The sequence below is a fragment of the Homo sapiens genome, chromosome 20 (genome assembly GCF_000001405.40).
Source record: "Homo sapiens chromosome 20, GRCh38.p14 Primary Assembly".
In the NCBI taxonomy this organism is placed as follows: Eukaryota; Metazoa; Chordata; class Mammalia; order Primates; family Hominidae; genus Homo; species Homo sapiens.
In genome coordinates, this window is record NC_000020.11 from 23,588,510 (window position 1) to 23,658,303 (window position 69,794).

At 45.6% G+C, this 69,794-nt stretch overlaps 2 protein-coding genes and 1 long non-coding RNA gene across 5 annotated transcripts, besides 7 other annotated features; all 3 read right to left on the bottom strand.

The window, feature by feature from the left end:
- Positions 1,024-1,628: an enhancer, noted in NCBI's record as "NANOG-H3K27ac-H3K4me1 hESC enhancer chr20:23570170-23570774 (GRCh37/hg19 assembly coordinates)". NCBI's record gives its function as "activates a minimal SCP1, AML or CMV promoter by ChIP-STARR-seq in naive and primed H9 embryonic stem cells {active_cell/tissue: H9 hESC(naive and primed)}" and the evidence as "EXISTENCE:reporter gene assay evidence [ECO:0000049][PMID:30033119]".
- Positions 13,857-14,358: an enhancer, noted in NCBI's record as "H3K4me1 hESC enhancer chr20:23583003-23583504 (GRCh37/hg19 assembly coordinates)". NCBI's record gives its function as "activates a minimal SCP1, AML or CMV promoter by ChIP-STARR-seq in naive H9 embryonic stem cells {active_cell/tissue: H9 hESC(naive)}" and the evidence as "EXISTENCE:reporter gene assay evidence [ECO:0000049][PMID:30033119]".
- Positions 13,901-17,408, bottom strand: CST9 (cystatin 9). Its single transcript, NM_001008693.3, has 2 exons — positions 17,101-17,408; positions 13,901-15,225 (listed from the first exon to the last, which is right to left on the bottom strand). The coding sequence occupies exons 1-2, from the start codon at positions 17,353-17,355 to the stop codon at positions 15,001-15,003; spliced, it is 480 nt and encodes a 159-aa protein (NP_001008693.2). The 5' UTR covers positions 17,356-17,408; the 3' UTR covers positions 13,901-15,000.
- Positions 34,292-34,502: a silencer, noted in NCBI's record as "fragment chr20:23603438-23603648 (GRCh37/hg19 assembly coordinates)". NCBI's record gives its function as "represses an EF-1alpha promoter that drives an FKBP-Casp9 reporter gene in an ReSE screen in HepG2 liver carcinoma cells {active_cell/tissue: HepG2}" and the evidence as "EXISTENCE:reporter gene assay evidence [ECO:0000049][PMID:32094911]".
- On the bottom strand, positions 38,197-49,446 carry CST3 (cystatin C). 2 transcript variants are annotated; one of them, NM_001288614.2, is made up of 4 exons: positions 49,111-49,446; positions 46,745-46,858; positions 45,405-45,490; positions 38,197-40,956 (listed from the first exon to the last, which is right to left on the bottom strand). In NM_001288614.2, exons 1-3 carry the CDS (start codon positions 49,351-49,353, stop codon positions 45,407-45,409), a joined length of 441 nt encoding a protein of 146 aa, NP_001275543.1. In that variant the 5' UTR covers positions 49,354-49,446; the 3' UTR covers positions 38,197-40,956; positions 45,405-45,406. The 2 variants fall into 2 exon arrangements, with proteins under 2 accessions (NP_001275543.1, NP_000090.1); NM_000099.4 differs by lacking the exon at positions 38,197-40,956 and having other exon boundaries at positions 45,148-45,490.
- Positions 48,981-49,230: a silencer, noted in NCBI's record as "silent region_12733". NCBI's record gives its function as "represses an Ori minimal core promoter by ATAC-STARR-seq in GM12878 lymphoblastoid cells {active_cell/tissue: GM12878}" and the evidence as "EXISTENCE:reporter gene assay evidence [ECO:0000049][PMID:35858748]".
- Positions 49,261-49,600: a silencer, noted in NCBI's record as "silent region_12734". NCBI's record gives its function as "represses an Ori minimal core promoter by ATAC-STARR-seq in GM12878 lymphoblastoid cells {active_cell/tissue: GM12878}" and the evidence as "EXISTENCE:reporter gene assay evidence [ECO:0000049][PMID:35858748]".
- Positions 57,350-57,409: an enhancer, noted in NCBI's record as "active region_17643". NCBI's record gives its function as "activates an Ori minimal core promoter by ATAC-STARR-seq in GM12878 lymphoblastoid cells {active_cell/tissue: GM12878}" and the evidence as "EXISTENCE:reporter gene assay evidence [ECO:0000049][PMID:35858748]".
- Positions 66,717-68,035, bottom strand: LOC124904965 (uncharacterized). Of its 2 annotated transcripts, none has more exons than XR_007067748.1 (2): positions 67,816-68,035; positions 66,717-67,085 (listed from the first exon to the last, which is right to left on the bottom strand). It is a non-coding gene; the product is annotated as an uncharacterized LOC124904965 (long non-coding RNA). The 2 variants fall into 2 exon arrangements; XR_007067749.1 differs by lacking the exon at positions 67,816-68,035 and adding an exon at positions 67,573-67,737.
- Positions 68,923-69,422: an enhancer, noted in NCBI's record as "H3K4me1 hESC enhancer chr20:23638069-23638568 (GRCh37/hg19 assembly coordinates)". NCBI's record gives its function as "activates a minimal SCP1, AML or CMV promoter by ChIP-STARR-seq in primed H9 embryonic stem cells {active_cell/tissue: H9 hESC(primed)}" and the evidence as "EXISTENCE:reporter gene assay evidence [ECO:0000049][PMID:30033119]".

Sequence of the window (69,794 nt, forward strand, 5' to 3'; positions counted from 1 at the left end):
TCACACTTACCATCAATTCCTACTCCTGAAGTTGGCCTCCTGGTCACTTCTCTTTCTGGAATTTTTATAGTGAAGAATCAGGGAATCGCAGCCATGAATGCTGTGTATGGTCACAAGGTGGGTCTGCAAGTAAATCCTGTGCCAGAGGCCAAGCCAGGGACATGCTGGGAACACCTAGTCAGTAGCATCCCTGGGCCTCAGCCCCAGGAAGGAAAAGGAGCATAGATTGTAGTGTAGTGTCACAAGTTTCCTCCTTCTCTGGAAATGTGAGTTCTCATCCAGGTCTGCATCCTCCATCTCCTAGTCCCTCATCCTCTGTCTCTGCCTCATTTACATGGAGATGACAATTTTTGCTTGGCTGCCTTCAAATGGCTACAGCTGAAATCAAATGAAATAGTAGAAGAGAATACTAAATATAAATCTGTTCAAAAATGTGTTAGATATGCACTTCCTTATTCTGTACTGCAACCACTTCCTTGTCTGCTAGGGAGACATCTGGACATATTCCTCACCTTTCCCAGTGTGTCAGGGATGAAACATAGCCCTGGGGACATTATAGGACTGAACACAAAGTAACAACAATGTGGAAAACTTGGGTAGGGACTTCCACACTTCCTGTGCCTCTCTTCTCGAGACAGAGCAAAGGCAGATGAGGTGGATCCTGAGGAGGAGAAGTGGCTGTCAGTATATATTCACAGGGACCACATCCCAGCTGTCGGTGGTTCTAGCTCTGTGTCTTGTGTCTGGGTGACTTCCACCAATTCCCAGAAGAGACTAAGAATCTCTGGATAGGACTCTCGAGCCAAGATGGCCGAATAGGAACAGCTCCGGTCTACAGCTCCCAGCGTGAGCGATGCAGAAGACGGGTGATTTCTGCATTTCCATCTGAGGTACCGGGTTCATCTCACTAGGGAGTGCCAGACAGTGGGCGCAGGCCAGTGGGTGCGCGCACCGTGCGCGAGCCGAAGCAGGGCGAGGCATCGCCTCACCTGGGAAGCGCAAGGGGTCAGGGAGTTCCCTTTCCGAGTCAAAGAAAGGGGTGACGGACGCACCTGGAAAATCGGGTCACTCCCACCCGAATATTGCGCTTTTCAGACCGGCTTAAAAAACGGCACACCACGAGACTATATCCCACACCTGGCTCGGAGGGTCCTACGCCCACGGAATCTCGCTGATTGCTAGCACAGCAGTCTGAGATCAAACTGCAAGGCGGCAGCGAGGCTGGGGGAGGGGCGCCCGCCATTGCCCAGGCTTGATTAGGTAAACAAAGCACCAGGAAGCTCGAACTGGGTGGAGCCCACCACAGCTCAAGGAGGCCTGCCTGCCTCTGTAGGCTCCACCTCTGGGGGCAGGGCACAGACAAACAAAAAGACAGCAGTAACCTCTGCAGACTTAAATGTCCCTGTCTGACAGCTTTGAAGAGAGCAGTGGTTCTCCCAGCACGCAGCTGGAGATCTGAGAACGGGCAGACTGCCTCCTCAAGTGGGTCCCTGACCCCTGACCCCCGAGCAGCCTAACTGGGAGGCACCCCCCAGCAGGGGCACACTGACACCTCACACGGCAGGGTATTCCAACAGACCTGCAGCTGAGGGTCCTGTCTGTTAGAAGGGAAACTAACAAACAGAAAGGACATCCACACCGAAAACCCATCTGTACATCACCATCATCAAAGACCAAAAGTAGATAAAACCACAAAGATGGGGAAAAAACAGAACAGAAAAACTCGAAACTCTAAAACGCAGAGCGCCTCTCCTCCTCCAAAGGAATGCAGTTCCTCACCAGCAACGGAACAAAGCTGGATGGAGAATGATTTTGACGAGCTGAGAGAAGGCTTCAGACGATCAAATTACTCTGAGCTACGGGAGGACATTCAAACCAAAGGCAAAGAAGTTGAAAACTTTGAAAAAAATTTATAAGAATGTATAACTAGAATAACCAATACAGAGAAGTGCTTAAAGGAGCTGATGGAGCTGAAAACCAAGGCTCGAGAACTACGTGAAGAATGCAGAAGCCTCAGGAGCCGATGCGATCAACTGGAAGAAAGGGTATCAGCAATGGAAGATGAAATGAATGAAATGAAGCGAGAAGGGAAGTTTAGAGAAAAAAGAATAAAAATAAATGAGCAAAGCCTCCAAGAAATATGGGACTATGTGAAAAGACCAAATCTACGTCTGATTGGTGTACCTGAAAGTGATGCGGAGAATGGAACCAAGTTGGAAAACACTCTGCAGGATATTATCCAGGAGATCTTCCCCAATCTAGCAAGGCAGGCCAACGTTCAGATTCAGGAAATACAGAGAACGCCACAAAGATACTCCTTGAGAAGAGCAACTCCAAGACACATAATTGTCAGATTCACCAAAGTTGAAATGAAGGAAAAAATGTTAAGGGCAACCAGAGAGAAAGGTCGGGTTACCCTCAAAGGGAAGCCCATCAGACTAACAGCGGATCTCTCAGCAGAAACCCTACAAGCCAGAAGAGAGTGGGGGCCAATATTCAACATTCTTAAAGAAAAGAATTTTCAACCCAGAATTTCATATCCAGCCAAACTAAGCTTCATAAGTGAAGGAGAAATAAAATACTTTATAGACAAGCAAATGCTGAGAGATTTTGTCACACCAGGCCTGCCCTAAAAGAGCTCCTGAAGGAAGTGCTAAACATGGAAAGGAACAACCAGTACCAGCCACTGCAAAATCATGCCAAAATGTAAAGACCATCGAGACTAGGAAGAAACTGCATCAACTAACGAGCAAAATCACCAGCTAACATCATAATGACAGGATCAAATTCACACATAACAATATTAACTTTAAATGTAAATGGACTAAATTCTCCAATTAAAAGACACAGACTGGCAAGTTGGATAAAGAGTCAAGACCCATCAGTGTGCTGTATTCAGGAAACCCATCTCACGTGCAGAGACACACATAGGCTCAAAATAAAAGGATGGAGGAAGATCTACCAGGCAAATGGAAAACAAAAAAAGGCAGGGGTTGCAATCCTAGTCTCTGATAAAACAGACTTTAAACCAACAAAGATCAAAAGAGACAAAGAAGGCCATTACATAATGGTAAAGGGATCAATTCAACAAGAGGAGCTAACTATCCTAAATATATATGCACCCAATACAGGAGCACCCAGATACATAAAGCAAGTCCTGAGTGACCTACAAAGAGACTTAGACTCCCACACATTAATAATGGGAGACTTTAACACCCAATGTCAACATTAGACAGATCAATGAGACAGAAAGTCAACAAGGATACCCAGGAATTGAACTCAGCTCTGCACCAAGCAGACCTAATAGACATCTACAGAACTGTCCACCCCAAATCAACAGAATATACATTTTTTTCAGCACCACACCACACCTATTCCAAAATTGACCACATAGTTGGAAGTAAAGCTCTCCTCAGCAAATGTAAAAGAACAGAAATTATAACATACTATCTCTCAGACCACAGTGCAATCAAACTAGAACTCAGGATTAAGAATCTCACTCAAAGCCGCTCAACTACATGGAAACTGAACAACCTGCTCCTGAATGACTACTGGGTACATAACGAAATGAAGGCAGAAATAAAGATGTTCTTTGAAACCAATGAGAACAAAGACACAACATACCAGAATCTCTGGGACACATTCAAAGCAGTGTGTAGAGGGAAATTTATAGCACTAAATGCCCACAAGAGAAAGCAGGAAAGATCCAAAATTGACACCCTAACATCACAATTAAAAGAACTAGAAAAGCAAGAGCAAACACATTCAAAAGCTAGCAGAAGGCAAGAAATAACCAAAATCAGAGCAGAACTGAAGGAAATAGAGACACAAAAAACCCTTCAAAAAATCAATGAATCCAGGAGCTGGTTTTTTGAAAGGATCAACAAAATTGATAGACCGCTAGCAAGACTAATAAAGAAAAAAAGAGAGAAGAATCAAATAGACACAATAAAAAATGATAAAGGGGATATCACCACCGATCCCACAGAAATACAAACTACCATCAGAGAATACTACAAACACCTCTACGCAAATAAACTAGAAAATCTAGAAGAAATGGATACATTCCTCGACACATACACTCTCCCAAGACTAAACCAGGAAGAAGTTGAATCTCTGAATAGACCAATAACAGGATCTGAAATTGTGGCAATAATCAATAGTTTACCAACCAAAAAGAGTCCAGGACCAGATGGATTCACAGCCGAATTCTACCAGAGGTACAAGGAGGAACTGGTACCATTCCTTCTGAAACTATTCCAATCAATAGAAAAAGAGGGAATCCTCCCTAACTCATTTTATGAGGCCAGCATCATTCTGATACCAAAGCCGGGCAGAGACACAACCAAAAGAGAGAATTTTAGACCAATATCCTTGATGAACATTGATGCAAAAATCCTCAATAAAATACTGGCAAACCGAATCCAGCAGCACATCAAAAAGCTTATCCACGGTGATCAAGTGGGCTTCATCCCTGGGATGCAAGGCTGGTTCAATATACGCAAATCAATAAATGTAATCCAGCATATAAACAGAGCCAAAGACAAAAACCACATGATTATCTCAATAGATGCAGAAAAAGCCTTTGACAAAATTCAACAACCCTTCATGCTAAAAACTCTCAATAAATTAGGTATTGATGGGACGTATTTCAAAATAATAAGAGCTATCTATGACAAACCCACAGCCAATATCATACTGAATGGGCAAAAACTGGAAGCATTCCCTTTGAAAACTGGCACAAGACAGGGATGCCCTCTCTCACCACTCCTATTCAACATAGTGTTGGAAGTTCTGGCCAGGGCAATCAGGCAGGAGAAGGAAATAAAGGGTATTCAATTAGGAAAAGAGGAAGTCAAATTGTCCCTGTTTGCAGATGACATGATTGTTTATCTAGAAAACCCCATCGTCTCAGCCCAAAATCTCCTTAAGCTGATAAGCAACTTCAGCAAAGTCTCAGGATACAAAATCAATGTACAAAAATCACAAGCATTCTTATACACCAACAACAGACAAACAGAGAGCCAAATCATGAGTGAACTCCCATTCACAATTGCTTCAAAGAGAATAAAATACCTAGGAATCCAACTTACAAGGGATGTGAAGGACCTCTTCAAGGAGAACTACAAACCACTGCTCAAGGAAATAAAAGAGGATACAAACAAATGGAAGAACATTCCATGCTCATGGGTAGGAAGAATCAATATCGTGAAAATGGCCATACTGCCCAAGGTAATTTACAGATTCAATGCCATCCCCATCAAGCTACCAATGACTTTCTTCACAGAATTGGAAAAAACTACTTTAAAGTTCATATGGAACCAAAAAAGAGCCCGCATCGCCAAGTCAACCCTAAGCCAAAAGAACAAAGCTGGAGGCATCACAATACCTGACTTCAAACTATACTACAAGGCTACAGTAACCAAAACAGCATGGTACTGGTACCAAACAGAGATATAGATCAATGGAACAGAACAGAGCCCTCAGAAATAACGCCGCATACCTACAACTATCTGATCTTTGACAAACCTGAGAAAAACAAGCAATGGGGAAAGGATTCCCTATTTAATAAACGGTGCTGGGAAAACTGGCTAGCCATATGTAGAAAGCTGAAACTGGATCCCTTCCTTACACCTTATACAAAAATCAATTCAAGATGGATTAAAGACTTAAACGTTAGACCTAAAACCATAAAAACCCTAGAAGAAAACCTAGGCATTACCATTCAGGACATAGGCGTGGGCAAGGACTTCATGTCCAAAACACCAAAAGCAATGGCAACAAAAGCCAAAATTGACAAAATGGGATCTAATTAAACTAAAGAGCTTCTGCACAGCAAAAGAAACTACCATCAGAGTGAACAGGCAACCTACAACATGGGAGAAAATTTTCGCAACCTACTCATCTGACAAAGGGCTAATATCCAGAATCTACAATGAACTCAAACAAATTTACAAGAAAAAAACAAACAACCCCATCAAAAAGTGGGCGAAGGACATGAACAGACACTTCTCAAAAGAAGACATTTATGCAGCCAAAAAACACATGAAAAAATGCTCATCATCACTGGCCATCAGAGAAATGCAAATCAAAACCACTATGAGATATCATCTCACACCAGTTAGAATGGCAATCATTAAAAAGTCAGGAAACAACAGGTGCTGGAGAGGATGTGGAGAAATAGGAACACTTTTACACTGTTGGTGGGACTGTAAACTAGTTCAACCATTGTGGAAGTCAGTGTGGCGATTCCTCAGGGATCTAGAACTAGAAATACCATTTGACCCAGCCATCCCATTACTGGGTATATACCCAAAGGACTATAAATCATGCTGCTATAAAGACACATGCACACGTATGTTTATTGTGGCATTATTCACAATAGCAAAGACTTGGAACTAACCCAAATGTCCATCAATGATAGACTGGATTAAGAAAATGTGGCACATATACACCATGGAATACTATGCAGCCATAAAAAATGATGAGTTCATGTCCTTTGTAGGGACATGGATGAAATTGGAAACCATCATTCTCAGTAAACTATCGCAAGAACAAAAAACCAAACACCACATATTCTCACTCATAGGTGGGAATTGAACAATGAGATCACATGGACACAGGAAGGGGAATATCACAGTCGTGGGGGGAGGGGGGAGGGATAGCATTGGGAGATATACCTAATGCTAGATGATGAGTTAGTGGGTGCAGCGCACCAGCATGGCACATGTATACATATGTAAATAACCTGCACAATGTGCATATGTACCCTAAAACTTAAAGTATAATAATAAAAAAAAAAGAATCTCTGGATAATAACATTAGACACATGAATGGGTAGAATCAAATAGAATTGAAGTTTTAGAATAAATAAAGGTTAAGATCAGTTTGAGGGATAACGTAAGAGCAATCTACCTGCAGCAAGAATGGAGAGGGATCCACAGTGGGTAAGCAGGTGTGTGGCAGTGGTGGGAAGGGAGCAAGTGGGCTATGGACTTCTCAGAAAATTACTTACTTCCTTAACTTCTGGGCCAGCCAAGGTGGAGTGAGGTTTATCAAGAACACAGGAATTTGAAAACCCAATGCTCAAAATCAATTGCAAAAGTATTAAAACAAAAACTTTAGACAAAATAAATTTAACAGTTCTTTGCTGTTTAAACTTAACAGCAAAGAACAATTCACAAATTGGGTAGCAATCAAAAGTAAAAAGTGCTTAGACCCCTCTGCTCTAGTAACATTAGCAGCAAACTTTTGTAAGCTGAACATGGGAGCAAAATATAGAAATTAGCTGATTAGCTAGAGCTAGGCATTCGCTTTGCCTGGGCATGGTGTGGTGGGAGGCCCTAGGCGTTTGCCTCATTTGGGAATCATGTACTGGGAGATGTCTAGTTATATAAGCAATTGGCTGGTTTGACTGTTTGTGACTGACTGAGGCTAGGTTTGTTTTTTTAGATGTCAGTTACAAGTAATGCCTCCAAGGTAAGCATCAGTTTGCTTACATAAGAGCTACAGTACAGAGACAACCTCAAGCTAATGGCCTTCTTATTTGCTTTAACAATCATGAGAGGTTGACCAAAACTTTGGGCATTAACTCTGCTCTCTGTCATGATTATAATGGACTTAGTTGGTCTCAGTATGGTATTCATAAGACGCCAGGCTAACTGAATAATTCTTTCTGTTGTTCTTCATGTTTTTGTTACTCTAACTGGGGTGATGTTGTTTGACAAAGAGTAGGTGGCTCCACACAAACATTTAAGTCTCAAGAGGACACAGTGCACCAAGAAGACTAATCTTACCATCAGGAGGGAAATACTGAGGCTAAAGTATGCTCTATAACCAAGGCCACCATGACCCAAATCAATTAAAGTCAAATAAATTAAAGAATGAGCCAAAAGAAAAATGTACTTGTTTTAAACAAGTGCCTTACTAGTTGATTTCTTGCAACTGAGTTTCTCCTATACCAGACGTATTTATTTAAGTGCAGCAGACAGTGACAGCTATCTCACACCCCCCTCCCTGTTCAGCAAAGAGGTATTCCAAAGCAATACTGTGAACTAAAACAACTTTAGCAAGATAATTTGGAGGAGGCTGTGGCATTATAGCCTTTACAGTAGTCAGCTATATGTTTGCAACATATGTCTCATCACCTCATTTATATTTGTGTTAGTACACGAAAGGAGTATTCTACCACAAGATGCCAATTTAGGGGGATATATGCCTGCTGGCAAATTCTTTGTTATTCTACAATGCAAATTAAAGGGTGTTGACCAAGGCTTAGTTTCCAGACAGTTATGGAGTAAGAGTTGTACTGTTGAAATCCTCAATGCACATTTTATTTCTCATTTATCAAAGCCTGGATTTGCTCATTCTTATGGTTGATTATTAAATCTTCTACAGATAAAAATATATCCTGGAGGGGCACAACAGATAGTTCCCTGTGGGGTGCTTTGTGTGTAAGTGGCCACCGGAAGATAAGCATGAGTATTACTCATCCAAGGCTAGTTTATTGTATTACCACATGGCTGAAGGCTACCCACAATTAGGGGATTTGGGTTATGAATGTATCTATAAACTGTTGCATAATCTTTCCCTTTGGTTTTTAAATTCAGTTTCTGGCAAGAGTTCACTGTAAAATCCTCACTAGAGGTTCTGTCTACTGTTAGATTTAAACAAGAAATCTGAACATATGAGTCTTAAAGTATAATCCACATATGCAGTTCCAACAGGCAGTCACACTAGGAATATCAGTAAAATTTGTTACAGGGTGAACTAGAGGATCTCTAAAATCATGTAAGAATTTAAGTTTAGCATGACATCTCCAACATTCAGTTATGATTCTTGCTGAAGCTATTGATTGGGAGATCCTGATCATAGCATTATTCTGCCACTCATACACAAAAAGAATGCACAGGGAAAAGAAAGAAAGGAACAATTATTTTATGATGACATTAAGAGAAGTCTTGATTCATGATCTTGGGAAAGCTGTCTACATCTAGAATGTTATCTGCTTCTGGGGAGAACCACACTGTGCAGTTTCACCTTGGAATCATCAATGGATGCGCAGCTACAAGAGTTTGAAGGGGACCTGTGGACCCAAGTCTCAAGGCCCTTAAGTTTTGCTGAAGTGTGGATACTGAGAAGAACTTGGTATGGTCATTTCCAGTGGGGTTTAGGCACAGTCTTTTTCTGGTGTCATTTTTAAAAGACCCAGTCTCTGGGTTCTAGATTACGAAAGGTCTGGTTGTCATTAGTTGGTAGGTCATGTAAGGCTCCTTTTACTTGATGAAAATATACTTTGAAATCATGCAGTAAAATTTATAACGCTGACTCATGTTGGAATTTATAAAATCAGGAGATACATAAGGCTCTCTTATTAGGTGCATAGGTCTTCTGGTAACAAGTTCATGAAATATTAATTTGTGTTTTCTTGTAGGAGTGGATCTGATTGCCACCAAAACTGATAGTAATACATTTGGCCAAGAAAGTCTTGTTGATTGATTAGCTTTTCCAATTTCAGTCTTAAAATGCTATTTGCCCTTTCTCCCTTTAAAATTAAGTATGGTAGAAATAATGGTAATGCCATTGTTCGTGTAATACCTTATTTAACTGTGTTAGTATTTCTATTGCTGGAGATTTACTCAGGAATTCCTCATAAAGGAAACACATTTTCTAAAAACGTTCTACCTAACTATTATAGTATTAGCCTTCCTGCATGGGAAAGCTTCTATACAACCAGAGAACACATAGATTTTTGTAAGAACATGTTGATATCCCACTGAGAGTGGCAATTGAATGAAGTTCAACTGTAAGTGCTCAAATGGTCCAGCTAGTGGTGGAAATATTCCACCTGAGGTTTTTATTATTTGACAGTACTTCTTACAGAATTTAACATATCAAATAAGCCTATTTCGTTTATCATTATTTGTAAGGAGAGAAAAAAGACTGTTTTGAGATGTGACATGGGTCAGCTGGAAACTCCCAAAGTTAGTTTAAGGTCACAAGACTTAATTTAGAATTTGATTTGGGATATAAATTTTTAAAAAATTTAAAAAAATTAAAAAAAGAAGAAAAAAATAAAAAAAGCAGAAAAACAATTTGATTTGGGGAAGTGGTCAAAAATATTAAGGCTTGAATACTTGATTAAATAGGATATGAAGTCACTGTGACAAAGTGTTGTTACTCAAGATGATGATGAATAGATTTTAAAGGCAAATACAGAAAGTTACATTGTTATAGTGAAAACCTTGCCTCTTTTAATAGAGAGGTTTTGGTTTTCTAAAGTAACTAAAGACTTGACAAAAGACAACATGAAGCATAGTAAATTGTTTTGCTAAGACACAGTCTTTGTTTCCTAGCTAGAATTCTTAAAAGGCTAAAAAACATCTTTCACAATCTCATATTAGGGCAGTCCAATAATTCAAGATATCCTTGTCATTTTAACATAGGAGGCCAAATTCTAGTGTTACATCAGTGTACTTTTGATATGAATAATCAAACAAATTATAAATAATTTCTTTCAAATCTTATCAAACTTTATCACACATGAAATATTTCCCAAGATTTCTTTCCACAAACCTTCTACAACTTCTTTTATATCAATTTGGTTTTGTCCTATTTGCTTTCTCTTTTCCATTGTGGAACAACCAGCCATTCTACTTTAGGTTAAAAAAATTACTTTTTTCTTAAAGAAAAACACATCCTTTATATCTCGTAGCTTCCCCTACCTAAAACTTGTCTTACTATTCTTACATGTGGAGTTGGTTCTCTTATTATTTCTAGCATTAATTACCATATGTTAGTTATAACTCTTAACTACTATTAGCTTGAATTTGTAGTGAAAACTAGGGGGTAAGCAACAGTGAATGGCCTGTTTGTTAGTGATGATGGTGGTATTGTTTTTAGGTATTTTGGATTCTTTTCTATTGCACCTTGCAAATGAACAATGTTGCCAAAATTAAAACTTCCCCATGTGAATGCTGTCATCCTAAATTATTCTTAGCAAGGTTAACTTGTTTGTCCAAAAATATAAAGGTTCGTGGTCCCTAATTATCATACATAAAATTAGCCAGTATCCCAGCAAGTGGAGTCCCAGGCTCCTTTCTTTGGAGAAATCAATTTTCAGAAAGTACCTACCTGAGGGCTCTAACTGGTCTCAGTTCTGCTATTTATTGGATTCAATCTGATTCTGAATGGAGACTGGCTAAGGAAATGTGCAAATAAAGTTGGAGAGGTCAAAATGCAAGTTTCTGGAGCTCCTATTTGAAAGGAAACTCACCCCCACTTTCCAATTGCAGCAAGAGAGCACCGTGGCTCAGTTGGTGCCTTTGCTGGGTAGTAGGTTTTCTTAGATGCAGCTGGAGTTTGCCTTAGGATTCCACATCTGACACTAAATTGTTAAAGAAAAACTTTAAACAAAATGAATTCAATAGAGTTTATTTGGGCAAAGAAGAATTCATGAACTGGGCAACACTCAAAACTGGAAAAGATTGAGAAAGTTTTTCTCTAGTAGCATAAACAGCAAGGTTTCCCAGGCTGAACAAGGGAGCAAAGTCAAGAAGTTACCTGATTGGCTTAGCTAGATGTCTACCTTATTTGGGCATGATGTAATGATAGGTGTAATGATGTCAATATTTATCTGCAGGCACTTGTAAACTTCAGAGAGACCAGAATCCCCTGAACGGATGTTAAAACCCAAGTTTTAGCCACCCCACTTCCCAAGACACTGACCAAGTAGGTGTGAGTGGGGCCAGGAAAATTGCATTTCTAACCAGCACACAGGGAATGGTGATGTTCCTGGTCCTAGGTGTTTGCCTTATTTGGGTATCTTGTGATCAGAGGTCCCTAGTTATATAACTAACTGGCTGCCTGTTTGTGGTTGATTGATGCTAGATTTTAATTTGTAAGTCAGCCATGAGAAATGCCTCCAAGTTAAGTTTTGGTTTGCTTATGAAAGAGCTCCAGGTACAAAAGCAACCTCATGATAATGACCTATTACTTGCTTTAATAGAGGACATTGTAATAATGTTTATTAAAAATTCTTAAGAAATTTTAATGAAAATATTGGGCAATAGTTTAATCTCTGAGCACATTGCCTATAAGAAAGCAATAACCATATATACACAGCGATAAATATAAAAGAAGCATTCATCATACCACTTTTCATAATACAAAAAAGTAGAAAAATTTAAACAATTAATTATGGGAACTGACTAAATATAAGCTCCAGCTCTGAGGAGCTGCAGTGCAGAGGGCCAGGCTGTCAGGGCCAGTGCAGCCTCTCTCTTCTCCAGAGGCACCGTCCTGTTGCCTGGGGTCTAGAAACTCTCCTTTTTCTTTACAATCAGGCATAGTGTTCTGACCCCTTCCCCAATTCAGCGTGCAATGAAGAAGCCATTCTCAGCCTCATCCCAATGCCCTTTGAGGTGAGTTACTTCTCACTTGTGGTTTGGTCTGCATGCACCCCGCAATGATGGCTTCTGAACCTGCACCATTCCAAGTGTGGTCTGGGTACCAGGAGCAGGTCCGTCCCAGGAGAGGTGGTGAGACATGCAAATTCCCTGGCCCTGCCCAGACCTAGTGGTTCAGATTCCTGGGGGATAGGGAGAATAAGAACTTAGGTTTAGGGTATTTAGAACTTGCCTTCAGGGTATTCTAGTCCCTTTGAAGTTCACAAGTAACTACAGATAAATGCTGAAGGCATCTTCATGGAGAAGAAACTTAAGTCTTGTCCAGAAAGAGTACTTTATTTAATTTTTAGCTGGAGGATGTGATGGTTTCTTTCTCGAGGCCAGACTGTGGACCATAGGGGTATATCCTGCTGGGAGGCAAATGCAGAAATTCAACCCTGAATTGGGTGCCCTGAGGCTGGGGAGACTGGGACATATACCTGCTCACTTCCAGTGACAGAATGTGACTCTCAGATGTGACCTTTCCCACACCTGCAGGGTGCACCTGCTCTGCTGATGGAGCTCATTTGCACAGATCAACCCCTGAGTGAAGCTGGGGGAGATACAGGTGCCTGGCGTGGGAGCTGGTAGCATGGTGTGTCTCAGGGGCACCAGGGTCCAGAGGAGCTCTTAGCATCAGAGACTGGTAACTATGGCCTGAGGCCCAAGCAGCTCACTGCCTGTTTGTGTAAATAAACACTTATTGGAACACAACCACTCTTACATGTTTGCACATTGGCTATTGCTCCTTTCAAGATACGACAGCAATTCTGAGTAGCTGAGAGAGACCATCTGCCCACAAAGGCCAGAATAGTTACTCTCTGGCTTCTTCAGAAAATTTTTTTGCCAAACCCTGGTTTAGGTGATTTGGGCAATGTCTTGGTAGCATCTAGTCTGCCCGTGCCTCTCACACTGCATCCCCTGGGGGTGTGCATTCCTGCAAATCCTGCATTTTCAGGGGATTTCTGCATCCCTGGGGATTTGTAAGAGCGCAGATGCATTTTCCAAAGGTCAGAGGCCCTGAAGTTGGACATTTCTAAGATTCTTTCAGAAGATGCTGCTGCTCCAGATGCCAGGACAGCTTTATAAGGGTGAGGCTAGAAGTCCTTCCTCTTCCCACCAACCTTCCACGAACCAGGAAAGGTGTGTGAGCCACCCCTTGAGAACAGAGGCCACATGTGCTGAGTGGGACCCAGAGGCCCTGTCTTGCTCAGTTGTGCACATTGGGTGTCCTGCAAGATCACAGACATTTTACCTCTGGCCACATGGGTCATCATCAGCCACGAGCATGGAGACAGCAGCTCAGACTTATCTTGGTTGTGCCACCTGGAAGCTGGCTTATGAGGTCTTAAGGGAGGGAGGACCCCACTGACACAGATGCAAATAGGCTGCCCTTCTGAGAGGAACTCCATCAACTGCTCAGCCCCCTCCCTCCAGAACATGGCACAGGAAGCTTCTGCAAATGCTGATGTTTAATGACCTATTCTACTTGAGGAACCTGGACAGTGAGGATTTTCTAAAATGCCAAGTCATAAAACCTCAGACACTTGCAAAATAAGAGAACAAATATGCACGGAGCTGCTCAGCCACTGATATGTCAACTCCTGGGAACAGCTGGTGTCCACGGGGGAGGGGGCAGCATGTGGCCAGGCATGTGAGTGGCTTCCACTCAGGAGAGCCCCTCTGAGCAGGTCTTGTTCAGGAGTTCAAAATATGTCTTCCAGGGCATGGTTTCAACAGTGAAGAAGCAGCTGAAGGTCCGAGGGAACAAACAGGAAGAGACAGTAGGGCGGGGTTTGGGGAGGTTCGGGAATCTTGTGGCATCTGCCCTCAACACAGGTTCCATCTCCACCTTGCCCATTCCTGGGGCCAGCAATTGTGCCACGTGGCTCTGGCCTTCAGGTCTAGCCTGAGCCTGAGGCCAATCCTGAACTACAACGTGATTTGAGGCTCCCTCCCTCCTTAGCCAGGGTCACTTGTGCCATGCCTCCTCCTCCAGCCCGTGCCCCTCAGGGGAACCCCAGGCTGTCCTGGTGTGATCCCTGCATCCAAGAGCAGCAGGAGAATGTTTTGTCCCAGTGGAAGCAGTTCCCAGACTTAGGCAATTAGTTACCTATTTGTTAATCTTACAATAAGGGGGTTGACTAAGAATGGGAAGTTTTCCCAGAGCCAGGCTTTGCTTGGAGCTCGTCCCCTAGAGCAGGTGCTGCAGCTCAGCAGGGCCTAGGAGCGAGGGCAGTGGGGCTTCTTCTCAGCCTCCACCACTTTTGGGTCTAGGGCAGGGTAGGGAAACCCTGAGAAAAGTACCCACAGACATTGTCACCATTGTCTCCAGGCTCTTTCTCTAGAAGGCAGGGAAGAAGTGGGGAGGAAGACCAGAGAGAAGGTTCTGAAGGCCATGTGGCCCAGGTGCAGGCAGCTGCAATGGTGTCAGAGGGCAGAATCAGGAAACTCAGATTGGCCAGGGGCCTGAAAGTGAACCCCTGGGCTTAATGCCTCACTGGGCTTCCCACTAAGGCACAAGCAGGGCAGCCTGGTACAGCCTGCTGTGGGCTCACTTCCCTTTGTCCCTCGGAATGGCTTTGTCAGCTGCTCCTGTGCCCACACCACACCCCATGCAGCATCCACAGCTGTGGACCTGAGGAAAGCTGATGCCCTGTCTTACGTTGTTCAGCTCCAGGCTTTCTTGAAAAGGGCAGTTGTCAATGTCATCTTCAAATTTCCTACATACGGTTTGGCGCAGTTGCAGATTCATGGAGAACACCATCTTACCTCGCCACTGTTGGACAAAAGAAGATTAAAGTGGATGCACCGTCTTCCTGCCCCTAAGTAGCTACTAGTGAAGATGCCATTTGAGTAGGAGAGGCCCCAACACTTTACTGCATTTGAGAGCTTGCCCATGGGCCTGGCATCAGCTCACTGGAGGTGAAACCCAGGGGATCTTCTCTAGACTGAGGAGTTAAGAGCAAAAAGCAGGTGGGCATGGTGGGTCTGGGGAGGATGCAGGCTGAGTCAGACCCCACTAACACATTATCCACCTCCACCCACCCCCATTTCCCACGGTGAGACTCCAGCTTCACTCTCAGTAGGCATCTGATCTTGCAGCTGCATTCCCAGAGGACAGAGCCACATGTCCGGGAGGGTGTTGGATCTCCAAGAGTTTTCAGGGTAACTTCAGCCCTGGGACAGAGGGAGCCTCATCTACAGTGTGTTGTCAAACCTTCCAAGTGACCTCCAGCAAGAAGAATGACACACAGCGCTCCCACTACACACAGGCACACACCCTGGGAAAATGGGTTCAAGAAATACCATCTGCCCTATTGCAAAGTGCATGCTGAAGTTCTCCTTGCCCTCCTTCCCACTCCATTCTATTTAATTCCACTCCATAGCCTCCCTCTCACCCATCTATTCTTCCCAGCCCCCAAACTGATGCTGGGATTGCCATATCCAGGAAGCCATGTGGAAAGCTTTTAGGACTTACTGTCATTTAGGACTTATAGACCATAGTAAGGAGCTTAGATTTTATTCTAACGGTATTAAGAATGGAGGCTTACACTGAGGTCTTGGAGAATCAAGCAAAGCACTGGGAAAGCAGAAGCATGAGGCCTGGCCAATCTCAATCTCTGAGACTTCCAAGGTTCCAGCATGAATATTAGCAGCCACCATTACTGGACCAGATGCCCCTCTGAGGGTTGCATCAGGCTTTTAATTCTCCTGAGAGGAGGCAGCAAATGAGCAAGGAGGAAAATTCCTCTGTACCAGCATTGGAATCCTGAGGATGGCAGTGAGGAATCCACCCCAGGAGGCAGAGAACCAGCCAGAGCCTTGCACAGAGTCTTTCCAGAGCTTAAGCTCTGTGCGGTACTAGAGTCCCTCTGCCTTTCTTTCAGGCTCTTGGTGCTGAGAAAGGAAGAGCAATGCTCCTTCTCTCTCTAAACCAGAAGTTCTCCACTAGGAGGGCATTTTAATTGTTCATGCCTGAAGCCCAGATGAACTGTGCATTCCTGACCACATTTAATGATTTCATCAAAAAGGCAAGCATTTTAGGATAAAGGTCCATTGAGGAAGAGTGTAAATTGGCCTTCAGTTCATTAAGTGCAGACAGAGCAAGGAGCCCAGAGAAGGTGGAGATCAGAGAACTAACCTTTCACGGTGGCCTCTCAGGGCTGATGGTGTTCTTTATTGCCCTCGAATTCTCACTGTTCTCTCTCTGTCTGCCTGTCTCTCTCTCTCTCTGTCTCTCTCTCTCTGTCTGTCTGTCTCTCTCTGTCTCTCTCTCTCTCTCCCTCTGTGTGTCCTTGCTTTTCCATTTTCATTTTATGACCTGGAAATGTTTATCAGTCTCTTTGGTTATTTTCTCTTCTTGTCAGCTTCATCTCCTTAGAAGTCCTTATTTTGAAGTCACTCTTCAGTTATACAATGTCTTAAAAATCATGAAGATTGAAAAATATATTTTGCATGTGAATAGACATTTACCTAATTTAAAAAAAATTTTAAGTTCAATGTTTTCCAAAACTAAAACTACCGTAATTGGTTGTGGACTACCTGACTATGGACTGCTGATGGTGAACCAAGTCTCCTAGACTAGACATCTTGGTCCCTCACTTAGGGGCAGATGGAGAAGGACAGGCCAGAAGAGGATGTGGTCACCAACCTTTCTGTCCATGCTATCCTCCCTCCATGAACTCAGGACGCGCAACAGCCTGTAGGCATGCTCCTCCTTGCTCTGCACGTTGAAAGTGTTCAAGGCAAACTCCACTGTGGCGAGGAACATAGGATCCTGGACTATTTTATTATTACCACCCATTTCCTCTTCAGAACACCAGGCATAAGTCACCAGGAGCTGGAAGCCCATGAGAAGCAGTGACAGTGCCCAGGGCATAGCCTTCCTCCTCTGCGGACTCGACATGATGCAGGCTCCAGCAGCCCTTGCCTTTGCCCTTCAGATCCCTGGCGTCCACTGGAGCCTTCCAGGGCTCAGGTCTGGCCTTTAAATTCACCTGCTGGGGCAGAAACTCCTCCCTCCAGGCCTCACCTCTGCAGTTACACCCTGTCTCTCCCACACATGGCCTCCCTTCTTCCAAAGGCGTTTAAATCATCTCCTGTTTAGGGGAGAGGAACAGCACCCAGGCAGGTGGGTTGGAAAAGACTAGCAATGGGAGAGATAGTGCCCTGAACATGAGGCCCAGCCCCAGCTGCCCCAGCACCTCCGCAGGCTAAAGGAGACCTCTACTGGGCGCCCCAGAGTCAGAGCCCGGCACAGGAACACAAGTGTGAGAGGTATGAGTGGAAGGTGAGCCCTGGACTCAGCAGTGGGGGTGGGCTGGGAGGGGGAGGTTAGGTGGAAAGGCAGAGACAAAAGGATGGAAAGGGATGACAGTGGATGCTAGTATCATGGGTGAGCAGGTACAGCGCCCCGAGAAAGCACTGGGCCTCTTGAGAGAGAGGCGGGGAGCCCGGGAGGATTGGCGGGATGTCCTGCAGGTGTCTGCTCCCCCGAGGGTCTCGGGAGGGGGGCACCAGCCTGGGGGTCGTGGGCAGAGGTTGAGGAAATCAAGAGCAGGAGCCCCCAACCCTGTTCTCTGCACCTCCCTAAATGCAGCTTCCCAGCCCAGGGACGCGCTGCCAAGTGCTGGTACTAGGGGCCTGGCTAGTTATGGCTGCCCCTATTCCTCAAAGGTGTTTCCAGGACGGGTGGCCGCTTGCAATTGGAGCAGTGGAGAACCAGAAAGACGAAGATGCCCTCAGGGATGGCTGAAGTGCACCCATTAGGTTGTCACGGGTTCCCTCCTGTGGCCACAGCCGGCACAGCACTCTGCGGCACAGTTTGTGGGTGGAGATTCTGAGTTCTCGACCAAGACCCACATAGCCTCCAACTCCAACCGCAAATGGGGCTCTCAAAAGACTGAATAATGCACTCTTCACAGACCAGACTTAAGCTTTGTCCCTGTGAAATATGCCTTTGATGTTTATCCGTAGCTCCTTGTAAACTTCAGAAGCAACCAGCATCCCCTGATGTCACGTTAAAAAGCAAGTTCCTAGTTTCCCCACCCAAAGATTCTGACCCAGTAGCTGTGAGCAGGGCCAGGGAAACTACATTTCTCACCAGCTTCCAGAGGATGGTTGTGTTCCCGGTCTCAGAACCATACTTTGAGTGGTGCAGGTTCAGAATACTTCCTGGGAAGTGCATACAGACCAAACCACATATGAGAAGTAACTCAGCTTGAGGGGCATGGAGGTCAGGGGATGAGAATGGCTTTTGTGGGGCACACAGGATGGGGGACAGGCTTAGACAGCATGCCTGGTGATAAAGAATAAGAGTTTGTTTCTAGACCCTGTTTGCAAAGAAAAAGCAACTCAATGTGACAATTCCAGGAAAGCAGCCAGATGTGCCAAAAACATCACCCAAGGAGTCTGTATCCTTTCTCTGATGGCGTTGAGTTCACTGGAACTGCAGCTGAAGCGTAACTAATGTGGTTTCTTAGCTGGAGAGTGATGGTGCACGTAGGGGTAGGAAGGGGGTGTCAGTGAGGGCGGAAATGCCTTTGTGGGTTTTGGGATGAGCAGGCCATAAGGTGCTGTGAGAACTAGAATCCTGATGCCTGGAATAGGTTGCGAGTGTCCTGAGAGAGGCCTGCAATGCCCATGGAGGTCACTCTCACCTTGTAAGTTCAGCGGCTGACAAACTTGGGGCATCCTGCCAATTGCCAGTGGCTCCCCCACCATTCTGAGGGCCGATACCCACATGTGCTCCAAGGGAGTGCCCACACTCACTCTTACATGAGCAGTGGTTTAGGGTCCTGGGCACCAGCTCTGTCCTCACTGTGCAGCCAAGGAGGGGACAGGGATCCCCACACCCAGATGTGAGACCACGGGTGTACAGACACCATGGACCCTTACAAGTGTGTCTATTTTCTTGTTGAATCCCCAGTGGCCTGGGATGGCCTCACTTCCCAGGTGGAGAGAGACGGGAATATCAAGACATAGCCAGGTAAAGAGAAATACATGTGGGCTCCAGGCTGAGGAGCCCCGAAGACGTGGGTCAACATGTTGCCGAGGCCAGAGTGAAACCGGACGGCCCGGAGGGGCTGGCTGGCCAGCCCACAGGCACAGCTCACAGCTCTCTGCAGGGCTATCCCCAGGTCTCAGGTCTGGGAGGCTTTCTCTCCTGAGTCCCCTTGCAAGAGTTCTGTCTCACTCAGCTTCTTCCTGGGCACTCGTTGGCCTGTCTGTCTCTGGGGCCACCGGGACTTGTCTGGTGCTCTCTTTGTGTTGCTGGCACTGGCACCGAACACCCATGTGGTCTCATAGGAAGGTCCCAGTAACTCCTCACTGAAATGGACCTGCTTTTCCAGAAACGAGGCCCTGTATTTCTGAACGCATTCCTTTGAATGATTAGAGAATGCTGGCAACGACCAGGACCAAGCCACTGGCCCTTTTCTGTGAAGCTGAACATGAGGCGGTGGACGAGGGGAAGCCCAGTGACTCTTCGGGACACAGGACGCTCTCCCCAGCTCCCGCAGACCCTCCAGCTGAGTGCTCTCCCCGGGGTCGGACTCATGTCCCTCACTGCCCGGCCTACTCAGCCACATGCTCTAAAGGTCCCGTGCGACCTTGCTCACTGCCTGTTTCAAGCTGGGCCAGGCTCAGCGGGGCCTGCCAGTTTCAGGATCGCCTGCTGGGCTTTGGGATCACTTCCTCGGGACCCTCCCCATTCCCCCTGCTTGGCATTTCCCTAGGAGACTCCCCAGACAAGCCAGCATTCCCAGGGGTTTCCGTGTGCTGGAAAACAAGGTGGTGTCCAGGAGATCAAAGGAAGACAGCAGGGGCAGGGAGAAGCCCGGACTCAGAGCAGAGTGAGTGATCCAGTGATTGCTGTCATAGCAATCATCAAAGGGGCAGCTCGGGGCAGGGGGGTGAGCGGGGCTGGGTGGGGGTGCTGCCAGGGAATTCCAGAGCCCCCTCCACTCCTCCCTCCCCTCCTCCAGGTTTTCCACCTGGGGGGTTCTTCTTAGCTCAGTCTTCAGCTGACTTTGAGTTTTTATAATTTAAGGAATTAATCTCATATAGACTTATGGCAAATTTAAACTGAGAAAGAGGAATAATGATTGAATTAAAAAATGACAAAAGGAGAAATAAAAATACAAACATTACCGGTAAATATAGAGGCCTAAATCAGGGGTCATTCGTACCACATGCAAATCGGAAGGCCCATGGGCTGTTTCTTCTCCTTCCTGTGGGTCCAGCAGGTCCCTCACCCTGGCTAAGTCGGGGGTGCTGCCCTGGGCCCAGGAGCTTTGCTCTGAAGAGGAAGTGCTGCCCCAGTCACCCTCAGCAGCCCTCCTGTTTGCTGGCCTTTGCCGAACACACCTGCCTTCGCTCCTCAGTGGGCGTTTCCTCAGCTTCTGCTGTGCTCCCGACGGAAGCCTCTCCCATCCAACGCAGCCCATTGTTTTCTTTCATAAGTACTTTAGTTTTTAAAAAACTGTAAGTTAATTTAAATTTAAAACAGTACAAAAATGTCATAATACCACTTCTTTTTTATTTTTAAAATTTTCTGTAGAGATGGAGTCTCACTATGTTGCCCAAGATGTTCTCGAACTCCTGGCCTCAAGTGATCCTCATGCCTCAGCCTACAATTCCACTTTTACTAAGTGAAATGTAGGTTTCAACATAATAGAAACTCCAAATACCAGTGGCTTAAACAAGCTGGTGTTGCTTTCTCTCTCAGGATGCTGACAATGCTAGAATTCTTTCATAAGCCTCACTCCTGCTGGGCACTGCCTTAGGCGCTCATTGACTCCTTTAAGCCTCACATAGTAACAGTTCAGCCAAAAATGGTATATATCATTACGTTTTACGTTTTTAACATTTTGCATAAATAATGACTGTATGTCTTACCACTTTATGCCTTTACTGAAATCATATTTGTGAGCATCACCTGTGTTGACACTTGTCGCTCTAGCTCCTTCATTACCACTGTTTTGCTTTATTCACTGGGACCTTGACCTGAATGACTGTAGTTAATTAAGTCCTTCCTGATTTAATTGGGAATGGTGAAATAGGGTGGAGCTTATAGGGTCAGGTGCTTGTGATGAAAACTAACAGACAGTGGTTTATTAAAGCATTCTCTACTGACTTGATTTTACACTGGGTTGATTCCACTCATTTCCTCTTAAATTGGGGTTGCAACGGGCACTTTTGTCCTGGTTTTCATGTGCACAAGTATGACAGCTTCTCTAGGGTCAGCACCAGAAAGAAAATTGCAGACATATGAGATCACCTCCTTTCAGTTTTATTAGGGATAGCTGTGCTGATGATTTTCTTTTCTTTATTCTTTTTTGAGACGGAGGTCTCACTATGTTGCTTAGGCTGGTCTTGAACTCCTGGGCTCAAGTGATCCTCTCTCCTTGGCCTCCCAAAGTACGAGGATTACAGGCATGAGCCACCACGTGCAACCTGATTTCTTTCACCATATAGATTTTTCTTAAAAATTGAAGACGGTTTAATGTATCAATGTTTTGTTTAGGGTATGTGCTTTTGTAATTTTCATTTCAACAATCCTTTCCTATGCTCTTCTATGTTCTGTTTCACCATGTTCTTTCTTTTGCTTTTCACATTTATGTGTGCGATCCAACTGGAGGCTAAGTGTGTGTGGTGTGAGGTTGGAATCCCAGGATCGATCGTCTGCCCCACCACCTGCGTGCACAGCTGGCTTTTCCAGCATTGACGATGGAGCAGTTCATTCTCCACCCTCTGATTCCAACAGCATTTCTATCGTAGTCCCCTTTCCCCAAAAGGCTGGTTGCCTTTGAGCCTCTTTTCTATTGTACTGGCTGTATGAAGGAGGCACAGGCCTGAGCTAAGAAGGTCATTGTTTGATCTTGGCCAGGAAAGGAAGAAAAATTCTTGGGCACTTCCCAGACCTAGGCACACTTCCTGGGCCCTACCTGCTAGAATAGATGGGTCTGCTCCCTGGTTCTAGCCCCTGACTCCCTGCCACACCCTCCCATCATCGGGCTGCTGCTTTGCACTAACATCCTCTCTTTGGGGCATATAGTCTGATTTTGGATCCCAGCTTTTCGGAAAAGCTTCATGTATTGGCCATGATTATTGATGCTACTGTTATCGTCACAAGCACCTCACCCTGCAAGCTCACCGTGCCCTTCCTTCATTCTTTGGAAACATGAGATTTGTTCTTGCGGGCAGCTTGTCTTCCTGGGAAGTTGAAATTACCTTTTTGATGCAGACAAGCACTTGTCCTGAAGAGTAACGGGAGGAACCAGGTGTCTATCACTGAGAGGCGGGAGTGCAGAACTGGAGACAGGATAAGTGGGGCAATCTTGACTGATTGCAAGGAAATAGTACTGTTATTGGCTCCATTTGTAGAGGCTGGAGTCTTTAGATGACTTGTATGGTTTATAGACTCCACGGAAGGAGGCAAAGCAGTAGTTGAGGAGGTCTTTGGAGTTGGGCACATGTGAGTTCAGGTCTCATTTGCACCTTTTACTAGTTGCATTTCCTGGGGGCACATTTCTACTTTATGTGAGCTTCTGTTTCCACAACCGTGCAATTGGACTCTTGTGATTTCTCCTTCATGGAGCTGTCATGAAGATGAATGGGGAGATGTATGGAAGGCACTGGCAGGAGGCCCAGCAGGACCAGGCCCTCAGGAGATGGTGTTTGTGCTGCTCATTCTCATCACCAGTTCTGGGGGGAACATCCCTCATGAGCCAGGCTTGTTGATGACAACCTTCTCAGCAGTCAAGTGGCAGAGGAGATGAGGAGGGACCCAAATGTCCAAGCTCCCACCAGGGGTAGGCAGGCAAAAAGGAGGAGCAGAGGATTCTATGGCTTGTCAGCAATTACCAGGTTCTCTGGGACAGTGTAGACAGGGCATGGAAATGGGATTGCATTTTACTGTTTGGCTTTGAGTTTAGACTTTTGGTCCAAGTCAGGTTGGGATCAGAACTCAAGAGAGTATCTTCTGGATAATTAAATATAATGATTATCTCTTCGAAAGGCTCTGACAACCAAACTCACGTTCCCAAGCTTCATTTTAAAGTGTTGAGATGCTTGGGCTCACGTCCTTGTGTTCTGCCTTGTAGCTGGGAAACCTGGTGCACCTCAGTATTCCTAAGCCCCCTTTCCTCACCTATGGTTTTGGATCAAGTTTAGCTGAGAGATCATATACAGTGACACTGTGTGACCCCTTACAGTATGATTTGACCGTTTGCTGTTAGAAGACCCACTATCCCCCATCCTCATTCTGAAGTCAAAACAGCATCCGGGCTCCTCTTCTTCTCTATTGGGAGCAAGTTTTATTTTAAAATAAAATCAGGGATAAGTGCCAAATGTAATCATCAGCTGAGACCCTCAAAACCTTTTGTTCCAACCACTCTAATTTCTGTCACAATGGCCCCTTGTCACTGTGAGCCTTTCTGTAGAGGGTATTTGGGGCTGTCTTGCCTCTGACCACTTCATGCACACTGATCACAGTGTTCTCAATACTTTTCATTTTGACACTTTTGGGCAAAGTTTACCTCTACTTCTTTGAAAACATTCTCTTTAGACTTGGCCAATTTGACAAACGTGTTCTTTCTGCCTTCTTTAGTGGTTGTCCAGGCATGGACAACGGCTGCTTTCTCCTGGAACTGATTCCATTCAGAGTCCTTTTGGCTTTCTTGCAATAGTTTTCCTTTGATTCAGCCAAATTTTCCACTTCTTCAATAAGTGTTATTTAGAGATCAACCTCAAATCTCCAACACTGGCACTTATTTTGAAACCTTAAGCAGTAAATCCATGCCAGAGATAATACTTCCTTTTGGGGGACAAAAACCGATTCAGTCTATTTTCCACCTTCTTTACTTTTCCAGACACATCAGTGATTCTTGACACGTTAATATCTTCCTTAAGCCTCACCACAATCCATGTGATTTTAGGCTAAGGGATTAGATTTGGGATCTATTTCTCCAACATCCATATATAGTGGTTCAAGATAAAAGATAACCTATATCAATATTTAAATCTAAATGCCAAATATTGGAGGTGGGGTTGTACCCGGATAGGTCGATTGCCATCTTTCACATCAGAGGCCAGACACATATTCTTTGAAATAGGCAAATGCAGTTATTGTTGGGTAGGCCTACGGTCTAGAGAAGTTGTGAGGTAAGATGCCAGGAGAACTGGAACATAGCAACCTGCTCTTTAGGACTGAAACAGAAGCTCCGAGCAGACGGACACTTGGATTTTTGTCTTAAGCTCATCTGCAATTTCTATCATGTGCAGACAGTACTTTGATAATAATAAAATAATGTTTTTATTTTTTTTTTAGCTTTTTTTGCATCCTCTTGAATTCAGAGTCTTTCAGGCCCAAAAGGGTGATGTGGGTTGGGGGCCAGGGGTAAGAGGATTGGGTGAGGTGAGAGGACTTGCTCCTTAGGGGGTGCTCCACCATGGACACTCAGATGAGAAGCAGGTGGGAGGAGAGGAAAGCTCCTAGAAAATCCAGTGGGTCATGTGGGAAGTAATTTGTGGCACTTGTTTTTAGGTTTACCGGATTAAATGGTCTAAGATAATCATGGGGGATACTTCATCCACTGCCACACATTTCAAGAGCTTAAGGCTAGAGTCTTTGAAGTCAAATTCTAGGCTGCAGAATGTGCCTGCAGGGCTCCCCAGCCTGTACCCCATCTCTGCGTTCCCCACTCTGTTTCAGGATATTTTTCTACAGGGCTTTCACATTCTCATGAGATTGCAAGATTGCTTCAGAAAAACTGAATTCACAGCAATGCTTACTCACCCTGGTTTGCATACACACACACACATGCACACACACACACACACCCCAAAAAACAAAACATAAACAACAAAGACTCCTTGGAGGAACTTTAGAGCACTAAACTCAGCCCTGGGTCAAGTGGGCTCTGCCCCAGAGCCTTTTGTATTTTACTTTGTCCTTAGAAGGGTATCAGAGTCCTGGAAGTGTGGCTGGCCTCCATGTTGGCTTGGGTCCTGGAAGAGACAGACAAAGGCTATTTGGCAACAGAGAGACCATAGAGCCCTAGAGGATTCAAGCTTAAATCCTCCAACTACAGATTATAAATTATTAATACTTCCAGTGGACTTGTTTGTCTTTCCTTGCCAGAACCAACAATTCTCAAATCTGACTGCCCATCTAAGCCACTTGGGGAGCTTAATCTATAGATGTTTATATGAATTCTGAAGCCTTACCTCATGGACTCAGTGTCTGCAGTGAGGCCTGGGAACCGGATCTTTAACAGCCATGGCACCTTCTGCAGGCTGGCCTTCGGTAACCACTGAGTGGTTGATCCAAAGGTCTTTCTGAGCTCTCCTGGCCCAGGATCCTCTGATTCAGTGAATGCATCCCTAGCAAAGGCAACACAGAGCAGGGCTTCAGTCACTTACTGCATTCACACCTGCCCATCAGCGCATTCTGCCTGCACCTTGCCTCTCCCAAGCTCTGGTTGCTTCTGAGAACTGAAAGCGCTTCTCTCACTGGAAGAGCCCAGCACTGGTCCTGGCTCTCACTGGGACTCCTTTGGATCCTAGATCAGCGGGACCCTGCAGGAAGACAGTGGGGTCTATTGCCTGGGGGGTAAATCTGTGCTGCAAACCCTGATGGTTTCCACTAGAAGGCCCTGCCTGTTCGAATGTTGGTAATGGGTAATGACCTTGCCCTTCAGGAAATTCTTTCTGGCATAAAATGAGACTTCTGTGCCTGTGACTACTGAAAAGGATGTGACAGATGCAAGAAATACTCTGAGGGAAAAAGTAATTTAACCTAATGTAAAGGGTTTTTCGGTGGTAAAATGTACATAATAAAAAACTTACCATTTTAACCATTTTAAAGTTTATACTTCAGTGGCATTAAGTACATTCACATTGTTGAGCCGCCATCACCAGCATCCATCTAGAGCATTTTCATCTTCCCAAACTGAAGCTCTGTCCCATTAAACAATAAGTACCATTATCCTTACCCCCAGCCCCTGTAAACCACGATTCTACTTTTTGTCACTATAAATTTGACTATTCGAGTTACCTCATATGTATGAAATCAGACAGTATTTATTTTTTTGTGACTGGCATATTTCACTTAGCATAATGTCTTCAAGGTCCATTCATGTTGCAGCAAATGTCAGGATTTCCTTCCTTTATAAGGCTAAATAATATTCTGTTGTATGTGTATAGTACATTCTGTAAATCCACTCATCATCCGTCAATAAACGCTTGAGTTGGTTCCACCTTTTGGCTATGGACATGGATGTGCAAATATTATGTTTGAGTCCCTGCTTTCGCTTCTTTTGGGTATATATCCAGAAGTAGAATTTGAATCAAACAGTAATTCTATTTTTATTTTTATTTTTGTTATACTTTAAGTTCTAGGGCATATGTGCACAACGTGCAAGTTTGTTACATAGGTTACATAGGTATACATGTGCCATGTTGGTTTGCTGATGGGTTTTTGGATCCCATCAATTCGACATTTACATTAGGTATTTCTCCTAATGCTATCCCTCCCCCAGTCCCCCACCCCCTGACAGACCCTGGTGTGTAATGTTCCCCACCCTATGTCCATGTGTTCCCATTGTTCAATTCCCACCTATGAGTAAGAACATACGGTGTTTGCTTTTCTGTCTTTGTGATAGTTTGCTGAGAATGATGGTTTCCAGTTTCATCCATGTCCCTACAAAGGACCTGAACTCATCCATTTTTATGGCTGCATAGTATTCCATGGTGTATATGTGACACATTTTTTAAATCAGTCTATCATTGGTGGACCTTTGGGTTGGTTCCAAGTCTTTCTATTGTGAATAGTGCCACAATTAACATACGTGTGCATGTGTCTTTATAAGTAGCATGATTTATAATCCTTTGGGTATATACCCAGTAATGGGATCGCTGGGTCAAATGGTATTTCTAGTTCTAGATCCTTGAAGAATCACCGCACTGTCTTCCACAATTGTTGAACTAATTTACACCCCCACCAACAAAGTAAAAGCGTTCCTATTTCTCCACATCCTCTCCAGCATCTGTTGTTTCCTGACCTTTTCATGATCACCATTCTAACTGGTGTGAGATAGTATCTCATTGTGGTTTTGATTTGCAATTCTCTGATGACCAGTGATGATGAGCATTTTTCCATGTGTCTGTTGGATGCATAAATGTCTTCTTTTGAGAAGTGTCTGTTCATATCCTTTGCCCACTTGTTGATGGGGTTCTTTGTTTTTTTGCTTGTAAATTTGTTTAAGTTCTTTGCAGATTCTGGACTTTAGCCATTTGTCAGATGGGTAGATTGCAAAAATTTTCTCCCATTCTGTAGGTTGCCTGTTCACTCTGATGATAGTTTCTTTTGCTGTGCAGAAGCTCTTTAGTTTAATTAGATCCCATTTGTCTATTTTGGCTTTTGTTGCCATTGCTTTTGGTGTTTTAGTCATGAAGTCTTTTCCCATGCCTAAGTCCTGAATGGTATTGCCTAGGTTTTCTTCTAGGGCTTTTATGGTTTTAGGTCTAACATTTAAGTCTTTAATCCATCTTGAGTTAATTTTTGTATAAGGTATAAGGAAGGGATCCAGTTTCAGCTTTCTATATATGGCTAGCCAGTTTTCCCAGCACCATTTATTAAATAGGGAATCCTTTCCCCATTGCTTGTTTTTGTCAGGTTTGTCAAAGATCAGATGGTTGTAGATGTGTGGTGTTATTTCTGAGGCCTCTATTCTGTTCCCCTGGTCTATATGTTTTGGTATCAGTACCATGCTGTTTAGGTTACTGTAGCCTTGTAGTATAGTTTGACATCAGGTAACACAATGCTTCCAGCTTTGATGTTTTTGCTTAGGATTGTCTTGGCAATGCAGGCTCTTTTTTGGTTCCATATAAACTTTAAAGTGGTTTTTTCCAATTCTGTGAAGAAAGTCATTGGTAGCTTGATGGGGATGGCATTGAATCTATAAATTACCTTGGGCAGTAAGGCCATTTTCACGATATTGATTCTTCCTACCCATGAGCATGGAATGTTCTTCCATTTGTTTGTATCCTCTTTTATTTCCTTGAACAGTGGTTTGTAGTTCTCCTTGAAGAGGTCCTTCATGTCCCTTGTAAGTTGGATTCCTAGATATTTTATTCTCTTTTTAGCAATTGTGAATGGTATTTCACTCATGACTTGGCTCTCTGTTTGTCTGTTATTGGTATATGGGAATGCTTGTGATTTTTGCACATTGATTTTTGTTTCCTGAGACTTTGCAGAAGTTGCTCATCAGCTTTCGGGCTGAGATGATGGGGTTTTCTAAATGTAAAATCATGTCATCTGCAAACAGGGACAATTTGACTTCCTCATTTCCTAATTGAATACCCTTTATTTCTTTCTCTTGCCTGATTGCCCTGGCCAGAACTTCCAACACTATGTTGAATAGGAGTGGTGAGAGAGGGCATCCTTGCCTTGTGTCGGTTTTCAAAAGGAATGCTTCCAGTGTTTGCCCATTGATTATGATATTGGCCGTGGGTTTGTCATAAATAGCTCTTATTATTTTGAGATAGATTCCATCAATACCTAGTTTATTGAGAGTTTTTAGCATGAAGTGCTGTTGAATTTTGTTGAAGGCCTTTTCTGCATCTATTGAGATAATCATGTGGTTTTTGTCATTAGTTCTGTTTATGTGATGTATTACGTTTATTGATTTGCATATGTTGAACCAGCCTTGCATCCCGTGGATGAAGCCAACTTGATCTTGGTGGATAAGCTTTTGGATGTGCTGCTGGATTCAGTTTGCCAGTATTTTCTTGAGGATTTTTGCATCGATGTTCAACAGGGATATTGGTCTAAAATTATCTTTTTTTGTTGTGTCTCTGCCAGGCTTTGGTATCAGGATGATGCTGGCTTCATAAAATGAGTTAGGGAGGATTCCCTCTTTTTCTATTGATAGGAATAGTTTCAGAAGGAATGGTACCAGCTCCTCTTTGTACCTCTGGTAGAACTCAGCTGTGAATCCATCTGGTTCTGAACTTTTCTGGTTGGTAGGCTATTAATTATTGCCTCAATTTCAGAACCTGTTATTAGTCTATTCAGAGATTCAACTTCCTCCTGGTTTAGACTTGGGAGGGTGTATGTGTCCAGGAATTTATCCATTTATTCTAGATTTTCTAGTTTATTTGCATAGAGGTGTTTATAGTATTTTCTGATGGTAGTTTGTATTTCCATGGGATCGGTGGTGATATCCCCTTTACCATTTTTTATAACATCTATTTGATTCTTCTCTCTTTTTTTCTTTATTAGCCTTGCTAGCAGTCTATCAATTTTGTTGATATTAAAAAAAACAGCTCCTGGATTCACTGATTTTTTGAAGGGATTTTTGTGTCTCTATCTCCTTCATTTCTCCTCTGATCTCAGTTATTTCTTGCCTTCTGCTAGCTTTTGAATTTGTTTGCTCTTGCTTTTCTAGTTCTTTTACTTGTGATGTTAGGGTGTCATTTTTAGATCTTTCCTGCTTTCTCTTGTGAGCATTTAGTGCTATAAATTTCCCTCTACACACGCTTTAAATATGTCCCAGAGATTCTGGCACGTTGTGTCTTTGTTCTCATTGGTTTCAAAGAACATCTTTATTTCTGCCTTCATTTCATTATTTACTCAGTAGTCATTCAGGAGCACGTTGTTCAGTTTCCATGTAGTTGTGTGGTTTTGAGTGAGTTTCTTAATCCTGAGTTCTAATTTGATTGCACTGTGGTGTGAGAGACAGTTTGTTGTGATTTCCGTTCTTTTACATTTGCTGAGGAGTGCTTTACTCCCAACTATATGGTCAATTTTTGAATAAGTGTGATGTGGTGCTGAGAAGAATGTATATTCTGTTGATTTGGGGTGGAGAGTTCTGTAGATGTCTATTAGGTCTGCTTGGTGCAGAGCTGAGTTCAAGTCCTGGATATCCTTGTTAACATTCTGTCTCATTGATCTGTCTTATATTGACAGTGGGGTGTTAAAGTCTCCCATTATTATTGTGTGGGAGTCTAAGTCTCTTTGTAGGTCTCTAAGGACTTGCTTTATGAATCTGGGTGCTCCTGTATTGGGTGCATATATATTTAGGATAGTTAACTCTTTTTGTTGAATTGATCCTTTTACCATTATGTAATGGCCTTCTTTGTCTCTTTTGATCTTTGTGGGTTCAAAGTCTGTTTTATCAGAGACTAGGATTGCAACTCCTGCTTTTTTTTTTTTTGCTTTCCCTTTGCTTGGTAGATCTTCCTTCACGCCTTTATTTTGAGCCTATGTGTGTCTCTGCATGTGAGATGGGTCTCCTGAATACAGCACATTAGTGGGTCTTGACTCTTGATCCAATTTGCCAGTCTGTGTCTTTTTATTGGGGCATTTAGCCCATTTACATTTAAGATTAATATTGTTATGTGTGAATTTGATCCATTATGATGTTAGCTGGTTATTTTGCATGTTAATTGATGCAGTTTCTTCCTAGCCTTGATGGTCTTTACAATTTGGCATGTTTTTGCAGTGTCTGGTACCAGTTGTTCCTTTCCATGTTTTGTGCTTCCTTCAGGAGCTCTTGTAAGGCAGGCCTGGTGGTGACAAAATCTCTCAGCATTTGCTTGTCTATAAAGGATTTTATTTGTCCTTCACTTATGAAGCTTAGTTTGGCTGGATATGAAATTCTGGGTTGAAAATTCTTTTATTTAAGAATGTTGAATATTGGCTCCCACTTTCTTCTGGCTTGTAGGGTTTCTGCTGAGAGGTCCACTGTTAGTCTGATGGGCTTCCCTTTGTGGGTAACCCAACCTTTCTCTCTGGCTGCCCTTAACATTTTTTCCTTCATTTCAACCTTGGTGAATCTGACAATTGGGTTGCTCTTCTCGAGGAGTATCTTTGTGGTGTTCTCTGTATTTCCTGAGTTTGAATGTTGGTCTGCCTTTCTAGGTTGGGGAAGCTCTCCTGTATAATATGCTGAAGAGTGTTTTCTAAGTTGGTTCCATTCTCCCCATCACTTTCAGGTACACCAATCAAATGTAGATTTGGTCTTTTCACATAGTCCCATATTTCTTGGAGGTTTTGTTCATTTCTTTTCACTCTTTTTTCTCTAATCTTGTCTTCTCATTTTATTTTATTAATTTGACTTTCAATCACTGATATCCTTTCTTCCACTTAATCGAATCAGCTATTGAAGCTTTTGCATGTGTCATGAAATTCTCGTGCTGTGGTTTTCAGCTCCATCAGGTCATTTAAGGTCTTCTCTGCACTGTTTATTCTAGTTAGCCATTTGTCTAACCTTTTTTCAAAGTTTTTAGCTTCCTTGCAATGGGTTGAAACATGCTCCTTTAGCTCAGATATGTTTGTTATTACCGACCTTCTGAAGCCTACTTCTGTCAACTTGTTAAACTCCGTCCATTTTTGTTCTGTTGCTGGCGAGGAGCTGCAATCCCTTGGAGGAGAAGAGACGCTCTGGTTTTTGGAATTTTCAGCTTTTCTGCTCTGGTTTCTCCCCATCTTTGTGGTTTTATCTACCTTTGGTCTTTGATGTTGGTGACCTACAGATGGGGTTTTGGTGTGGATGTCCTTTTCATTGATGTTGATGCTATTCCTTTCTATTTGTTAGTTTTCCTTCTAACAGTCAGGCCCCTCAGCTGCAGGTCTGTTGGAGTTTGCTGGAGGTCCACTCCAGACCGTGTTTGCCTAGGTATCACCAGCAGAGGCTGCAGAACAGCAAATATTGCTGTCTGATCTTTCCTCTGGAAGCTTCATCCCAGAAGGGCACCTACCTGTATGAGGTGTCTGTCGGCCCCTACTGGGAGGTGTCTCCCAGTCAGGCTACACGGGGATTAGGGACCCACTTGAGGGGGCAATCTGTCCATTCTCAGAGCTTGAACACTGTGCTGGAAGAACCACTGCTCTCTTCAGAACTGTCAGACAGGGACGTTTAAGTCTGCAGAAGTTTTCTGCTGCCTTTGGTTCAGCTATGCCCTGCCCACAGAGGTGGAGTCCAGAGAGGCAGTAGGCCTTGCTGAGCTGTGGTGGCCTCTGCCCAGTTCGAGCTTCCTGGCCACTTTGTTTACCTACTCAAGCCTCAGCAATGGCAGATGCCCCTCCCCCTGCCAGGCTGCAGCTCCGCAGGTCGATCTCAGACTGTTGTGCTAGCAGTGAGCAAGGCTCTGTGGGTGTGGGACTCACCTAGCCAGGCATGGGAGGGAATCTCCTGGTCTGCCGGGTGCGAAGACCATAGGAGAAGTGCATTATTTGGACAGGGGTGTACCATTCCTCCAGGTACAGTCTGTCACGGCTTCCCTTGGATAAGAAAGGGAAATCCCCTGACCCCTTGTGCTTCCCGGGTGAGGTGACGCCCTACCCTGCTTCAGCTTGCTCTCCATGGGCTGCACCCCCTGTCCAACCAGTCCCAATGAGATGAACCAGGAATCTCAGTTGGAAATGCAGAAATCACCCATCTTTTGCGTCAATCTCGCTGGGAGCTGCAGACCAAAGCTATTCGTATTCAGCCATCTTGGCAGCGACCAGTAATTCTATTTTTAATTCTTTGAGGAACTATTGTAAGTTTTCCACAGTAGCTGCACCATTTTACATTCCCACCAGCAGTGAAGAAGAGTACTAATTTTTACACATTCTTAATTACAGCCACCTTCGTGGGTGTAACAGGGTATCTCACTATGGCCTTGATTTGTGTTTCCCTAATGATGAGTGATGTCGAGTAGCTTTTCATGTGTGTACTGGCCATGCATGCATGTATCTTTGCAGAAATATCGATTCAAGCCTATTGCCCATCTTTGGTCATGTTGTTTGCTCTGTTTTTGTTGTCAAGTTGTAGGAGTTCCTTATATATTTTGGATACTAACCACTTGTCAGATATGTAATTTTGCAGATATTTTCTCCTTTTCTGTGGGTTGCCTTTTCATTCTGCTGATAGTGCTAGTGCCCTTTTTGATTTTATATTATTATTGATATGGTTTGGCTCTGTGTCCCCACCCAAATCTGTTGAGTTGTGATCCTCAGTGTTGGAGGAGGGACCTGGTGGGAGGTTATTGGATCATAAGGGCAGGTTCTTTTTTAAAAATTATTTTATTATTATTTTTTAAGTTCCAGGGTACAGGTATGTGCAGATTTGTTACATAGGTAAACATGTGTCATGGTGGTTTGCTGCACCTGACAACCCATTACCTAGGTATTAAGCCCAGCATGCATCAGCTCTTTTCCCTAATGCTCTCCCCATCCCACCTTCCCCCAACTGGCCCCAGTGTGTGTTGTTACCCTCCCTGTGTCCATGTGTTCTCATTATTCAGCTCCCACTTATAAGTGAGAATATGTGGTGTTTGGTTTTCTGTTCCTGCATTAGTTTGCTGAGGAGAATGGCTTCCAGCTTCACCCATGTCTCTGCAAAGGACATGATCTCATTCCTTTTTATGGCTGCACAGTATTCCATCGTGTATATGTACCATTCTTTATCCAATCTATCATTGATGGGCATTTGGGTTGATTCCATGTCTTTGCTATTGTGCCACAATGAACATATGAGTGCATGTATCTTTATAATAGAATGATTTATATTCCTTTGGGTATATAACCAGTAATGGGATTGCTGAGTCAAACGGTATTTCTGGTTCTAAATCTTTGAGGAATCACCACTCTGTCTTCCACAGTCATTGAACTAATTTACATTTCCACCAACAGTGTAAAAGCATTCCTACTTCTCTGCATTCTCAGCAGTATCTGTTTTTTTTTTTTTTTGGACTTTTTAATAAAAAGTGGAAATGCATTTTGCATTCACATAACGTCAGTTCTGTTTCGTTTCATGGACAATGAAGTATAACTTACAGACTATAGAAAGCAGAGACACTCTCATATTTTTACTTATGTGAATAAAAGTTGGGCCCATCTGCTCCCTCTCCTTTCTTTAACAATAGCACTACTGAGCTGTGATTTTGCCCAGTATCATCCCCCAGGAGACCAGTTCCCAGCCTCTTGGCAGCTGGGTGTGGCCGAGTGAGTCATCTCTGGCCAGGGAGATGAGAGCAAAGGACTGCAGCCACAGAGGCTTTGAGCTCCATTGCCCATACCCTGCTTTTCTTATGAAGAGAATTTATTCTCATCCCAGTGGTATCACTGAAAAGCTAAAGGCTGGGAAGATGAATGGAAGGGCCCGTGCTTTGGACATTCTGTTCCCATGAATCATATTTGCTTGGGAAATTAAGCAGGAACGAGAGCATTTTGGAAAACATGCTTCAGTTTCACTTTCAAAACAGGAACAGAGAAAAAGTAAAAACGAGAGAGGAAAACCAGCTGTGATGGCTAAATTTTTTGTGCCAACTTGGCTAGGCCATGGTGCCAGTTGTTTGGTGAAGCACCAATCTGTGTGTTGTCATGAGGGTGTTTTGTAGATATTGTTAACATGTACAATCGGTTGATTTTCAGTGAAGAAAATAACCTTAGATAATGTGGCTGGACTCCATTCAATTAGTTGAAGGACTTAAGGGCAAAAACTGAGATTTCCAGAAGAAGAATGAAGTCTGTTTTAGACTGTAACATATCCTGCCTGCCTGACAAATCCTGGACTTGCCAGGCCCCACAATCACATAAACAGATTCCTTAAAATAAATCTTTTTACATATATATGTGTGTGTATATATATATATATATATACACACACACACACACATTCTCTTAATAAATATAAATATATCTTAATATATGTACATAATATATATGTATACATTTCATGTTATATATGTATAATTGTATATTTATGTGCACATAATATATATCCTATTGGTACAATCTCTTTATATATATATAGATGTGTGTGCGTATATATATCCTGTTGGCTCTGTTTCTCTGGAGAAACCAAGTTGATACATGTATTAGTCTGTTCTCACACTGCTATAAAGAAATACCTGAGACTGGGTAATTTATAAAGGAAAGAGTTTTAATTGACTCACAGTTCCACGTGGCTGAGGAAGCCTCAAGAAACTTATGACCATGGCAGAAGGTGAAGGGGAAGCAAGGATGTTCTTCACACAGCAGCAGGAGACAGTGTATGTAAAGAAGAAACTGTCAAACATTTACAAAACCATTAGATTGCATGAGAACTCACCATCATAAAGATAGCATGGGGAAAACTGCACCCATGGTCCAATCACCTCCCACCAGGTCCCTCCCTCAACACGGGGATTATGGAGATTACAATTCAAGATGAGATTTGAGTGTGGACACAGCCAAACCATATCAATACACTGACTAATTCAGCAAGAAGAGACAGACTTCCCTATGAACTTAAGGACTGGGACCAATTTGATACAAAGCACAATGTGGTTCTGAAGGCTGGCAGAGAGGGAGATGAGGACGAACCTTGATTCAATTTCTCTTGCAGGGGCCACTGAAAAAGTGAGAGACACGTGAGCTATTGCTGAATTAGAAAACACTGACTGGGACTATCTAAAGTGAAATTAGCCAGACACAAAAAGACAAATACCGCATGTTCTCACTTATATGTGGGAGCTAAAAAGTCTGATCACATGGAAGCAGAGAGTGGAAAGATAGATACCAGAGACTGGGAAGGGTGAGTCACTGAAGGGGGAGGATGAAGAGAAGTGGGTTACAGGGTACAAATGTACAGTTAGATAGAAGAAACACATCTGATGTTTGATAGCAGAGTAGGGTGACTATAGTTAAACAAAAATGTATTGTATTCTGGTGATGGACTCCCTAAACAGTCTGACCTAATCACTATGCATTTATATAAATGCAACAAAATTTCACATGTGCCCCATAAATTTGTACAAATAAAAACAAACAAAACAAAATTCTTATGCCTAAAAAAGGAAGAATGAAAGAACGAAAGAAAGAAAGAGAAAGAAAGAAGGAAAGAAAAAGAAAGAAAGAAAGAAAGAAAGAAAGAAAGAAAGAAAGAAAGAAAGAAAGAAAGAAAGAAAGAAACAAAGAAAGAAACAAAGAAACAAAGAAAGAGTGAATGGGGCCAAAGGCATCTCACTGATGGAGAGTAGAGTGGTCTCAGAGGACAGGCCAGAATGACACCTCGGGGGGTTGGTGGGGTGCAGGTAGGATCCAGGGAGCTACTGGCATCTGCGGGGAGCCTCTTAGGTCTGCACAAAGAGGACTCCCAGTAAGAACAGTTGAAGGTTTGCTTCCTACAACTGTTAGAATCACCTGCGGCGTGTGACTTTAGTTGTCTGGATGGGGCTTGTGAACCAGCATCCATTCAATGCATCCAGGTGATTCTTATAGTTGTTGGTTCAGGTTCTTGACTTCGCCACACAAAATAATTTGAGAGCAAGTCCAAAGTAACAGTAGGCAAAGAAGTCTGTTGCAAAGCAACAGCTACATTCTGAGAGGCAGAGGGGGCTGCTCAGAAGAAACAGCAGCTAGTGCCGTAAGGGAAATTCCCTTTATGGGAGCTGTTCATTCACATTCATAAAATACTGGTGAGGTCAAGTATGCAAAGGTGGACTTGCGGTTGACACATGCACTCAGCATCTATGTGCTCTAACATGCATCACGTGCATCATCAGCACATAAAATCTCCACCTAGGAATGTGTTTTTTACTATTAAGATGAGGGAAATGACACTATAAGCCAAACCTTCAGCCTACTTGCATAGGTGGGACCCCAGAGAAGTTCTTAGCCCTCCACTCCCCTCAAAGTAGGAATTTGTAGCTAATATCTTCTTGGGCTTTGGAGCTGATTGGCTGGAGATTAGGGAAGCTACTTCATGAACAAGGGGCTTTTGTTCTCTTTCCCAGCTGCGTTGAGTATCAGGAACTTAAGACTCTGGCGGTTGGCTGGTACCGTGTAGGACTGCTTACCTTGCAAAAGAGTTAGATGCTGACACGTAAGGATGCAAGTGAAAGGAGCCCACTGAGAAGTGAGCCCACAGGGCTTCACACAAGCGGATGAGCCAGTATGGCCCCCTAACCTTCCTTATCCAGCCTCATTCTGTGCCCCCAGGAATGAGGACCACAGTCTTAGCAACTGGGCCAGGTCTTCTGACCAACTTCACCAACGTGAAATCATCGAAGCTCCACTGGTGGTTTCTCAGGTGATGCGGACACTGTAGGTGAAGATACAGGTTTGATTCAGCTTCAAGAGGACGTGCTTGATAAACTCAAGGAAAATAAGAGAGGATGAGCAGAGGTGGGACCTACCAAAGGGGAGTCAGTCACCGGTGTCTCAGGTCAGTGCTCATTCTGATGGAAAACAGTTATCCCACTCAGGGTGAGAGAATAAACAAGACCTGTTCAACATCACATGACTTGAGCAGACTGGAAGTGACTGATTTATATCCTTCCTTAGGGTATCCCTTGGGCAAAATGCAGTGACTGCGTAAGAAGAGGAAAGGAGTGGGGCTTGAACACAAGGAAAGAATCAAGGACTTTCCAAAATTTCACTGCAAGTAGGCATGAGCACACACTGCTTCTCATGTTTACTACTTTGTCTCACAGCTTGTGAACACACATTCTTGGGCCACGCCCCAGGGTTTCTAATTCAACAGGCTGGGGTGTGGCCTAAGAACTTGCATCTCTTACAAGATCTCTGGTGGTGCTGCTGCTGCTGGTCCAGGAACTGCACTTTGGGATTCTCTACCTTTAAAAAATACATCCAATCACTGTGAGAAATGGGCTACAGGCACTGCACTGTCACCTGTCACGCATGCACTAAGGCTGGGGGATCTCAGTGGCTGAGAGCCTGAGACTGAGCCAAATAAGAATTTGAGAAGAATTGTTTGTACACTTTAAGAATTTTATTGTGGGCTGTGATTTCTTTAGACTTCAATGTCAGGACTTCAACTTGCAAGGGGAGTTGATCTTGTGTTTAGTTTTTCCTGGGAATGAGACGATGGGGGTTGGGTGGTAAATTTATGGTCAAGTTTGGGGCATTTGCACATTGGCTTGTAACTGGAGTAAGTTGTGGTGTTGTTTAATTTTGTCGAGGCTTGACTGGAACATATGGCTGGAAATTATTTGGGACTGAAAGAGAAGCGGTAGTAAACATTTGCCTTAGGTAAAATGTAGCTTTGGGATGAAACTTTTTTAAACAGCTTTACTGACATTTAATTTTCACATACCTCACCCACTTAAAGTATACAATTCAGTGGTTCCGAGTATATTCACAAAATTGTGCAAATGGACGTATAATCTGATTTTAGAACATTTTCATGATCCCTCCAAGGAAACTTCCTATTAGCAGTCACTCTGCCTTCTATTGCCCCCAGCCCTAGACAACCACTAATCTACAGCCTGTCTCTATACATTTTTCTGTTCTGGGTATTTCATATAAATTGAATCATATTGTATGAATGCTGACTTGTTTCAGCATGGCTTGCTGGCTTCTTTCACTTAGCACATTTTCAAGATTGCTCCACATTGTAGCACGGGTCATGTCATTCTCTTTTATGCCCGTTCATTTTCCATTGTATGAATAGACTAACACTATATCTTGATTATCCATTCGTCAGTTGATGGACATTTGAGGTTTTTTTTAATATATTTTTTTCTGATTTTAATAATGATGCTATGAACTTTCATGTGTAAATATTTTGGTGAACTTAATGTTTTTATTTGTAGCTGACATATAAATATGAGTAGAGTTGCTAGGTTATATGGTAGGTCTAACCTTTTGAAAACTTGTGAAACTGTTTTCCAAAGCAGCTGCACCATTTTACATTCCCACCAGCTATGTATAAAGATTCCAATTTGTTATTTGTGGTCTCTTTGACCACAACCATGTAGTGGCTTTGAAGCTGCTTTTTACTGTGGTTTTGATTTGCCTTTTCCTAATAGCTAATGGTGTTATGCACGTTTTTATGCGTTTATTGGCTATTTACATATCTTCTTTGGAAAAACGTTTATTCAAATCCTTTGGAACTTTTAAATTGGTTTGTTTCTTTAAAAACTTTGAGTTATATAAAAATTAGGTTATTTGCCTTTATTTTTAAATTGGTTTTTTTAAAAAGAATTTTTAATTGGGTTACCAGTCTTATTGAGTTGTAAGAGTTCATTATATGTTCTGAATACAAGTTCTATATCAGATATATAATTTGCAAAATTTTTTTCCTATCATGTGTGTTGTTTTTTTTTGTTTTTGTTTTTGTTTTTGGGAGGGGATGAATTTAATTAGTGAGTTGTTCTGGCCTATTTGAGGGTTTCCTGAGTTCAAATCAATTCCATTTATGAGAAGTCCCGGGGGATCCCCAAGAAATTTGGTTGGTACTGGGGAGGTGCCTCATGAAGATAGAAAAAGGATGTCCAGATTGATTGCTGATTTCAATCCCAGGGGCACAGCTACACTTCTGGCTGACCACAGCTTAACGATGAGCCCGATTATATCTCAATAAGGGAAGTTACAGCCAATTTCTCCTTGAACACAAGTCCATTGCAGCATCTTCAGAGGCAGGGCCAGCCTCTATTTTTCAGTCATGGTGACATCTGTGGTCCTTGCATTTTTAAGAGTGGCCTGCTACTTGTAAGGTCCAGGGGGCAGGTCCTCCACTTTCTGCAAGCTGGTCCTTGAGGCATTACTTCTGAAACAGTCAAGAAATGTCATGGGACTGTGGGTCTGAGAACCGACTGATGAGTTATTTTTGTCTGTCAGTGAGGACAGACAAGAGCACAGGGCTGGAAACCCAACCCAACTGGCCTGGTGGTTGGTTCACATAACTAGGAAGTTCAGAGCAAGGGCGGGCATCAGGCTCTGCTTGGTGCAGGGACTCCATTATAACCCACCTGCTCCTTGCTCTCTGTTTCTCTCTCTCTTTTTCTGAGACACAGGGTCTCGCTCTTTTGCCCAGGCTGGAGTTCAGTAGTGAAATCATGGCTCATTGCAGCCTCAAACTGCTGAGCTCACGCAGTCCTCCCGCGTCAGCCTCCAGAATAGCTGGGAGTGCACCACCAGGCCTGGTTTCCTTGCTGTCTCTTCAGTTTTGTTGCTTCCCATAACTTGGCTTCATTCTCAAACAGGCTCCAAGTGGGCCCCAGACCTCAAGTCTTTTTTATCTTCACACTCAGCAGGGAAGGAAGAACCCACTTATCACACAGTCAAACAAAATCCCACCGTTAAGCCTATGTGGGTCCTGGGCAGCCACACATAGGTCACGTGTTGTCCTCATGCCAATCATGAGGCTTCAGGGGAGGGAGACCCGCTGCCCTGACCAGCTTAGCCAGGGTCAAGTGCTCCAAGCTGTGGTCCAAAGGGTAGAGTCAGCTTCCCTGGAAAAAGGCGGAGTGAGAGGGGAGGAGGGGTGAATCCTCACGGGGAAACTGCTATTGTTGTTGTAAGAAGGTGGGGCAGTCATGGCTTGTGAGTCAGACGCTGGCCGCTGGCCTCAGAGGTGTGTTTGGTAATGATGCCTCCATGCATACAGCATGAGCTGCCCAGTCAGAGAAGGCACAGAGCCTGTGGGGTAAACACTTCCCAGCATCATTCCCTGCCTGGTAGCCATTCAGGAAAGGCAGCATTTTCCTCAGTCTTTTCATCAGGGTCCTGGATTTGGGTAAAATAAATAGATAAATAAATAACTGTTGCTATTAGTGATCTCAAGTCCCTCACAAAGAAGGTGGTCCTGTTCACTAGGAAGGCCTTTGGTTTATAAGCACCTTGATGGGTGTGGGGAAGTCTACAAAGAGCTGAGTGGTTCTACCCCACAAAGGAGCCTTTGGACTTGCTGAGGGACTCAGTGGAGAGGATGCGTGGACAGATGGGGAATGCCACGGCGAAGAGCAGGCAGGGGAACAATCAGGCCAGTGACTGGTGGGGGGGGGAGGGGGTGGAATGTGAAGGTCAAGTGGCAACTACCTTTGGGAGGGAAGCCAAGGGCATTTCAAGGACAGAAATACCCAGTGCTGGGTTTGAGGAAGTGGGGGTTACTGTTCCACAGGGCAGGAGGTGATTTCCTGAAATCACCGACAAATTTCATTGCCCCAAACAAAGCTTTGGTGGAAGGAATTTCCGTTTGCTTTTGCTTTGTTGAGTTTCATTTACTGGAAATCAAGGGCTACACGTTTGCAGAGATACCTGGCACGGAAAGTGTGTCCACAGGCAGATGTGACCATGAGACTATCTTTACCTGCTGCAATTTGCAGATGTTTTAGGAGCAACTGGACTTTGACCAGGACTCTAATTGAGTTATAGTCCAGTGGTTCCTTGGGGAAGCAATGGGAGGAGTATTTAAACATCCAATGTCCACGTCCCATCCCAGAACACGATCAACTTTTCCGACTGGGATCATGGGATTGCCATGTGCAGCCAGGCTCCCCAGTGACGCCATGTACAGCCAAGCTTGAGACTAGAGTTCAGATGAGCCTGACCTGGTCTCAAGGGAGCCAGAGCCCCAGCTGATGTCACAGTGGCCTGAGCACATCTGACTCGACCCCATAAGCCTCAGGTGACAGGATTTGGAAGTGACCCACTTGGCATCCCAGCACCAAGGGTGAGAGCAGGTATGGGTAATTAAAGGAATGTCTGTTCCCTATTTTAGTCACCATTGTGTTCATGGCTTCTCAGTGTTGTGTCTTTGAGCAGTGAACTCAGACAGCACAGCAGAGCATAAGGAGAGGAAGGGGTGACTAGCTGCTGTCTTCCTGGGCCTCGTCTCTCCAGCTTCGCCCTGGAGTTATGGGACAGGGCTGGCGATTTGCTCTCTCTACATCTTTTAGGGAGGCTTGTGGCCTAGTCCAAGGTCACTCCCGTCAGCCAATCATAAGCCAGCTCTCCTCTGTCTCTCACAGCCACATGGGTGGCAACATCCCAAGCCTCTAAGTCCATAAATAATAAACCACCAAGGCAGAGTTAAAAAAAAAAAAAAAGGCAAACTCAATAGTCTTCTATTGAACTATTAACTAGTCTATCAGTAAAGACTAGAGGTACAATACTTGGAAATATCCCTGACCAAAATATAAAATATCCAGGAATAAATTTCACAGAAAATATGAAAGATGCATAAAATTTATTCTACTGAATACCATCAGAAAAGCAGGAAGGTATTGCAAGATGCATGGTATTCTAAAATGAAAGGCTCAAATGTTAAACGTTGTCAATTTTTTTTCCTAAAAAAACATAATATTTCTACTTATTGAACCTGAAAAAACAGTTTCATTTGGAGGAAGAAATACATTTAGAAAACAAAATTTTGGGGGAATAAAGAATAAAGATATAAAAATATTACCTAAAAGATACAAAAATATTATATTTAAAATGGAGTAATTAAAAAAATGGAAAAGAACAAGCCAGATTTAGGACTGAGATCCTGAAACTGACCTATGGTTATGGAAATCTGCTGTGGGTGTCAGCTGGAGCGGCTCTGGGCGGTCTCCTGTGGAGACTCCATCTTGGATGCCAATGCTGAGCCTCAGTCCCATCAATGCTTCTAAGATTTCTATTTCATCTGCTGTTTACTGTAAATCCAGCCCTTAGGTAAATTCCTTCTGAAGCTCCTATACCTTTTCCCCTATGGCACAGAAGCCCAGGGTCTGGGGGTAATGGGGTGGCGATCCACTGTCTTGCAGCCACGCAGGACACGGCTTCTGTTCCCAGGTCCCTATTACAACTTTCTTTCTAAGAAACTAGACTTGTCAGCCTCTCTTCGGCCTCTCAGCTCCCTGGGCCTTTGAGGGTAGGTGTCTGCAGGCTTGCCATCGAGGAACACCCCGCCAGCCTGACCGTCCTGGGGAGAGGGATCCTTCTGCAAAGGCTGGCTTCCTTCAGGACAAGAATGCTAGGGAGCTCAGAAGCTACTGGGCCCTTCCTGATCCCACCCCAATGGTCACCAGCAACACAATGCAAGAGGTGTCAAAGCACTATGTTATAAAGCCACCAGTGTAGAACCAGATCAATGAAAAAGCCTCTCCAACTTACTGTGTTTATTCAGAGCCAGGCCCTGTAATGAATCTATTTATATGGATAACTGTAGATGAAGTATATACTTAAATCAACATTTAAAATAAATGTAAAAGTAACTCTTGCAGATGAAAGGTGCAAGGGCGAGGCCTCCTCTCCAGGATGTGCTGGTCACAGTGACCTCTGGGTCAGAGGGGCTTCTGGCTCACTGGCCTCATGGGGGCCCAAGGGAGGCATTTACAGGCCCGCCGGCTGCGGAGGGGAGGCAGGGGTGGCACCAACCTGCTTCCCTGTGGGCTGTGGGCCATGGGGCCACCGGGCGGAGGGCAGGGAAGGAAGCAGACACACAGGGAGGCTGGGGAGCCCTGTGCACAGCCCGCCCCCAACCTCAACTTCCCCAAGGAAGAAGTGTGTCAGAAAAGGCACTGGGCTATATGGTCAGCTGTCCGTTTCCACTGGGTGCCTGGATGGAGGTTGCCTGTGTCAAAGATCCTTCACCGAGGTAGAAAACCAGGAGCACCTCCCTGCAGGGACCCTTTACCACTGACCACAACCACCACTTCTATCCCCCAACCCCCCACAGAAAACTGAGTGACTAAGACCACCCACCCCCAGCAGGGTGAGGCCCAGACTCAAATCTCCTCAGCTCATGGCATCCTAGGGGGTGCTACACTTCCCTCACCCCAAAGACCCTGTTAAAGCAAGTCAGGGTGGAGAGGAAAAGGAAGCAGACGCTCCCCACTCTCCCTGCCGTGTCCCCTGCTCTGACTTTGCAGGGACAGCATGTGGGGTGCTGGCCTTGGCGCTACTGGGGTGGATTTTCCTTCATCATTTCACCTTCAGTGTTCATGGCAGCAGCCAAAAGAGGGGGTCAGTGCAGCTCCGAGGTTGGAAGGTACCTGGGAGGCCTGCCCCAGCAGCACTGGCTGTAAGGGCTGCACCCCTGTCCTAAAATGGCAAAGGGAAGGACTGTGCAGGGTGGGCTGTGTCTTAGGACTGTAGCCTCCTGCTTGTGGCACAAAGATCCACTATTCTATAGGATAATGCTGACATGAAGGGAATGTTCTCTCTTAATCCTCCTTGGAAAAAGAAGAGTCCACTGCATTGTCGGTCTCATTTGTGCTTTAACTTCATCCCTACCATGAAGCTGGACTAACAACTTGTTTTAAATCCAAGTCCAGAGAAAGGGCTGGTGGCTATGAGCCTGTAAAACTCTGGGAGGACACAGCCTCCCAGGATGGATGACAGCAGGTGCCACTTTCTCTGTGATCTTGCTGGTCTCTGGTCTGGCTGGCGTTTCTCCTGCTCAGTTACACAGACAGGCTTTTTGGACTTTGTTTCCACGTAGGGGCCTAAGTCTCTTGGAAAGAAGCACGCATTGATCACTATTTAGTGTCTAGGGGATTTGATGAGAGCAGCTCAGTCCCTGGGGTCTGCTCAACTCTGCAAGCACAGATGGAATCTATGACCTGGCGAGCTCCACCGAGGCCTGGCCCCTGTCTATGGACACAGCCAGCTCCCTCCTCCTGGTCTGACCAGCAGCTCAGACCAAATCACCAGCCCAGCTTCTGGGGGCAGCAGCTTGGGCCCCTCCTCTCCCTGACCCCCTCACCAGGGGCTGCTGTGGCTCAATGCCTTGTTTCCCAGCCCCTGGCTGCTCTCCCTGCTCTGAGACTCAGGACTCCTATAGCAGCAGCTTGCCTGATGGCCTTGCTGTGGCCGCGTCAGCTCCCAGGTACTCCTCTCATCTTCACACCAGCAGGACAAGGAGGCTTCATAAAGGAACTGCGGAAACCCTGCCTGTGTGCACATCCCCAGACAGCCAAGAACTCAGAGGGAGCCGATGCTACTATTTTATTGCAGGAGGTGGGGGTGTATGCACCGCACACCGGGGCTATGAGAAGCAAGAAGGAAGGAGGGAGGGCAGAGCCCCTTGCTGAGCAACAAAGGCCGCCTGCTGCCTTCTCTGTCTGTCTCCTGGTGCAGGCACATGGGGAGACCTTCCCCAAGGCAGGGGCCACCAGTCCAGGGGTGGGAATACAGGGGGTGGGAGGTGTGCATAAGAGGTGATAGGCACAGGCCAGCCCGGTACAGACCCCTAGGCGTCCTGACAGGTGGATTTCGACAAGGTCATTGTGCCCTGCCAAGGCACAGCGTAGATCTGGAAAGAGCAGAATGCTTTCTGTGAAAGGAAACAGAGGGGACAATCAGTGTGGGTTACAGTTCAAAGCAGAAGATGCCCAGGCACGGGACATCAGAGTGGGAGTGAAGAAGGATGGAGGTGAAACACTGGGCCCTTATCTACCCCTCCACCCACCCCCGCTGATCCCAGAGCACCGCTGGACTGGGCAGTGACTGCTCCATCCCTCTCCCAGGGCTCCAACTCTACCTGGTGGCACTGGGCCCCCACCCCAGCCTGCAGGATTCCTGCCCCAGCACAGCCCTGTGAGGAGCAGCCTGTGCAAGGCCTCGGGAGCCCTAAGGGTACAGGGCAGGGGGAGGCAGCTCACTGCCCCCAGCTCCTTCCACCTCCAGCCCTCAGGCCAGCACTATGAAGGGCGAGAGGGAAGAACCCAGGGAACTGGAAATTCCAAGTCATAGCACATGGGGTGGTGAGGAGATGACAAGGAGAGTGTGGCTCTCCCCTGAGCAGAGACGTCACAAGAAATCCTGGGTCCTTGGAGAAGCTGGTGTTGGGTGAGCTGGGGCAGGTCTGAGGGTTTGGCTGCTAACAGGCCTCTACTACCCTCTAATCTGCTCAGCATGGCCGTGGCTGTGGGCAGGTGCCTAAGGCTGGGATTAGACAGAGCCCTTTCTCCCTGCCCAGCACCCAGCCCTGCAGCTGCTTCCTGCAGTCCAGTAGGCAACACTCCAAAGCACATAGGGTGGAGCTCCCAGTACCCCAATCCCAAGCTAAAGCCCTCTTAGCAAATCAAATTCATCACTCCTCTCCACACCACCCCGTCTACATGCACACACATAGGCATCTACATGAACTCACCCTAACCTTCACCCATACGGATCTATGCATGAATCCACATACTCCCTCATACATCTATCTACCCACATGCACACACACACACAGGGCAGGTAATTCCTCATAATACAGCATGTATGTTCACAGAAACCCCCATGTATGTGAATGTATGTGCACAGACACCCCCACACATATGTGCACACACATATACTCACACACCCACACCTATCCATGCATAAACCCCCACACTTCCCCAACACATCCACACACCCACTTGCACACACTCACGTGCACTTCCCCACACAAACCTATACTTGGAAACACATATGCATCTCCACGTGTACACACACTCAGGCACATGCACACGTACCCTGCAGAACATGTGCATCACACACACACACACACACACACACCCCTCTGCAGTGTATGACTGGCCCTGGACCCATATAAGGCACATACCCTTTTCAGATGTGGCTGGTCATGGAAGGGGCAGTTGTCCAAGTTGGGCTGGGTCTTGGTACACGTGGTTCGGCCCAGCTCCACGTCCAAGAAGTAGTTCACCCCAGCTACGATCTACACATGTGAAAGAGCAGGAGGCAGGGACAGCACGTTCTGTCAGTTTCTTACACACACAGGCACTTCACTGTGACCGGGTCACTGGGCTTGCCTGGGGCTTCAAGCCTACCTTCATGAGCTGCCCACATTGTCACCTGCAAGGCACACAAGCCACCTCCTCCTGCCAGCTGGCAGGGATGCCATGCCCCAGGCCTCCCCGGTAACTTGTTTCTCTATGCCAATGCCAAGGATTAACTGAATTCCGCTACCTATGACCCAGGGGGCAGGGACACTGGATCTATTCTAGGAAGGTTCTCATGTGATGATGAAATTTCGGCAAACTTCCAGTTCCTGGCATTCAGTCCACAGAGCATCTCATTCCTGCCATTTAACCCAGAGGTATTTTTCCTCATTTCTCACTAGGAGATGAGATGCTCACATACATTGATGTTTTAGGCCAATAAACATTGCTTCCCACGTGCTTCCATTCCAGGTGTGATTTTCAAGGCAATATTTCTAAAGTGAGTCACACACCTGCATGTCTTAGGGTTGCAACTTCAGAAGAGAACTGAATGCTTTCCCTGCACAGTGCCGCCCCAAAACATGACTTGTCAGAACTGTGGAGAAGCATGGGATGAGGGACCCTGGGACCAGGGTGCTAGACCTTGCCCTGTGGAACCACACACAAGTCCTGTAGAAGCACAAGCAAGGCCTGTGATCCCTCTGGTGTCAGTCTGCTCCTCTGTAAAATAGGCTCCAGGGCCCAACGATCTACAATGCCCCATGCTTCACTCCCAGTGAGAGAGAGGTGCAGGCCAGCGGGGACCCTACACCAGGGAATGGCCCTCCTGTGCAGGGAGAGGGCCCCAGCTGACGGCTGCGGGAGAAACGCGGCTGGTCTGGACTCCTCTGAATTTCCAAGAGAAGGTGGAGGAGCTCTAAAGTCTGTGTCACTGTTCGCTGCTCTGCCATGGGATGCAGGTCAAGCTGGGCCTGGTAGCCCTACTGAAGCTCCCTCCCGATCCGACCCCCTACTCCGGTCTGCTGGGTGTCTTCATCTGGCTGAGGTCTAACTCTGCATCAGCTGATAGAGGCAGGGTCAGGCATGCTCCACCCCAGCAGGGACTCAGCTGCCCTGGGATGTAGGGGGTGGTCAGCCGGCCTGAGGGTGAAGGCCGCTAGTCCTAGGGGACTGTGCCCAGGGGTGTGACTTGGGGAGGGAAGCAGGGCTCTGCAGGACAAGGTGCCAGGCTCACGTGTGGCCCCTGCGGAGAGTATTCTGGGAGGAGGATGAGCCGCATGGCCTAGATCTCATCTTGAGCAGCATCAAGCCCACCCAGAGTCAGCATAGTCTCCATCCACACCTGCTAGACCCTGGGAAATGGCACGGTCGTGGCACAGACCCAGCTGCTGCTGCAGGTTAAAAGAGGCCGAGGGGACAGGACAGGGCTGAACTCATGCACTCATGGCCCAGGAGCGTCCTAGGGCACGAAGGCCGTCAACAGACAGGGAAAGCTGAATGAGTCTGAGCATTAGATCATGAATGTGTCAGTGCTGATTTTCAAAATGGAATAGTGATTATGTGCGATATTGCCCTTGTTTTTAGGAAAAACACACTGAAGTGTTTACTTTCAAAAGATTCAGGCAAAAAATGCATATACAGTACATATACACACACCCATATTCACATTCGGAAAGTGAGCTGGGGGGAACAAACAGGGCAAAATGTTAACATCTGTGCTAACATCTGAGGGATCTGGGTGAAAGATCTACAGGGATGCCCTGTGCTATTTTGCAGCTGCTCTGTAAGTCTGAAATTACGGGAGAATAAAAAGTTAAAAGAAACAAAAGTGCTTAAAAATTATTTGGTGGAAGAACAAGGAGGCAGCCAGATGAGGGGCTCTGTTTTTCCTTCTCCTGCGTATTCAGCAGCGCACCCGGAGCCCAGCGTCCCAGGAGGTCGGGACAGAGCTGTGTGGGACGTCCTGTGCCTGCCCCCGCGCTGCGGCGCAGCTCGAGCTGGCTCCTGGAAGCTGATCTTAGGCGCCGGGCGCGGACCTGACGTGTCCGTGCGGTTCCAGGCCAGGCCAGACTCAGGGCATTCCCGGACACGCCCGCCAAGGGCTCGGGGGTGACAGCGAAGACCGGGAACAGGGTCCGGGTGAGAAGCCCAGGCGCCGGAGAGGAGCAGCACGGGGTCCGGGAGCAGCGCGGGGGGAGGCTGGGACGGCGGGGCCGGGGCTTCGGACCCTGCGGGGGGCGGCACGCACCTGCTTGCGGGCGCGCACCACCTGCAGCGCGCGGCTGTGGTACATGTCGTTGCTGGCTTTGTTGTACTCGCCGACGGCAAAGTCCAGTGCACGCCGCACACCCTCCTCCTCCACGCTGGCGTCCATGGGGCCTCCCACTAGGCGCGGCGGCTTGCCGGGACTGGAGCCGGCCGCGGGGCTCACGGCCAGGGCCACGGCCAGGATGGCCAGCAGGAGCAGCGGGGCGCGCAGGGGCCCGGCCATGGTCGGCTAGGACGCGGGACGCGGGGAGTGGGGCGCAGGCGAGAGGCTGGAGCTAGATAGAGAGGACCCGCTGCGATACCGAGGCGAGGCCGTGAGCCCCGCGAGGCCGGCGACTGCGGTTTTATCCCTTCCGGCCTTCGCCGCCCCACCCCACCGCGGCCTGCACTCCCTTTTCCGGAACGCCTCGTCCCTCCCACCTCCCTTCTCCCTCCCCGCCTCCCCTGCCTCTCCCCGCCTCCCCTGCCTCTCCCCGCCTCCAGGTCCCTCCCTATCAGTCTCCTCCCATCCCAGCCTCCCCTGCCCCTCCAGGCTTCCCTGTCCTTCCCCATCCATCCCCTTCCCTCCCCTCCCAGCCCCTCCCGGCCTCTCCTCTCCCTTCCCGCCTCCCCTCTCCCTCCCCTCCTCCCCTGGCCCCCCAGTCTCCCTGGCCTTCCCTATCCATTCCCATCCATCCCCTCCCCTCCCCTCCCCCTCCTCTCCTACTGTCTTCCAGCCTCCCCTGCCTCTCCTATCCTCCCCATTCCTCCCCATCCATCCGACCATTCCCACCTCCCCACTTCGGGCCCCTCCATGCCGCCACTCTTCAGGCTCCTTCTCCTCTGTCCCTTTCCCCTTTCAACCCCCAGACACCGCCTCCCATGCCCCTCATCTCCCTCCTCCACTCCTGTCCTTGCTCCCACTTCGCCCCCACCCCAGCTCGGCCCCTCTTCATCGCCCCTCCCTCGTCCCGCCCCTCCTCTGTCTTCCCTTCCTACCCATTCCTGGCCTCTCCCTGTCCCTGTCCCTCCTATCCTCTTCTTTCCCCTCTTCTCACCCCACTCCTGGCCCCTCTTCCCCCACCCCTTCCACACCTATGCCCCCCTTCTACCCACTCCACCCCCTCAGCTCCATCTCTTCCCAAAGACCTGTCCCTCCTCCCAAGCTTAGGTCACCCTGCCCTCCAGAGAGGTGTCAAGGCCCCCTGGGCCCTAAAAGCATACGACCCCCTAGCTTCATTTCCTCAGAAAAGGGAAAGATAGAGGTCTCGGCCTTCCGGAGTCTTCAGAGGTCCTGAGTATCCGTGAGCATTTGGTCAAGGTCTAGAAATCACTAAGGCAGAGGTGTGATTCCAGAGGCCACAGGAGACTCAGGCCATGCCCTGTGCTAGGGAACTTTTCAAACAGAAGAATTAACCTTTATTTGAGTAAAAAACTCTGGGTTCTCCTTTCACAACTCATTATTCAGTAAACAGACTTTTCACCAGCTTCCCCCTGCACCAGGTAGTCTAGGAGCTAGAGACGGAGCCTGGGTGACCGAGCCATGGACACTACATTGCAGGGCTGCTGCCAGACAGAAATGTGACACGAACCCAGGAGCAATTTAAAACTTTCTGGGAGACACATTTCAAAAAGTAAAAAAGAAACAGGTGAAGGTAATGTTTATAATATTTCTTACTTAACCTAATATATCCAAAATATTATTTCAACACATAAGAAGAATCATTAATAACATAGGTTATTTTATTTTGGGTGTGTGTACTGAGTCTTTGAAATTCCCTGTGTATGTGGGTGTCAATTGTACTGGCCCCATTTCAAGCACCCTGTGGCCACATGTGGCTGGTGGCTGTGGCACTGCACAGCCCAGCATTAGGGTGTGTGGGAGGATGGCGAATAGTGATCAATAATTAATATCAGGAAATTAGTCTCTCTGTTGGAAGTGAGAGTATGGGATAGAGAGAGATGATGCCACTGGACCTGGTCAGGGAGGACTCTATGAGACTGGAAAGGTGAGAAGCCCTGCCTAGACAGGAAACAGCCCCAGGCAGCGGGAAGGGCCAGTGCAAAGGCCCTGAGGCGGGGCTGGGCATGCCTGCTCCAGGAAGAGGAAGCTCCTGGAGGGAGTGTGAGCAGGGAAGGGAACGATCTGGAGTCTCATGGTAACTGTGGGTGGGGCCGGGTGGAAGGTGCAGTGAGACCCATTGGCAGGCAGTGGGGGTGTCAGGAGAGGGAGCAGCAGCCACAGGATGAATGTGGGAGCCCACGGGTGTCTCTTGCTCCTCCCCTCTGGGCGTCATGCTGCTGGCGCTGGTCCTCTGCACTGCTTGGAAAACTCACCTGAGTTTAGAACATCACTGTGAGTGAGGTAGAATTTATAGACAACAAAATGTCTAATCTGGGGGATTTCATTAACGCATATACCCGTGTTACCACTTTGTCCAGACCTGTGACATCTGCCTTGCCCCAGACGGTGTGTCCTCCTGCCTCTGCAGCTCACCCTCATGCCCATCCTGCCCTGGCAGCCCCCATCCTGCCCTATAGACTCGTTTGTCGCCTGTCCTTGAGCTTCCCAGAAATGGAGTCCTGCAGAGCAAGCCTGGGTGTGTCTTTGTCCTTTGCTCAGTGTGGCTTTCCAGTGGGCCCTGAGTTCCTTCATTGCCAGGATTGTGAGTTCTTCTCCCCAGACTGAGAGGACCTGATCAGCTGGGTGCCCTGTGGGGTGACAAAGTCCCCAGCTTGGGATGCTGCGGACCTGGGCTGGAATGTGACTCCAGGAGTGGCGAGGGTGGAAAGGAGGCTCTGAACAGACAGCTGCTCCCTTTGTTCTCTCAACCCCACCCTCCATGCCTGAAGGTGACCCTGTGGCAAATGCCCTTATGGCGAGGTGGCAGCTTTGCCAGAAACACCAGAAAACTCTGGGCCTTTGCAGGGCACCCAGAGGACTCTCCTGGGAGTGGTGGAGGTGAGGGTCAGCCAGGGTCAGCCCAGACCTGCTGTGATCCTGGGGCTCCGCCATGGCTGGGGCTGGATCAGCAGGAACCCGGCAGCGGGAACAATATTACTCATGGATGCTCATGTTCAGTGGTGGGACAGGGGACCTTGTTACCCGAGGCCCAGTGACCATCTCACCCCACTGTCAATCCAGCGTCCCTAGAAAAGCCATGCACCCCAGCAGATACAGCAGGTGGCCCAGATGGTGTTTACTGCTGGGTGAGGGAAGGAAGGTCTTCAAACAGGGTTGCGCATATGCCTCCTAGTTAGACAGGAAATGGGGAGAGATTTTCAGAGAAGGGAAAGAGAGGGCAGCCCCTGGCCAGGTGCTTGTGAGCAGAATGGTCATCTCCCAAGTGTGGGAGTTGGTTCTTCTCTGTGGCTCCCACCTTCCCTGGCCACTGGGGCTCTAGTCTCAAGAGGATGTGTTGTGCAGAGGGTAAGCTGAAATACACACAAATCCCCTGTCTTTTGTCATTAGGAAGGACGTGCAGGTCACCCAAATAGCAGGAGCATGGTGGTAGGTGGGGTGTGAGGTGGGAGCTGAAGTGCTGGCCTATTTCCCTGTATGTGATTCCACCGCCGGTGGTCATCCTCTGTCAGGACGTGCCCTGCAGGCACATGCTGCAGGGAGGGTCAGCTGGCCTGATGCAGCGACCTCTCTAACCCTTGTAGGACAGACACCAGTGTAGGGTGCTCTCAGGAGCTGCAGGAGCCGTGTTCAGTATGCTGTAATAGGAAGTGAAAGGTTACAGTAGCTGGGCAGCTGCTCCTGATATTTGGTGACCTTGAGCAAATGTTTTGCCTTCTCTGTGGTCATGTGTCTGGAGAGGTAGACTGCCTTGTAAACTGTTGTGCCTGGGCATCAGTGATGATGTTTAAACACGATTAAAAGTAACAGAGCAGCCTACAGCTTCAAAGACATGCTACAGAGACACAGAGAGAAACAATGGACCTAGGACTGAGCCTGGGGCCTCCAGCACCCATGTACTTGGAGGAGTCCAGCTGCCCAGGAGGGGGCATATTTCCCTTCTGCCAGGTGATGAAAGAGAAAGCCGTGGTCTCCCAGGCTGCCTTTTTGACTATTGATCTCATCATCTGAATTAGTAGAGTGAGAAATTAGGTAAATGGCAGAAATTCTCTATAATAAATAAGCAATAATAACAACACTAAACAATGCTATAATAAATAAATGACCAAACACATAAACAGCACCTAAAGGTGCAAGTGGTTAAATCAAGTTGGCCAAGAGTTGAGATTCTGCACTTTGGGTTTTGAGCAATTATCACTCGGTGTCTATAGAGGGAGCTTGGACTGAGCAGCCACGGGTTTTGGTAGCCTCTCAAAGGCAAAGCCCAGGAGCCTTCCTTATGGAGTGCCCGGAGTCCTCTGGGGTCAAGCCTGTCCCTTACACACAGGCTCCCTCCTTCTCCCCTCTCTCTCCCCAACGATGGAGGAAATGCAGATGCTTCTAGACCGTAGGCCAACATTGGTAATGCATTTGGCTCCAATAGAGATGAAGCCACATCATTAGGAAACTGATCCGCACTGGGAAGCCTGCTGGCAGCCTTGCAGACTGAGGCGAGAAAGGGCAGAGCCCGGTGTCTGCGGCCCATTTTGCACTTCATGGGGGGATGAGAATCCTTGGGACATTTCTGCTCAGGAGCAAATGTGTAAACGGCGCTCATCATTTTGGATTACAGGGTTAACATTTATTTTCTCAAGGAGTGCATTCACCAGAGCAGAGCCAGTGACTGAAGAACCACATCTGAGTGGAAGGGAGAGAGAGAGAGGCCTCCAGGGACACAGGCTGCTGGCTGGTGCTGCCAGGGCTCCACCTGACTCCCTGCAGAGGCCTGGCCACGAAGAAAACAGATGGCTCTGAGGGGGTTGAGCAATCCCTTTGGCATCTCTGAGTGGTCAGTTTACTTTCTAGACCCACGTTCTTGTAACATTCCCCTCTTAGTGTTTCTGCAGCCTTGAATATCAGTTCCCTTAGCAGAGTTCAGTGACCCGGGAGAGTGGTTCCTGTTCCTGCCCAGGATCCTGCTAAGCTGACTCACTGGGTGCTGGAGCTGGAGCCCCAGGCCTCCTGCTGCATCTTGTCAGAATCCTGCTAGGTTAGTTAAGCCAGCACTCTCTTCCCTTGATGTCTGCTTAGTAACTTTCCACCTGCTAACACCACCCCTCCACGCCATGTTCCTTGGCTGTAAATCCCACTTATTCTTGTTGTGTTCAGGGTTGAGCTCTGTCTCTCTCTTATTGCGACGGTGTTGACCCCCAGCGCGACGGTCTTGAATCAAGTCTCCATTACCATTTTAATAAGTGTCTACAGAATATTTTTTTTAACAGTAGAAGCCAGCCAGGCCAAAACTCTGCCCTACCAGAAAATCCTGTTGCCAAGTAAGAGTAAGGGGCTTGGAGGACTAAAAGCAAACAAAAAATGGGAAGAGTGCAGATTGAGCGGGGGTGATGGGAAAGGGATGGGTGTAGGGTAAGGTGGGGCTGTGGGGCTGTGGCATGTGTTTCCCCGAATATTTTATTATGAAAATATTTAAACATTCATCAAAGTTAGAGTAATTTTACAGCAAACACCTATCTACCCACTGCCATGATTCTGTCATTAATATTAGACTTCTTTTTTAATCTCACCTATCTACTGCTCTGTCCGTCTAAGCATCCTCAATCTGTCTTTTTAAAAATGCATTTTGTAGTAGGTTGCAGACATTAGTATACTCCACTCCTAAACACGTGTTAGTATGCGTATCATTAACTAGAGCTCATCATTTATTTATACCTTTTTCATTTGTTATAAAATGTACCTATAGTGAAATGCACGAATCTGAAGCATACATTAACTAAATTTTGACGAAGTCACCCTCTGTCAGATACAGAGCATGATCACCCCCAGAAAGTCCCCGTGTCCCCTTTTCCAGTCAATTGGGGGCCTCACTTCTGAGACAGCCACTGCACCAATGCTTCATTTACTATTGATGAGTTTTGTTTATTGCAGAAGCGCATGTCGACAAACTTTTACATCATGTAGACTTTTACGCTTGCCATTTTTCACTCAGCATGATGTTTTTGAGATGTATCCATGTTAAACAGTATATTCATACATCAGTCTTTGATTGCCACACATGAGGCTCCTGACACTCGCAGCCCTGGATTTCAGGCAGCATTTGCTGTAGTGAGGAGGCAGCTCTCGAGCACTCGGAGTTTTTGCCGCTACTTCCCCTTTCTCCTTTCTAATCTGGACCAGCTGCCCTGCCTTACCCCTACTCTCCCTGCTCCTCCTCTTTCATCTTTCTCTTTCTCCTAAGGTTACTTTCACTTTTTGCTTCAAGCAGAATCTAGAAGGGGGAAAAAGTGTCACCATCAATGGAGCAAAACCCAATTTTCTAAGACAACGAACAGATTTCTCCAACTCTACTCCATATTTGAAAATAAAAGTTCTTGTATTTTTAGAATCAAATTAGTACATGCTTATTATAAAATGAATAAGAAAATGAATAAAAGTGTAAGAAAGATAAATTACATGTGTGCATGTGAGTTTGTGTGCGCACGCTTTTGTGCGTGTGCCTGCGTGTGTACACGTGTACATGTGTGCATGTGAGTTTGTGTGCACGTGCTTCTGTGCATATGCCTGCGTGTGTACACATGTGTGCATGTGGGTTTGTGTGTGCACACTTCTTGCATGTGCATGTGTGCATTTTCACCAAACTGAGATCATGTGGTGGTTATAATTTCATGTTGCTTTTTTAAACTTCATTATGTCATGAGCATTTTTCATGTTGTTAAATCATCTTTGAAAGTTTTGTTTCATTTCCTATTCTGAGTATTCCATAGTTTAGTTTTTAATTTTTTTGCTAATGATAGACTTTTAGGCTATTTCAAATTTTTTTTTCTAGAATGACTAATACTGTGATACACACTCCTACAGAAAAAAAAAATTTTGGTGCATAGGTTGTTTTCTTCCTAGAAGTGAAACTTTTGAGTCTGGGCCTACAAAGTTATTTATCTATTTTTTTTTTTAATGAATCTCAAAAAAGACTGCCAATAGCTCTTCAGAGAGATACACCTGCCTCAGTCAGGTCCAACTAGCCACGAGGCAGTTCTAGTGGTCCAACTGCAGCATTCTGCGCTTTATCTTAGGTGTGAATGTTGGTGAGTGTAACTGTCCTCAGTTGTCATGCTGGGCCTGAGACCATGGGTGGTCCTACCTAAAGGGCAGTGCTCTTTCTAGGCATCGTTTGCACCTGAATCACATCATGGTAGACCCATCTTGTTCTTACTGATCGTTTATAAAAGGTGTTACCTTTTTCATTCTTTCACTTAGTTTAGTAAATATTCATTGAACACCTATGATGTGAGATTCTGACTTTAACGAGGTAAAAGTTCCATTTGTGCTTTCAAGAAGTCCTGGGTCTGTAAGGAGAAAGCCATCTAAACAGCTATTTCAACACAGCGTGGTGCAGGTCATCACACGACACTAAAAGGTGCAGACGCTAGTGCCGTGGCTCCAACCCTGGGGGTCTCCTGAGGCACATCTGGGGCTTTAACACCAATGCTGCACCCATGTCTCTAGCATGGATGTCTCCAGCATGAACTCCTGATGAACCTCCAAGTCCATCTCAGTGCCCTTCTCCTGGATGGCTCCAGACCCCTCAGGCCACCCAGGCCTTCAGCTGTACGTTGGGCCCACCCCTCCATCTCCCTCGCTCCCAGCCTCTCCTGCTCAGTAAGGGCTGCTCCACCTTTCTGGTTGCTCAAGCCAAAAACCTGGAGTCCCCCTTCACCAACTTCTCTTCTCACATCTGATTTATCAGGAAATGTTGCCGGTTCCACCTTCAAAACACATCTAGATGATCTGTTCACTGCCTTTACTTTCATGGCCACCACTGGGCCAGACCACCGCCAGCTGTAGGCAGCATCTGACGGGTAGCCCCAGCAGCCCATGCTCATCTCTGAAGCCTAGGGCTCCTTTTACAACCTTAATCAAATCATGCCACTCTTCTGTTCAAAATTCTCAGACCACATGTGGCTCTTGAGCACTGAGATGTGGCTGGCACATTTGTGATTTTACTGAATATTCATTAGCTTAAGTTTAAAATAGCCACATGAGGCCTGTGGCTGCTGTGCCGAAGGGTGAAGTTCTAATGGTTTCAATTCTCACTCAGAGTAAAACCAAAGACCTCCCAATGGGTCCACAGAGCCCTCATGATCTGCCTGCCATATTCTGACCTCCTGTCATACTGCTCTTCTTGCTGCTCCTGGAAGGTATGAAGCATACTCCTGCCTCAGGGCCTTTGCACAAACTGATTCCTACACCTGCAGATCTGTGGTTCTCTTCCTCACCTCCTTCACTCTTTCTATAAAGGTCAGCCTCAAAACAAGGAAACGTAGAGCCAGTGGAAGTAGAACCAGAAACATCCAATGTCAGGCAGGTAATGGTTAATTTATGTCTAATTTATCCAAGGAGAAGGATTTTATGAAAAGAAGAATGAGTGTTAGCCTGAGTCCCCTCCTAGACCATGACTCCTTGCCTGTGGGGTCCCTAAGTGGGCCCAAACATCCTTGGACACACAGTGTAACACCTGCATGCTTGTAACTAGAGTAGTTGTGGCCACGTGCCTGTACATGAAGCACTCGTGGTGATTTTTAAGATAAAGAGGAAATAAGTGGAAAATAGCTATTTGGGAAGGCTAGAATATGGGCCAAAGAAAACAGTATAAAATTAAAGCATAGAGAAGTTTTATCTGGGGGAAGAGAATGAATGTATCATTCTAACATATATGTCCAATGCATTAACCTGGTTCAAGTTAGCTTGCAGGAGTGAAAGAAAAATAAACAATAAAAATGAAAAATCTTATTTTACCTTCATTTATTCCTTCTCTAATGCTCTCGTTTTCTTCATGTGGAACAAATTTTTGATTTATATTGTTTTCCTTCCTGAAGAACAAGACCCAAAGTGATTCATAGGCAAGTTTGAGAAGCACTGTGTCAGGTGCCTGAGGCATGGCAGTTGGTCATAAAGGCTGGTAAAGAAAAATAATTCTGTTCCTTAAATTGCAGCTGTAGTAACCACAGGGACAGAATTCTGAAACTGCAAGGAATGGGTAGTTAGGATCCCTCAGACTCCTCTGCTGCAATGTCCTTCACTTACCGGCACTTGAGAAAGGAAAGTAGTAGCAGAGTGTTTGAGACTGCATTTTTTACTTTTACTTTTTGAGATAAGATCTCACTCTGTCACCCAGGCTAGAGTGCAATGGCACCATCTCGGCCCACTGCAATCTCTACCTCCAGAGCTCAAGTGATCCTCCCACCTCAGCCTCCTAAGTAGCTGGGATTACAGGTGCACGCCACCATATCCAGCTGATTCTGTATTTTTTTTTTGTAGAGATGAGGTTTTGCCATGTTGCCCAAGCTGGTTTCAAACTCCTGGGCTCAAGCAGTTCACCTGTCTCAGCCTCCCAAATTGCTGGGATTACAGGTGCGAACCACCATGCCTGGCCCCAAGACTGTATTTTGAAAGATTTCCAATTTACAGAAAAGTTGCAAAAAGAGATGGTCAGTTTTATTTGTCATCTTGGGTAGACTATAGTCCCCAGGTTTTCAGTCAAACACTAATGTAAGTGTTGTTGTCAAAGTAGTTTGCAGAAGTGATTAAAGTTAACAATCAGTTGAGTTTAAGGAAGGGAGATTATTCTAGATGACCTGGGTGGACTTGATGCAATCAGTCCAAAGGCCCTAAAAACAGAACTCAGTTTCCCTGAGGAGGAAGAAATTGTGACTGTGGACAGCAGTGTCAGTTTGTATCTGAGAGCCCCAGCTGCCCTTCCTGAGGATCTACCTTTTTTGTTCCTGCCAGCTACCACCACTGCATAAGCCGATGGCTTACAACAAGGCATGCCTTGGAGATATTGCGGGTTCTGTTTCAGACCACCACAGTAAAGTGAATTTTGCAATAAAGTGAGTCACACATACTTTTTCATTTCAAGTACATGTAAAAGTTATGTTTACACTATACTGTAGTCTATTAAGTTTGAAATAACATTATATCTAAAAACAATATATATACCTTTGTTTAAAAATACTTTATTGGTAAAAAATGCTAAAAATCATCTGAGCCTTCAGTGAGTTAAAATCTTTCTGCTGGTGGACAGTCTTCCTTCAATCCAATGGCTGCTAGTTGATCAGAGTGGTGGTTGTAAAGGTTGGGGTGGCTGTGGCAATTTCTTAAGATAAGACAACAATGAAGTTTGGCACATTGATTGACTCTCCCTTTCACCAAAGACTTCTCTGTAGGCCCGGCACGGTGGGTCATGCCTGTAATCCCAGCACTTTGGGAGGCTGAGGGGGTGCGGCTCACTTGAGGTTAGGATTTCAAGACCAGCCTGGTCAACGTGGCATGGCAAAACCCTGTCTCTATTAAAAATACAAAAAAAAAAAAAAAAAATTAGCCAGGCGTGATGGCACAGGCCTGTAGTCCCAGCTACTTGGGAGGCCGAGGCAGGAGAATCACTTGAACCTGGGAGGCGGAGGTTGCAGTGAGCCGAGATCATGCCACTGCACTCCTGCCTGGGTGACAGAATGAGACTCCGTCTCAAAAAAAAAAAAAAAAAAAAAAAGAGAGATTTCTCTGTAGCATGAGATGCTGTTTGATAGCATTTTACCCACAATAGAACTTCTTCCAAAATTGGAGTCAGTCCTCTCAAACCTTGTCACTGCTTTATCATCTAAGTTTACATAATAGTTTAAATCCTTTGTTGTCATTTCAACAATTTTCACAACATCTTCAACAGGAGTCGATTCCATCTCAAAAAACGGCTCTCTTTGCTCATCCACAAGAAGCAGCTCCTCATCTGTTCAAGTGTTATCATACGATTGCAGCAATCCAGTCCCATCTTCGGCTCTACTTTTCAATAAGTTTTTATTTATTTGCATTATTATTTCAATAGCTTTTGGAATACAATAGGTTTTTGGTTGAATGAGTGGATGGATGAATTATGTAGTAATATAGTAATAAAACAGTTCCTGGATGAATTATATAGGGTGAATTCTGAGATTTTAGTGCACCCATCACCTGAGTAGTGTACATTGTACCCAATACGTAGTTTTTTATCCTTCACCCCCCATCCCAGCCTCCCATTTCTGAGTCTCCAAAATCCATCATATCACTCCTTATGCTTTTACATACCCATAGCTTAGCTTCCATTTATGAGTTAGAACATGCAGTATTTGGTTTTCTTTTCCTAACTTACTTCACTTAGCATAATGGCCTCCAGCTCCATCAAAGTTGCTGCAAAAGACATGATTTCATTCTTTTTTATGGCTGAGTAGTATTCTATGGTACCACATTTTCTTTATCCACTCGTTGATCAATGGGTACTTAGGTTAGTTCCATGTCTTTGCAATTATTAATTGTCCACTTGTAATTATTGTTCTCTTTCTCTTTCTACCATATCTGCAATTACTTCCTCTGCTAAAGTCTTGAGTCCCCCAAAGTAATTTATGAGTGCTGTAATCAACTTTTTCCAAACTTCTGCTAATGTTGATATTTTGACCTCCTCCCATAAATTGCAAATGTTCTTAATAGCATTTAGAATGGATAATCCTTTCCAGAAGGTTTCAATGCACTTTTCCTTGATCCATCAGAGGAATCACTATCTATGCCAGCTGTAGCCATATTAAATGGATCTCTTAAATAATAAAACATGAAAATCAAAATTACTCCAGGATCTATGGGCTGCAGAGTGGATTTTGTGATAGCAAGCATGAAAACAAAATTAATCTCCTTGCACATCTCCATCAGAGCTCTTGCGTAACCAGGTGCATTGTCAATGAGCAGTGATTTTTTTTAAGGATTTTTTTTTTTTCTGAGCAGTAGGCCTCAAAATTGGGCTTAAAATACTCAGTAAACTATGCTGTGAACAGAAATGCTATCTTTGTTTTATCTGTAGAGCACAGATTTATCATAATTAGTAAGGGTTGTAGGATTTTTGAAACGGTAAATGAACATTGGCTTCAACTTAAAGTCACCAGCTGCATTAGCTCCTAACAAGAGAGTCAGCCTGTCCTTTGAAGTTTTGAAAACAGGCTTTGACTTTTCCTCTCTAGCTACAAAAGAAGGTGGTAACTTCTTTCAATAGAAGGCTATTTCTTCGACATTGAAAATCTGTTGTTTAGTGTAGGCAACTTCATCAATGATCTTAGCTAGATCTTCTGGATAGCTTGCTGCAGCTTCTACATCAGCACTTGCTGCTTCACCTTGCACTTTTACGTTATGGAGATGGCTTCCTTTCTTAAATGTCATAAGCCAATCTCTGCTAGCTTCAAACTTCTGCAGCTTTATAACCTCTTCCAGCCTTCATAGAAGAGAGTTAGGTTCTTGTTCTAAATTAGGCTTTGGCTAAAGGGAATGCTGTGGTTGGTTTGATCTTCTATTCAGACCATTCATACTTTCTCCATATCAGCAATAAGGTTATTTCACTTTTTTTTGAGACAGGGTCTTGTTTTGTCACCCAGGCTGGAGTGCAGTGATGCAATCATAGTTCACTGCAACCTTGAACTTCTGAGCTCAATCCTATTGCTTTAGCTTCATGGGTTGCTGGGACTACAGATGCACATCACTGCATCTGGCTAATTGTTTTTATTTTTTGTAGAGACAAAGTCTCACTTTGTTGTCCAGCCTGGTCTTGAACTCCTGGGCTTAAGTGATCCTCCTGCCTCAGCCTCCCAAAGTGCTGGGATTACAGGTGTGAGCCATTGCACCAGGCCTATTTCACTTTCTTGCTATTTGCAGGTTCACTGGAGTAACGTCTTTAATTGCTTTCAAGAATTTTTGCTTTTTATTCATAACTAGGCTCTTTGGCACAAGAGACATAGCTTTTGGCCTGTCTTGGCTTTCAACATGCCTTCCTTGCAAAGCTTAAATCAGTTCTAGATTTTCGTTTAAAGTGAGAGATGGTGGAAGAGATGGTGCAACTCTTCCTTTCACTTAAACACTTAGAGGCCAATGTAGGGTTATGAATTGGCCTATTTTTTTTTCTTTCTTTCTTTTTTTCTTTTTTTTCCAGAGATGGAGTCTCACTCTGTCACCCAGGCTGGAGTGCAATGGCTTGATCTCCACTCCTGCAACCTCTGCCTCCCAGGCACAAGAAATTCTCCTGTCTCAGCCTCCCAAGCAACTGGAATTACAGGTGTGTGCCACCACGCCAGGCTAATTTTTGTATTTTTAATAGAGATGTGGTTTCACCATGTTGGCCAGGCTGGTGTTGAACTCCTGACCTCAAGTGATCTGCCCGCCTTGGCCTCCCAAAGTGCTATGATTAAAGGCATGAACCACTGTGCCCAGCCTAATTGGCCCAATTTTAATATTGTTGTGTCTCAGGGAATAGAGAGGCCCGAGGAGAGGGAGAGAGATGGGAGAATGGTTGGTTAGTGGAGCAGTCAGCACACATAGATTAAGTTTGCAGTCTTATGTGGGTGCTGCTCATGGCACCCCAAAACAATTACAATAGTAACATCAAACATCATTGATCACAGATCATCATAGCAGATATAATCATGATAAAAATGTTTGAAATATTGTGAGAATTACAAAGGTGTAACACAGACACATAAAGTGAGTACATGCTCTTGGAAAAATGGTGCCAATAGACTTGCTCCTCTCTGGGTTGCCACAAACTTCCAATTTGTAAAAAATGCAATGTCAGCAAAGGATAATAAAATGAAATATGCCAGTATATCTCTTAATATATCTCTCTTACGAGGTCTGTAAGTTGGTATATGGTATTAATTTAAGATTAATACCATATACCAACTTACAGACCTCGTAAGAGAGAGGTTGAACCCTGAGTGATACACATCCATATGCCAACTTTAGCATTTGCTTCTCTCTATTTTATATATACATACATATATTATAAATATTTTTACATATATATATATACATATATATACACACACACACATATACGTATTAGAGGGTAAGTTGTAGATATTATGGCTTTTTACCCCTAAATACTTCTGCCTAAGAAAGAAGTTCTAGCTTGGTGCAGTGGCTCACGCCTGTAATCCCAGTACATTGGGAGGCCAAGGTGGATGGATCACCTGAGGTCAGGGGTTCAAGACCAGCCTGGCCAACAAGGTGAAACCCCATTTCTACTAAAAATACAAAAAATTAGCCAGGTGTAGTGGCAGGCACCTGTAATCCCAGCTACTCAGGAGGCTGAGGCAGGATAATCGCTTGAACCCAGGAGGCAGAGTTTGCAGTGAGCCGAGATCGAGCCATTGCACTCCAGCCTGGGCAACAAAGAGCGAAACTCCACCCCGCCCCCCCCCCAAAAAAAAAAGAATAAAAAAGAAAGAAGTTCTTCTGAAGAAAAGGCTTTTTGGTACTTGTTGTCACGTAATTATCAGATTTAGGAGATTTAACACCAATACACAATTATCTAATAGTAGTTCTTTTAAAAATTTATCCAGTTATCCCCAAGATATCCATTCCAACATTTTCCCATCTGCTCCTGGATCAAATCCAGGATCTCACTTTGCATTTTGTATCATGTTGCTTTAATGAACGTGCATGGGAACAACAGTTGTCCTGTTTTTGTCCTCCATGTCATTGACAATTTTTGAGGAATACAGAACAGTTGTTTTTATAATAATATTTTACATAATTTATAACCTTATAAATTTGAGTCTTTTTGTTTCTTGATGATTAGACTTGAGGCCAACTCTTTTGACAGAAGCTTTGCCTGGGTGAGGCTGTGTCCTCCTCAGTGCATCACATCAGGAGGCCCAGGATGTGAGTTTGTCCTGTTACTGGTGACTTGATGTTGATTATTATTTAAGGCAGTGTCTGCAGGTTTCTCCATAAGTTTCTCCATACTTATTGTTAATAAGTGACCTATGGGGAGATGCTTGGAGACATTATAAAATACCCTGTGCACCAGTCACTCCCCCCAGTGGTTTTAGTGTCTACTGATGACTCCATTCAAGTATGTTATTGTTCTGTGGTTGCTTCCAGGCTTTTAAATGTGTTCTTTGATTCAGCCTGCAGCAGGCTGTTAGGGAAGGCTCTTCCTTCCTAACACAGAGTCCCAAAACACTGGGCTTCAAGGGAGGTGGTGGTATATCCCTGTCTACAAAATATTTTGTGCACTTCCTTTTTCCTGAGCAAGATATAAGGTATTCTGGGCATGTTTTGTTAGGACACCTCTTTTTAAGACCTGAAGGTCTTATGGAAAATGGCAGCCTTCCGTTTTAGCTGTCAAAGTCTACAGGCTTTAACTGTGCTGGCTGGTGGCTGGAAGTGGGTCCAGGCAACAGTTCAAAGTCAGAAGCCTGAGATCTGTGTCCTTCAGAGGGCTGGTGGCAGCTTGTGCCTGGGCATCTCAGCCCTGGAGGGGAGTCAGGAAGGAGCCCCTGAAGGGGCGAGCCAGTAGCTGACTCTGGGCCAGTCCAAGGCCCCCACACACGACCCAGGCCCAGGCCCTGCCTCCCTATGGTGACCATGCTGCTGAGCTGAACTCCAAGGGCTGCTGCTCCTCCAGCACTATGGTGAGGGAGAACTTGATCTTTTTTGAGATGGAGTCTCACTGTGCTGCCCAGACTGGAGTGCCATGGGGTGATCTCAACTCACTGCAACCTTCCAGGTTCAAGTGATTCTCCTACCTCAGCCTCCTAAGTAGCTGGGACAACAGGTGCTTGCCACCACACCCGACTAATTTTTGTATTTTAGAGACAGGGTTTCACCATGTTGGCCAGGCTGGTCTCGAACTCCTCACTTCAGGATTTGATCTTCTTAGGCACTGTGGGCCTCTCCTCCCTCTACTTTCCCTTTGGCCCTCACCCATTCTCTGCCATCTGTGCTCTCTTATTCTGCAGTGGTGGCCACCCTTCCTCCACTCTGTGGCCCCGGGACCCTCTCCTTCCTCCCCTCCAGTGTCAGATCAAGGGAGGCCACATGGAGACTGCCCATGGCTGACCATGCCCTAGAGGGTCTCACCCCAGTCACAGAGCAGACTCCTGTGGGGAGCTATGCCAGGCACCTCCCCCAGGGTTTCTGCTTTAACTCCTTGCGGGGAGGCCCAGGCATTCATCGCTTTCAACCTGCACAGGTGATTCTAGAGTCAGACAGGAAGTTGTCAAGGGCCATGGATTAAAAGGTCAAAGCACAAGCTCCATGAGACAAGGGACTAATCTCTCCTCAGTCTAAAAGTCACATCAAAGATTTAGCAGTCAAGGATGGGGGAAAATTCTGCTGTGCATTTATTTTAATTCCCTACCAGGGCAGACCTGGAGGTTTTCTTTGGGATCCCACCAAGCCCTGCTTGAGCTGAAAAGCAAGAAGCACAGGTAGCAGGTAAATTCAGGTGCTCCTTGGAGCAGCTGTTAAGCTGGGGCTATGAGGCACTGCCTGGATCCAAGTCTCTAAAACAGAACAATTGCACTAAGATATTAAGAATACACACACCCACATCTTACCAAATGTTTTCATTTTCACAAGAAAAACACCATGTGCTGAGTCTTAGCTGCAAATCCTGTGAAAATCCCAGAAGGCATGGCTCACAAGTTCAGACGTGTATCACATGCACATTACAGAAGGCGAGGCTTCTCTAAGCCCCAGGGCAGGTGGGTAATAGAGACCAGCACTGCAGCAAATTCCAACATGCATCCAATCATGGTCTCAGTTGGCTACCTGGCTGTGTTGAGAAGCCAAACTCTCAGCAAATGTTACTCATAATTTGCAAGTCAGAAGTCTCCATTCCCACCCTCTGGTTGTGCTGACCCAAATCCCGCTGGCCAGGCAAGAGTCCAAGGGCTGTGTGGAGATATGGGGCCAGGAGAGCTGTGGCAGAAAGGTCATCCTATTATTATGTAGGTTTCTTTCTAACATAGCCACCATAGTGTTCAGGAAATTTAATTCCACATCACCCCGAGACTGTGAGAACTAGTGAAAAGAGGTCCTGATGGAGGGCAAGGGAGTGGGGAGGACTTGGATTGGGCAAGGCTGGGAATAAAGAGGTAGAGGCAGGAATGGAGGGTGGGGCAGAAAAACAAAGGTTTTTAAGCTAACTTGCTATTTACCTGCACCCGGTCCTCTTATATGTGCTGCCTCATTTAACCTTCAAACAACCCCAGGTGACATTTCCCCGGTCTTATAAATATTAAAACAGAAAACTGAAGACAAGCACATCCTTCACAGTTAGGCAGAAAGGGGATGCAAACCAAGTCTGTTCCTTTTCTGCAGAAGTGGGAAGTGTGCCAAGTGCAGAAACAGGGGTCTAGAAGACCCAGGAGGAGGCAGATAGGGGAACTGGGAAGGGAGGGACCCCTGCAAAACCAGGAACCCCACATGCATCAAGCCAGAGCCTGAGGAATGAGGGAGGCCCTCGTGTTTGCTTTGCCAACTGCGGTACAAATAACAGGAAAATAACCTGGCCTATCTTTATTTGTAAGCATCCAGATATTCTGGCAATCGTTTATGTAACCCTCAGCTTACACTTGCTTCTCAGTGACATTAAACTCAAGTCCTAAGATCAGAAGAGCTAAATCAATGACAAAACATGCTCAGGGTTTTGGTGGTGATACTTCAAGGAGAAGAAGAAGTTAGTGCAGAGAATACACTTTTTAATGATATGATCAGTGGTGGGAATCAAAATCTTACCCCGAAGGAGTTTATTAAAACAAGTAACTGATGTTAGAAAATGTTCTTTCTAGCTCCTTGCAGAATCCTTTGGGGATTCTGAAGCAAATTTCTTAAGCAGTCTGAATTCTCAAAATTTAGTCCAACATTCTTCATTAACAGGCCTGGGTAAATGCAAGCTTCATCTCTTCCAGAATTTAAATTTCTCCTTATGAGAACAGAAGAGGGTAGAATAAAGGAGTTTATTGTCAGCCCACACTCTCGTACTTAAAACTCAGGGCAGAAATCTCAGGCTGGCACCATTGCCACTTCACTTGGATGGAGAGCAGCATCTGGAATATGTTAGAAAAGGCCTTGCTGTGCTGCAGAAACCGGAACATGGGGCTTGGTCCAGGACTCAGCCCGGAATTGGCTAAATACACAACACTTTTGTAAAACGGCATTGACATAGGCTTTTGTTTCTCCTCTGCTTCGAACCCCACGCACGCCCATTTGGTGCCCAGCCTGACACCCACCCCCGCACCCCCACATAGGTGATCCGGACTTGGCTGCTGGGGCTGCAGGGATGCCAGCCCGTCAGGCAGGGCTCCCCCTGAGGACTGGAGGGGTTCCCTCAGCCCCCTCGCTTCCTGGGCTGCATTGAGAGGGCCGGTGTTGCCTTCTTTTCACTTCCTCACTGAGAGACTGGAAAAGGGCCAGACCTCTCCCACCCCTCGGGAGGAAGTTCAGTTCTTTTCCTTCCCTCTTTCACTTCCCCCTGCCAAGCCTGGAGCACGCGAAGGACCGGCCGAGGGTGGGCAGGCCCTGCCCTGTGCTCACCAGCGGCTGGGCAGTCTGGGCGGAGGAGGGCACCAGCAGGAGAGAGGTCCTACAACTCGGAGTTCGGAGTTCGGCAGAAAGGCCTCCCCGGGAGGGGCTGGGAGCTCCCCAAGCAAGGGCAGGCACTTCCCCTCCCTTTGGCCACTTGGCCCTGGAGGGCTTCTTTGGAGATAAATCCCACAGAAGGGGAGGGGAAATTATGTAACTCAGGGAAAAACGCTATGTGGAGTCCCATGTACTCACAATCTCTCTGGAGGAAACCAGGCTTCACCGTCGCCAGGTGACAACGAAATGCCCTAACCCCGGGCTGCCAGCAGCACAGGGCCATGGAATCCAGGGAGAAACAAGCTCTGAGCTGAGGGGTGTGTAAAATGGAGGTTCTGATTCGGTAGCTCCGGGGCGGGCCTGAGCTCTGCATTTCTGATGCTCCCAGGGATGCTGATGTTGCTGGTCTGGGGACCGCTCTGAGGTCAGGGCTGTGGAGGGCAGGCACCAGGCTGAGCAGCGGCACTGCTGGTGCTGAGTCAGCTCTTCCCTCAGCCCCTGAGGTCTGGAGTGCTTCCCGTTGGGAGATTTACTAGTTTTCTTGCTTGGCTACCCGGCATTAACAGGTACGGTAAATGGGAATACATGGCTACAGTTGAGTTCTAGTGGGCGAAATGTCCAGTTACATGTTAGCTGCAACCCTTAACAAGCAGAAGTGAATAATCTATTCGGCTACTCCACAACACAGAATGTGTGCCTATGTTTCGTATGATAGCACGAAAGTAATGCCTTAGAATTACTAATGACTCTGAAGCCTCCAGTTATTTTAAAGGTGCCGTCCTAGTTATCTCTTGGAAATACATTGAGAAAAAACAACCCTTTCACAGCAGCCCAGTGACCTTTCTACAAACTTACGCTTGTGAAGGAATCTTTAATATTTTAGATCCTTAGCCAAATGTAACATTTTACTTTAATTTTCTGGACTGGACATTTGCAGCTTTAATGTTTAATTTTGGGGGGCCAAGTCATGTCTAAACGGGCTTCTTCTTTGAGATCCCCCCTTTTGCATGTTGTGGAAAAAGTCAGAGCTTCCCCTGTACGGAAGCTGAAGAAGCCAGACGCCTTGTCTTCCTGGTCCCAGAAGGTAGGGCATGACACCTATCTTCGGGTCAACCAATCAGATATTCCAATTCTGGATTTTAAATTGGGAATGGATTACATAAAGAGACGGGACAGTGGGCTAGGAGAGGGGAAATGCCATGTCCACGTGCAAGGCTGTGGTGTTGGAGGGCCTGAGAGCTGTCCCTCACCCATGGCGCTAGGTGGCAGGGCTGCAGCTTGCTCACCAGGGAGGTGTGAGGTGTGACCTTGGTCCTGCTGCAGCGGCATGCCCACTCAGTCTGCGCTCACTTGCCAAGCCTCGTTATCTAGGTTCCCATAGGTTTGTGAACCACCTCGCTTCTTTTCAAATGAATCTTTTTTTCTCCTAAGTCAATTAGGCTTGGTTTTATTTATTTGTTGTCAAGCACCCTGGAATGTACCATGCTTCTCACCTTTAAAAAAAATCCCATTACAGGTATAAAAGACAGCACTGATTAATTTCCTTTCTTTTTCGATTCCTAACTGCTGATTCAGGAACTTCTGGGATTCTCAATAATTTTTAGCATAATAAAATAACATTACTGCCATCATAAGTATATTTAGAACACAACTTCATGTCATTTGGTGTGTGATTCCTAGAGCATTATTTGAGTGTGTATTACATAACCTAATAAGTATCTTTTCCAATGAAGTATTACTTTGCTGGATGTCTTATGTCCAGCAAGGCGTGGCTCTGTCTGCTTGAGACCCAGATATACTAAGTCCAAGAGGGTAGCTGTGCAAGGAGAATCTGTGTCTTCAAAGGTTAGCCATAGTGTGCTTTCATTAACAGAAGATCATGAATACCCCCAAGTTAGCTGCTGGGCATCCTGATAATTAATTAATCAGGATTTCCTCTGCAGATAGTATCGGGCATACCAACCAATCACATCATCATAACATTCTCTGATGTGTGATCAGGTATCTTCTAGGGAAACTTAACTGCTCACTGACATTGACAAATAGATGCCACAGAAATGCCCAAGGATTTTAAAGCTGACAAATAAAACAGAAGAGGAGAGTACCCTGGCACTTATTGCAAGTTTTACCTTTCCAACTCATCACTTTGGTGCAAGGATTGCATTAATAGTACAAGC

Excerpts from the sequence above, each read along its gene's own strand:
- CST9 (NM_001008693.3), bottom strand. The coding sequence starts at position 17,355 with ATGTCGAGTCCGCAGAGGAGGAAGGCTATGCCCTGGGCACTGTCACTG. Across the intron at positions 15,226-17,100 it reads AGGATAGCATGGACAGAAAG|TGGCGAGGTAAGATGGTGTT; the intron begins GTTGGTGACCAC and ends TTTGTCCAACAG.
- CST3 (NM_001288614.2), bottom strand. The coding sequence starts at position 49,353 with ATGGCCGGGCCCCTGCGCGCCCCGCTGCTCCTGCTGGCCATCCTGGCC. Across the intron at positions 46,859-49,110 it reads TGGTGCGCGCCCGCAAGCAG|ATCGTAGCTGGGGTGAACTA; the intron begins GTGCGTGCCGCC and ends TCACATGTGTAG. Across the intron at positions 45,491-46,744 it reads ACCAGCCACATCTGAAAAGG|AAAGCATTCTGCTCTTTCCA; the intron begins GTATGTGCCTTA and ends TTCCTTTCACAG.